The sequence below is a fragment of the Vipera berus genome (assembly GCF_964194415.1).
Source record: "Vipera berus genome assembly, chromosome: 15".
Lineage (NCBI taxonomy): Eukaryota > Metazoa > Chordata > Lepidosauria > Squamata > Viperidae > Vipera > Vipera berus.
The window spans coordinates 9985732-10053021 of NC_138218.1; the positions used below are offsets into that span (position 1 = coordinate 9985732).

Here is a 67290-nt window from a genome sequence, read left to right on the forward strand (position 1 = left end):
TGGGTCCATTTTGTCTCCTGCTAGAGCAAAGGGTTGGGCTAGAAGACCTCCAAGGTCCCTTTGGACTCTGTTCTTCTGTTATTTTGTTGTCTGTGTTTTTTGTGAGCTCTCGTCTCTGATACTTGACTGACCGCCCTCTACATCTAACTTTGGGGAAGCCTTTGAGATGTCCACCATACTGATCCTTAACTAGAATGAGAACTGTTGGACAGCCAAAGGCCATCCAAAGCTTTAGATGCCCTTTCTCAGCTCTTAGGTCCAAGTCTTGGAGAAGTTTCTGCTCACCTGGATCTCTGCTTCCTTAGACCGTGATCTGGAGCGCATGTCACACCAAAGCCTTGGTCTGTAAGAAAGCCCCAATGAATCATGTCTGACATCATGAAGGAACATGTCCCACGCAGAAGATCCATCTGGTCAGAGTCATCCCTGGATTTGTGGAAGACCAAGAGCCGTTGCAGATAATGTGGCTTTGGCTGTCAATTAAAAGGGGGCATTGAGTGATTACATTAGATGCCTTCAAGTCAATGTCAACTCTTGGCAATCACCTAGACCTCTCTGGGTGGCAAGTCCCCAAGTCAGATCCTCCAACGGGGAAAGGGACATGTAGTCCAGTATCTAACGCTGATTTCAGAATTCAGAAACCTTTCCACCTAACCTATTGTCAACGTATTTATCCTTTCAACCTAGCCTTCCCTCTTAACTTCTCAAACTTGGCAACCTTAAGACGGCTTGTTTTCAACTATTTGGCCAAGCAAAACCTTTACAAGCTCCCTCAACTATCATATTTCTCTCTCCTGGGATTGTGGTCCTTATTCTGTGTTTAGTTCATCCCCCAAGCCAGCTGCTGTCCTTATCTTGACCCTCCTCCCCCCCTCCCATTTGTTCCCTGCAGGTCCCTATGATTTTGGGGGCGTCCTGACCAATAGCAACCGGGACGTCATAAACGGGGACGGGATCCACAAACGGAATCAGTTGTACAAGGAAATGCATTGGTGAGTTGCTTGTAACTGGGAAGCTGGGCAGTTGGGCATCCCCCCTGCGGTCACCGCTGCGAGATGGACGGCCGTAGACATCAAATCCTCGACTTAGTGGCCACAATTAGGAGGCCAGAATTTTCCACCTTCCAAGCAAGGTGGCCTCTGGTTTTATGTTTTTATGACTTTTTTTCACCGCGTTGGTTAAGCAATTCGCTGCCGTTCTTAAGCGAGTCATGCGGTCGTGAAGAGAAGCCGGCTTCCCCCATTGATTGTGCTTGGCAATTGCGTGATCCTGGGTGCTGCGGCTCTTGGGAATACATGCGTTTTGCCAAGCATCCCGAGTTGTGTTGCCGTGAGGGTCGTAAGTGTGAGGAGCCGTCATAAAGCGTTTTTTCCACTGCCGCTATAACTTTGGTCACTAAACAGATGGAATACCTGTAATCAAACTGGGATAGTATTCTTTGGAAACGGATATTTTGTTCCCATTATCCTTTGGGCCTTTGTGTTGCTCATTCATCTGCATACAGAGGTACAGACTGTTATCAGCGTGTAATAATAAATGAATAATAGCTATTAATGAGTTACTAGTCATTGCTAGAATGACTCTTACTGGAATGTTAGAATAAGAATACTAGAATAAGAGTTACTAGTCCTCTTGAGCATATTATTCAGGGATGCTGGGCTTACATGTGTCCCTTTTGACTTTTATTGTTTTATCCAAGTATAAAATATAAAGGAAGATAAAAATAAGAATTTAGGGGAAGGGAAAAAAGTGTGTGTGGGGGGGAATAATGTGGGGTAGAAAGGAAAAAAGAAAAAAGCATCAACTTCTGACTCTTTTTTTTAGCACAGTAGAAGATAACAACTTTACGGCCTCGGCTTTTTACTTTTACACAATAATATGTACTAGCCATTTCTATAACAACAAATCTATCTAACCAGCAGAACCAAAGTCAAATTTTCATTTTGCTTTTTCATCACAAGCACAAAAATCCAGAAGTGATTTCCAAATTAAAAAAACATAATTAAAGGTCTTCTCCTCTTTGAACAAAGCAGCCATTTTAACCGTTTCTGCTTTTTCTTCCTTGCTGTGGAAATAATATACATATTTCTGCTTGCACTTAATAATCTTTATAAACCATCACCACATATTAGCCCGGTCACGATCTCAAGTTTATTTCACAGTTTATTGAAATGGAGGAGGAGGAAAGATAAGGAGAGATTTTAATCTGGGCTGGAAAACCTGCCAGCCAAACTAGATTAATTTTGATCCGCTCTCCCTTACTTTAAGGTGGCAAAACTTTGGGGATTGAACATTTGGTCGAGAAGGTGACGTACGTGTAAGAGTCAAGTTATACGGTGACCTGCTTAACAACGGCAGTGACTTATGGCGGAAATTCCAGTCTCAGTCCTGATCATTAAGAGAGGACTGTCTGTAGAGCCTTTTAATCTTTTTATTTAAAGTAAAACATGCGCCACTTGCATGGAGAACATCTGCGGATCTGAGGGTGTGGACGGGCGCTATCTCTTTCTTACACATTCTGAATTTCCCCCACCCCCTTTTTCCCCCCCAGTTTGCACCCTGGGGATCTCTACCCGTTCACCAGGAAGCCTCTGTTTGTCATAGTGGATTCGTCGAACAGCGTCGCCTACAAGGTGAGTCTGTTTAGAGTTACTAGTCCTCCTGAGCATATTGTCTATGGAATGGAATGAAAAGGCCAAGAGGAGGGAAATTAGCCGAACGTTTGAAAAAGGATCTTCAGATTTCCCGTTGGTGTCGTCCATATGATTTTCTTGGCGCGCCACATCAACTTTTGCTGCGGGTTTCTGGGCCCAGCCGTTTGAACACACGTGCTTTTTGTTGCGCAACTGCCGGCGGTCTGTTTGATGGAAGACGCTCTCCCTTTTAATAAGGGCGCAACCGTCTCTCAGATCCCGTTTTCTGCTTTTTCCCCCCCAGAATTTCACCAACCTGTTTGGGCAGCCGCTGGTCTGCTTGCTTTCTCCGACCACCTATCCTAAAGCCTTGCAAGGTAGGCAGTCAAGCTCCTTTCGCTCGGGAAACTCGACTTAACAATGGTTCGTTTAGTGGCCATTCAAAAGTTAGAGCGGCACTGACCGAAGGGACTTAGGAGCGTTGTGCAGACCGATGACCGTCACGGCATCCCCAGGGTCACGTGATAAAACTAAACCCCACCCACCCCCCGGTCCATTGCACAATTCCTGGGACTTTTAGTCAGACTGGAGGAGAGAAAAACCGGGAATGGAGCCCAGGAATGTAGCTTATCTTGCAGTCGGAGCCCTTAAATTCTTCCGTTGGAATGCCGAGGGCCTTTCCAGACGGTCTCGCTGAGTTTTATTAGAGACAGGATGGAATTAAACCCCAGAGGTCCTCCCATCAAAACGTTTTAGAAAGACGAAAAAGCCAAGTCCTCATAATAGATCGCCCTCCACTTACCACGGTTCAAAGTTACGACATCATTGAGGGGGGTGGGGGAAAGAGAGACTTACAAACGTTTTTCATACAGACATCCCCACGCTTGGCCACTGGCTCATATTTATGACGTCCACAGCGTCCCATGGGTGGGGGTGGGGTGGGTTCATGTAACTTTGAACGGCCGCTAAATGAACTGTGGTAAGCCGAGGACTGCCCGTATAGGGGGTGGCACCGGGCCTGGACATTAATAGCTGTTTTATTTCCACCCGAGCTTTGTAGCAGACTTTGTTGGATCGGGGTTGATTTGGCGAGACCCACTTAGTGGACACTTCTTTGTCCCCATTAGCAAACCTTGGTTGGGAGAGAAGATACTGCCTGGTTTGACAAGCGTTCGATGCCAATTAATTTTCCCACCCGTTTTTCCAGTCCCCATAACTGTAACTGGTGGAGAGGCGTCGCTCTCAGAGAGAGAGAGACAGAGAGAGGCGCCCCTTTACCGTAAACTCCTTCCCAGCATGAGGTCCAGTCTGCTGACATAATTTGTGACACAGAAAAACTGGTGGTCAGCTGTGAAGGCAGGAGAGAAGGCTGGAGAATTCACCGTTTGGATGCCGAGGTAAGTTTTCTTCCGTGACTAGGGGGAAACGGAAAAAAAAGAGAGAGAAAAAAATCTCTTGTGTCCCTGGGAAAAGGGTGAGAAAAATACGGCAGGTAGCCCTCGACTTGCGACAATTCGTTTAGTGACCGAAGTGACAACGCCACTGGGGGGAAAAGAAAAGAAAAAAAAGCAACAACCTCGTGGCTGGTTTCCGCACGACCTTTGCAGCATTCCCAGATGCTTAGCAACTGGCGTGTACTTAACGACGGGGTCACGTTATCCCCTCTTGGGACCTTCGGACGAGCAAAGTCAGATTTCACTGAACGTGCGTGTCGCCAACTCCACAGCTGCAGTGATCACTTAACAACAGGGGCTGGGAAGGTTGCAAAACGGGGCAGAGAAACCATCACTTAACAAATGCTCTCTCGTAGCAACATAAATTTTGGGGTCTCTTGTGGCCGTAAGTCGAGGGCTATCTGTAGTCCAGAACAATGCTGCTCAACCTCAGCGGCTTTAAAATGGGTGGACTTCGACTCCCAGAATTCCCTGGCGTGGGAATTCGTGGATTTGAAATCTCCCCTCCCCATCTTAAAGTCACCAAGGTTGAGAAGCATTGTTGAGAATATTCCCCTTTAAACATGACGACGACAATCAACAATGCAACACCAAACGGTGGATGTCTCCAGCAGAGAGAAAAAAGCCAGTCTTGAGGCTCTTAGCAATCAGTTCATTAAATTTCGTTGATATACTACCGATTTGCAAACGGACTCATGCTGTTGTGTGATTCACTTCCAAACACGGGGACAGTGATATAAAAACGGCACAGGAAGAAGGATCATCATGAAAGCTACCAAACTCTTATCATAAATGACCCTAACTGGAAAAGTAACAGAGGTCCTAAATAAAGGCCCTTTTAAAACTTCTCAGAATTGTCCCCGTGGGGTTTCTTCTTCCTCTCTTGCGCTCGCCGTGGTTTCTGCTGCTGGCTGCCATGTGAAGGGGTTTGCTTTTGTTGTCTTGTAGATCAGTCCCAACGAGGCAGCCTCTTCACTTTCTTCCTGAACAATCCACTCATGGCGTTCCTCTTCGTCTCCGGATTATCAAGCATGCGCAAAGGACTGTGGGACAAATGTCACGACTACCTTCGTAAAATCAACCGGGACATCGCACAACTGTTGACTCATTCCCGCTCCATAGGTACGCTTGGAAGGAGAAAGAGGCCAACGTCTGGCCGCCGGTGATATTAGCAACTGGGGGGTGGATCGGATAGCTTGTTCGTTGGCTAGATCATCACCACTGTGATTCAAAAATGCTTCCTCGTTGTGTTGGGTATAAGTTGAAGAACATGGTGCTAGGGATACGTTGAAGAACACGGTGTTAGGTATAAGTTGAAGTAGATTGCGTTAGGTATAAGCTGAAATATATTTGTTAGATATAAGTTGAAGTAGAGGGGACCTTTGAGGCGTTTTCAAGACAGATGGACTATCAAGACAATATCAGTGACATAAAAACTAGGTAAGTTAGTTGAAACACTGGATGATACAGCTGCATTTCCAAAGAGTGGGGTGGGTTAGAAGGATGGGCTACATCTTTCCAAACGAAAGGCAAAGTGCTTTATTTAGGATACAGAAATCAGTTGGATTGGAAATCCTTGTCTTGTTTCAGGTGAAAATGATCTCGGTCAGCCATGACCTTAATTTGAGTCAAAAGCGTGTCAGGGCTCTTAAAAGTGGTGGAATTGGGATTACGTGACCATGGGCAGGGTGTAAGAGTCGTAAATTGAAGGACTGGTTGTAAGTGTGTGGACAAGACTTTTTTTCCCCCAGCACCGTTGTAACTTCAAGTGATCCTGAACGAATGGTCATAAATTGAAGACTATCTGTATTCTAACTTAATTTTTTTTTCTTTCCCTCCTCATAGACCAAGCCTTTCTCCAGTTTTTTGGAGATGAATTCCTGCGCTTGCTTCTAACAAGGTTTATTTTCTGCTCAGCCACCATGAGAATGCACAAAATCTTCCGGGTATGGCAACCTACCTTCCTTCCTTCCTTCCTTCCTTCCTTCCTTCCTTCCTTCCTTCCTTCCTTCCTTCCTTCCTTCCCAGGGGCAAATGGTTTGCAAAGTTCCATATTCAAATAACTCCACTGAGTTTCAGTTTTGTTAGAGGCTTAAAATGTTTTATTGTACAGTGCCACCTCAGTACTCATCGTTAATTGGTTCTGGGATGCGTGATGAGTCCCCAAAACAATGAGCATGAAATACAATTTTCCCATTAGGAGTAATATCGTGAGTCATAAAGCAGCTGACACCGACAAGTTCTAGCTTGAATACCAGACAAAAGATGAGCCCCGGGGAAAACTTGTTCGCGTCAGAATGCACTGGGTACCAAATTCGAAGAGTTTCAAAGCACAAAGATGCCAGTATACTTTGCGCCATGCTTTGTACTGGCTGTTTTGAGGTCCCTTCCAGCTGTTATTCTGCCTTCCGCCTTCGGGTGTCTTTTTTCACAACCATTCTATTGCTCTTTGTGGCTTCCCCCCCCCCCCTTATTTTCTTTTTTCCTTTTTTTTTCCAGCAGGAAACCAGGAATTATCCCGAATCGTATCCCCAACTGCCCAGGGATGAAACGGTGGAAAATCCGCATCTCCAAAAGCACATTTTGGAATTGGCTTCAATATTGGATGTCCGAAACGTATTTCTGGAGACCACTCTCGACGATTATTAAAGCAGAAGAAATGCACATTCTGGAGACTGCAGGGTTTTTACCCTCGGTGCAAAAAAAAAATTTTTTTTTTTGGAAATGGTGCAGTTTTCTAAACGTGAACATCCACACACACACACACACACACACACACACACACACACACACACAAACAAACAACAACAAACAAAACCCAAGGAATCTTACTTGAGTTTTATTTTTGAACTCAGCAGGTGTTTGTTTTTTCTTTCTTTTTAGGAAAATGGAAATGGGGCACGCACAGCTGTTCCACTCTGCGTGGGTTCAATTTTGATAAACCCTCCTTCGCAAGTTTTACCATTTCAGACTGAAGCAAACTGCTGGGTTTTGAAGCTTTTGATTTGAAAGACGTAGCTGGCCACACAGCAACACACGTGTGTGCACGCGCGCACACACACGCACACACACTCACTCACTCTCTCCCGAGATTGAAATGCAGCCAGTCACTTTTAAGCCCCTTGTGTGCAAATTCTTTATTTTTGTACTATTTTTAAAAATTAGAAAGCAAAAAAAAAGAGGAAAAAAAAGAGGAGGAAGAGAAAAAAAAATCAGAAAAAATAATCATCTGTTCCCCAAAGATTTAAAATGTGAAGGGTGGGACTTTAAATGGTGCAAAGCAGACAGCAATAAGCCTGAATTGAAGCCAATCTGTTTCATCAATTGCCTCCCCCAAAGAATCCAGCACAGTTGAAGGGATGGTTGTGGAAACGTAGAAAATGGAGCGCTGTCCATAACTTTCTTTCTTTCTTTCTTTCTTTCTTTCTTTCTTTCTTTCTTTCTTTCTTTCTTTCTTTCTTTCTTTCTTTTCCTTCCTTCCTTCCTTCCTTCCTTCCTTCCTTTCTTTCTTTCTTTCTTTCTTTCTTTCTTTCTTTCTTTCTTTCTTTCTTTCTTTCTTTCTTTCTTTCTTTCTTTCTTTCTTTCTTTCTTTCTTTCTTTCTTTCTTGTCAGCCTTTATTGCACATTGACTAAAGATGCTGGACTTTGTCCTTCGAAATCTAGAATTTTGGCTCCTGGCCCATTATCAGATCAAAAGATTAGCCCCTCCTTATTACGGAGCACCCTCTGTGCAATTCTCCAGCTTGGGCTCAAGGTCAAAAAAAATGCCGTCCCTTTCTCTGCATGCAAGTGTCGTCAGTTCTTGCTGCAATGTGGAAGATTCTCTGATGATCCTTCTTCCCAGCCTTTCCACCTCAACTTCTAAAAGAGCTGCTTTCATCCCATCCCTACGTCAACGGGCAAGAGTTCACCCGGTGAAGAAAACTTAAGGAAAACCACTGCCTTCCCTCTCTGCTGAAGCTGCTCAAAAGGCAAAACCCAATAAGTCCCATCACCTTCGGCTACCGGGGAGCAATGTCTGCCTTCCAGGGCTGCGGATAGACAAGAGAAGGACGAAGAGGACTTTTGGGGGACTGTTAGGACCTCAAAGGAAGCTCACAGATTTGGGTTGATGAACTTTTGGGGAAGAGGTGAGGAGGAGAAATCTGAAAAGGTTCGTGACTTCTTTGGAAGGGGAGGACAAAGAAGACAAAGACAGTCGTGCCCAAGTGGTCTCCAGCATCTGGCTTTAAGAGGGAGAGAACTCCAGAACGGAGATCTATCTCCAGAGCTTTCTTGGAAGAACGTTAAAGTCTCCAATCCGTATCCGGTGAAATTGTGCTCGATGTAGCTAGAACTGTGGTCCTCGAGGACAACGTTTACGCTCGGGACTCCAGCGAAGGAATCCTGTAGATGGCAAATGGGACAAGATTTAGGAGGAGATCTGAGGAAATAAATCATTGTGTGGGCTTGGTGTCCATGTGCTGCTGTTTTCAAAGATCCCATCCTGTGCTTTTTTTTCTTTTTTTTTTAACCCCCTCCCAAAGTGTACGTGGATGAAAATCGGTGTATTTGGACTTAGCAAAACTAGACTTGAGTGGAGAATTCCACCGCTTTTATTATTTGATTTTATTTTTTTTAAAGGGTGGTGGGAGGAAGCATGTTCCACAATATATTCTGGGGTGCTTTTGAAAAGTCACAAATGTGACCCTTTGGTAGCTAGGATTGGACCAGGCTGAAAGAAGGGCCAAGAAAGAAGTCCCTTCTCTTGGTCTGGATGCCCAAGTGAATCCAGTTTTTATCTCAGCATCTTGTTTTTTTTTTCCAAGAGTCCCTGCAGGCTACTTTCCAAGTGAGGACACTGCAAAGTAGCCAGCTTGGGATCTGTTGCCCTTCGGAAGAAAGGCAGCCTTGGGAGGGATAGCAAGGAGGTGCCTTAGGTCGGGCCTGAAGTGCAATGAAGATGATATTATAGGTGTTGAGTTTTTCTGTTTTTTAATCCGGCCCTTTTAAGGAAAAAAGAAAAGAGAAAGAAAGAGAAAGGAATGAAAGAGAAAGGAAATGAAGGAAGAGAAGAGGGAAGGGAAGGAAGGAGGTAGTTCTGGATTTGAAATGCCTTCATTGTTGACTTGGCAATCAAATAAGCAGCTTCATCGCAAAGTGTGTTTTTTAATAGTGTTAGGTTTGGTCTAGGCGCAGCGCATTTTCTTCTGTGGTGCTTTTTGTCATTTCCGCCCAGTTTTGTTTGTAAAAGACGGCGTGGGTGCAACGGTGTCGTGCATCTGCCCTATGTATACGTGCTCCGCCTGCCGAGTTGTAAATGTGTAACGTGTGCATGTAAATATGTAGATACCGTATATTTATAAATGAGACCTTGGAACCAATGGTGTACATTTAAAAAAAACAAAACCTATATCTAGGTTCTGAACCGAAGTGGTGCCCGCCAGGTAGCATCCTTAAGAAATGCTGTCCAGGTTGTCACGAGTCGCCAACCGGATGCTGGGTTGTCCACCGAGATGTTCCTACTCCTCATTGATGAGTTCCTTTGGTGTCTTTCCAAGTGGACTTTCCATGAGGTCATTCTGGAGAAAGTGGATTTCAGACTTATTTCTGTTGCCACTTTCTAGAGTTGAGCTGGTGTCTCTACTTAGCGTTGATGGTGGTGACCATCGATGGTGAGGGTGGGATTCTGCTGTGCTCTTGCTCCATCTTTTCCTGAGCATGGCCTGGCTTTTCTCTGCGCACGCTTGGAAGGGAGAACTTTAGTAGTGCATCAATCACTGGCCACCCTCCAGATGTAACCAAAGGGTGGGGAGCTTCTAAGTCAGGGGTCTTCAAACTTGGCCCTTTTATGACTTGTGGACTTCAACTCCCAGAATTCCTCAGCCAGCCATGCTGGCTGAGGAATTCTGGGAGTTGAAGTCCACAAGTCATAAAAGGGCCAAGTTTGAAGACCCCTGTTCTAAGTCAACAAAGGTTTAGGACACCAGTTAAGGAGGGCTATCTTTCTGTATCTGCTGGTACTTGTAGTCGACGAGCATAAAGTTAGGAATACTTGAAAGAGAAGACACTCACTTTAACCACAAAAGGTCTCTGGTTTTGACATCCCTTTTCTTAAACCGGCGGGCGACAAAAGGAACTTAAGTGCCTGATTTTCTGGAGATTGTAACTTCTGCTTTGCCATCAGCCTTGGATGCCGTAGAAAAACAGATTTCAAAGAAAGGGTCTTGTTTTAAGCTCCTTAGGGGCAGCTTGTTACGAATACATTTGTCTTGTCTTTCTGAGGTGTCTGCCTGCAAGGCATAGATTTCAGACGTGCTCCTTATGAAACCTAACGAAGGTTGATGCGGGAAAAGCTAAATAAGAAGGGAAGAAATCTTGAAATGTGGGTATTCTGATCAGACAGCACTAGAGCAATTGTTTTTCTTTTCTGTTTCACTTTGAACCATGTCGTCCTCTCCCCTTTGAAGGCAGGTAGAGAGGTCTTGCCTTTGAGTTATTACAAAGAATTTGTTGGGAAGAAACTTTGTGGGAATCGGGTCAGTGTCTGCTTATCCTGTAGGCTTTGGGTGAAGAAAGCTGGTGGGTTTGGACATCAGAGGGGTTAGATGGTTGTGAAGGTGACTGCACCAACACTTTCATTGTGTTAGTTGCCGAAAGTTGTGTTTGCTCTGGTGTCCGTCTTCAGATCACCATTGCGGGCTGTCTTTCACCAGGCCTATCGATGAAGATAGGAGAGAGCTAGAAAGCAAAGATAGATATCCTAACCAAGATGGGACCAAAGCCTTGCTAAATAGAATGTACATATCTCCCAGAGCTTAAGCACAACAAACCAGCTTTCCTTTCTTTGTCCTGTGGAGGCAGCTAAATAGACACCTGCAGGTATAAAGGGAGAATAAAAAACAACAATGCTTCCGAAGATAAACAAACACTAGCTTATTACATTGAAGGAGGTATCTTTGTAGTCGTACTTAATATTTATCCATAGTGTTCTGATGTGTCCTTCCTTCCTTCCTTCCTTCCTTCCTTCCTTCCTTCCTTCCTTCCTTCCTTCCTTCCTTCCTTCCTTCCTCCCTTCCCTTCCCTTCCCTTCCCTTCCCTTCCCTTCCCTTCCCTTCCCTTCCCTTCCCTTCCCTGTTCTAATGTTCAAAGCTAATGCTTCACAAACCATTTCCGACATGTCGTTTTTGGCTTTACTTTTATTGGTGGATTAGACTTCTAATAACAGTAAGGCCTCACGATCAATTCAAGATCTGGGGCTCTTTTTTTTTAAAAAAACCTACCCTTTGGTAGCTCTTTTGCATGGTTCCGTGTATTTATTTTGTTTGTTTCTATGGGCCTTGTAAATCTTTTGCTTGGCACATGCTTGGACTTCATTGTACGTTGAAAAATGCGGCCTGGTCTCAGCCGTTGCGATCCTCTCTAAGCCCTTTGCTCACGTGGGAATGTTTGAAGAATGCAGCAAAGCATTTACGGAAATTTAGCCCTGAAGCCTGCTGCACGCTTTAAAAACCGCCACCACAAACTCTTGTTTCCGTTGGCCGATATTTGCCGAGTTATAGCATGAGAGTTAAGTCCGACTTGAGAATAGATTAATTGAAATCTTAAACTGGTAAGGGACTTGTTTTGATTTCATCCTTCAGTTTGTGGAGGACTAAATATGGAAACTTAGAGAGATGAATACCGAAAGCCTACTTTTTTCCCCCCAGACATTCTAATGTTTGCTCCAGTAGGATAGGATTTGCACTATAATTCAAACCAACTTGCAGAAACTAAAACGCCAGCATGCATTTCTCGATTTGCGTCTGGCTAGGGCACTCTCTTGCCTTGTGCTTATATCCGCAGCATTTTTCTTTCGTTTGTTTTTTTTTTTGTTTTTTACTTTGAAAAAGAAAAGGAAGACTTTTTTTTTTAACAACATGCCTGGTTTTGTTCCTAAAAAAAACGCACCGTGCGTTTGGAAGTCGTGATAAACCTTTTGCCTTCTTAGTGGTAAAAATAAAAAAAAATTAAAACAAATCTAGGCAACGCTCGTCTGAAGTGTGACCCAAGCAGTAGGGCACATACACAACTGTTTTCTCTTAGCATCTCTGCTAAAGGGATGGAAGCACAACTGTTTTACATTGGCCTAACTTGTTCCAAGTGCTGCTATTCTGTATGCATGTCGTGATGCTGTACATAACGTCGCTTCTGTAGATGATGCCACCTTTGATACCTATCCAGATATTGGTGCCAACTATCCGTGTGATGACTTGAGATTTCTACAACATTCCTGGCCTGACCCACTTTTTATTATTTTTCCTCCCCTGCCCCCAATGCTGAGAATCTTTTGAGGCGGGAAGGGGTGGTGTGGGGAGTATTCTGGTTTACATCCTTGTAAATGGCTCCCCTCCCCCCCTTTAACCTGCCAAGAATTAATGGCACCTGCGCCATAGAGTCCAGTCAATGTGCAAACCGGTTTCCTGTAATCCTTGTACACGTGTCTGTCTCTTTAACGTATTGGAATTATGTAAGCCATATAGCTGTTCCTCCATCTTTTCTTTTTCTTTTGAATTCTCTCTCCCGGTTGGTTGGCTGATGTTGATCATTTACGCTGTGGTTTGTGCAGATGTCTTTCTCCCACCCCCACTAAGGATCCAACTGTTTTGGTTTTTTTTTGAACATGATACGGGGCAACTTCTGTAGGATCTAGGACAGGGATCTTCAAGCTTGGCCCTTTTATGACTTGTGGACGTCAACTGCCAGAATTCCTCAGCCAGGCACATGTGCCTGGCTGAGGAATTCTGGGCATTGATGTCACAAGTCATAAAAGGGCCAAGCTTGAAGAGCCCTGGTCTAGGACGACTTGCCATCGCCAATTCACCACGGGACAAGAGTTGCACTAAGTATAGCAGAAAGGGTGGAAAAGAATCGTTCAAGGAAATAATGCCAAAGAAGGGATAAAACGAAATGCGAATGACAAGACATAGTTTTAAAATTATTTTAAAGAATTGACTTGGCCCTTGTTGAGTTGACCTTGGGTGAGTTGGCCATGACACGTTGGCCGTGGCGAGTTGTCCCATTCGGACTTCTGTAGACTTTTTTCGATTTGCAACTTGTGGGAAGACGATTCCAGCCCGTTCGAATTTTTCAGCCTATCACTGTGATCCTCTAGAGCAGGGGTCTTCAAACTTGGCCCTTTTCTGACTTGTGGACTTCGGCTCCCAGAATTCCTCAGCCAGCATGCACGCTGGCTGAGGAATTCTGGGAGTCGAAGTCCACAAGTCGCAAAAGGGCCAGGCTTGAAGACCCCTGCTCTAGTCTATGGAGACCTGGCGCAGCGTGCAAGGAAACCAAACAACACACTGTCCAGAACCAACCCACGTACCTGCTTTTATGTCGCGTGAACAAGAAGTATGACATATCTGGGGTTTTGCTCTTGGTGTATTGAAGAATTTTTTCATGTCGGTTATGTTCACTTAGAATGTGAATACATTCGTTGGTTGTGTACGTGGGTTTTTGTATTGAGCCCCACTCGGATTATATGTATAACCAATATCCAATAAACATATTTGCTTAATGCCTGTGTCTTTGAGCCTTAAATCATACGGTTTAGGGGCCGAGCGGGGAGCAGGGCTCCGCCCATCGTGGCTTGCAGGCGAGAGTCAACGATGCAGCGCGACATTCTTGCAAACCACGGTCTTTAAAGTCCTGGAAGCAGGGTGAAAGCCAGACCTTCTGCAACCTGGCGCCCTCCTTCAGCGCCTCATATCAGCCGCGGGCGCCCCAGCCTCCTGAATGGAGTGCATGACGTCAGCGCCGGCGTCCCGCCTTTCCCATTCCGCCTCCCTATCACGCGAGGGGGCGCGGTCTTCCCCGGCCACGCCCCTTCGGGACCCACGCCGGCCACCAGCGCTCTTTTTTTTCTTTTTCTCTCTCTGTCTCTCTCTCTCCTTTCTGCGTCACTTCCGCCGGCGGTTAACCCGGCCCAGACGGCGTTTCCGCTTCCGCTCTGGGCCGCTGCGTCTCTCCTGTCACGATCAGCTGGTGAGCTTCCCTCCTTCGGGGCGTCGTTGGCCACCCGTTTCCCTTCCTCTCTCGGGGCTGAGGCCCGGCCGGGAGGAGGAGGCTTTCAGCCGGTGCGCGGATTGTCCAGGGATTACGGTAGCCAGGTTTCCCCCCCTAGCAGCCCAGCGGGGCTTTCCCCTTAGGGTAAATACGGCACCCCGGAAAGCAAGAAGGGCTCAGCTAAGGGAATCTTTGGGGCGCCCCTCCTAAGCCCCCCCCTCCTCCTCCTCCTGGGCCCCCTTGGCCTTTCAGGGGCTCCTGGGGGGTGGGGGGGGGTCTCTTCACGCCCAGCTCCAGAGCCAGCAGCCCACCCGCCCGCTCTGTGCCTCCGCTGGGGAAAAGGGGGAGGCAGCAGTCTGGGTTCCCGCCAGCCCCCTGAAACTCTTCCCCCCACCACCCCGTTTCTGCCTGGTCTCTAGGGCATGGTGTGAATGCAGGCCTCCCCCTCCCCCCGGGTAATGTTAGGAATGTGTGTGTGTGGGGGGGATGCATGCATAGCTATGGTTGTATATATATATGAGGGTTGCTAGGTTTGTTTTTATATGTTTTGTGTGTACGTGTGTGTTTATATAATTGTAAGAGAGTTGCTGTTTGTGTGTGTGTGTATATATATATATATATATATATATATATATATATATATATATATATATATATATATATATATATATATATATATATATATATATATATATATATATATATATATATATATACACTTCTCCCAGAAGAACGAAGCTGAAGTCACCAGCCTGAGGATGATGGATGAGATTTCGTCGAAACATTGCCCTGATACCTCCAATTCTATGTGGGGAAAAACCCAAATGACCAAAGATCTACACACACACACACACATATGACTGACTGATGAGAACAAAATAAGTTCTAAATGGCCATCTCAGCCTCCCTAATTCTTTATTAGCAATTTGAATAATTTACATTATATATATATATATATATATATATATATATATATATATATATATATATATATATATATATATATATATATATACACACATACATCATACATACATACATATATATATATATATATATATATATATATATATATATATATATATATATATATAAATATATATATATATATATATATATAGGTTGCTATATTATGTGTATGTGGGTTACTGTGTGTATATATATAGAGTGAGTTAAACTGATACACATATATGCATAAATGTGTGTGTATGTATGTGCATGTAGAGTTGAACAGAGAGATACATATACACACGTGTGTGTGTGTGTGTGTATAAAAATAAAAGAGGGGAGGAAAATAGCTAGTGCTGTTTTGGCTTAAAAGTTAGCTTATTTTTCCCGCTGTGTGACTTTTCTTGATGTTCAGTGGTACAGCAAAAAATGCGCGCTGAAAGGAGAACAAAGAAGCGGGACACGCTCTGGATGCCAGAACGAAGTTTTGTTTGGAGTCCTAGGTTCCTTCTCGAATTCCAAAGCTGATCCGGGATATAACCCTTTCCCAGACCTGCGTTAACTAATTCTTCCGAGCTTATGGAGTCTTCTGGAAGATAACCCGACACAATCTTCTTAGCCTTAAGCGCATCAGGAGCTCATTTGAGATCCCTCCCCCTCCTCATCCTGCTTAACTCTTCCTGCTTTCCTTCAGCACTGCCATTATAAGAGAGAGGAGCGCATTTTCAGTCATTAGGAAGCTGCTGGCTGCCATTAGTTCTGCTGCTTTCAGAACGAGGAAAGACTGCCAAATTTGGAATTGCGATCTCCAGGGAGGCTTCGCTCCTGACGGTGATCGTTTCCTAAGCGTTTTAATGTTTGGTTTCTGTGCCTTGCAAACACCACTCGATATATATTAACAGCGTAGTATGGCAAAAGGACTCCTTGATATGGTTATCTGAAAGTTATTCGGGTCCCCGATAAGACTTTGGAGATCAGTATTTCAGTGTGGCGGTATTCAGTGTCGGACAGCTTTTGCAGAGTTGCCAGGGAGACAGTGAATTATTCATAGTACTTTGTATTGGTATCAGGTAGGTAGATAGCCTGAGCTCATGAGAAGCGGTATTGTCTTTCTATGCTTGGGGGAAAGGCTCTCTCTCCTTCAGCTGATGTATCCTGCATTGGTAGGTTTGTTGTTGCTGTTTAAGCCCTGGTGCACCTAAGTGGCAGAATCCCTCTGATATCTCAAACCATCAAAATCAAAAAGGATTAAAAAGAAGGAGCCATCCTGTATACAGTAATATCTTCTATATCTTCTAATGCTTTTTGTGACTTTTTATTTTTATTTTTTTTGGTCTTAGTCGCTCCCTTGATTTTAACAAACCCCGTTTGTTGTTGTAAAACTGGATCCCTGCTAGATTTTTTTTCCCTTCTGGTCATAAAAAATATCCTTTTTGTTGTTGTTGTTGTTGTTAACTGTAGGGATAGAAACAACCCACTGGAAATTGGCAAGAAATGTATAACTTTGGCTCAGTTGACAAGATGACATCACCATACGGTAGTTTTGTCTAGTGGTTAAGGCACCAGGCTAGAAAGCAGGAGATCATGAGTTCCTGTCTTAGCTGTGAAAGCCAGCTGGGTGACTCTGGGCCCATCGTTCTCTCTTAGCTCAACCCGCCTCACAGGGTCGTCGTCGTGGGGGAAAAATAGGAGGAGGAAGGTGCATTGGATATGTTTGCTGCCTTGAACGGTTTGTAAAAATAATAAAGGCAATTATGGAATATTTTCCATAAATAAATTAATGGATGTATTCTTCTTAAGCTCTCCTTGCTGCATGTGTATTGCGTTAATTTAATACGAGATCCTCCTTAATGTTTCCCCCCCCAGTTGATTGAAATACTTGATTAGGACCAAATAGATTATCAGAGGAACGGTAAAGAATTGAATCCATTTAGAACCCCAGCCGGCGTCACCATTGGCTAAGCTGCTTGAGGTCCGCAAAATTCTGTTGGGAGGAGGACCACAGTGAAAACTGTTTTGATTATTCTGTACATAGAATCACGGCCTTCAATGCATTCCACTAAAATACCTTGCTCTATGCATGTGTAATTGTTTTGTCCCGATTCCCAAAATGTCTTCTGTTTGTTTTTAACGTAGCAGCACGATTGGATAATGAGCCCCTTGAGGGACCAGCATTGATTGAATGGAAGATTCTCGTCGTCCATTGCTGGGGGGCATCTGAGGGGGGGGGCTTTGGTTTCTGAACGCCGGGCATCCTAGCCGGAAGAAGATGTTTGCCAAGCTGAAAAAGAAGATTGCCGATGAGGCTTTGACTGCCCCACGGCCCGGGGGGCTAGCCAGGATGCCCAGGTCGATCAGCAAAGAATCCGTCACGTCAGCAGGAGCCGATTCGGGTGACGATTTTGTAAGTCTCTCAGATGGAGTTCAAACAAACCTTTTCAGAGGCCAAAGGTCACTTTAAAGAAAGTTTGGAGAAAGCCCAGAGAATTTTTAAAAAAAGGATTTTTTTTTTTAAAAAAAATAGCTCATACTACTTACTGTGATTAATGCTTCCTAACGCTGGCAAAGGAACTTGACCGATCTGTTGAGGGTGTTTGTAAAAATATAAAATGAATGGGTGTGTGCCTTTTTATTTACTCCTAGAGGTAGATTAGTCCGTGAGGAGTTGATTTCCTTGTCCTTTCCGATCTATTACAATAAGGAGATGGTGAGTTCTAGTCCCACCTTAGGCACGAAAGCCGGTTGGATGATTCACTCTGAACCCAACCCACCTCACAGGGCTGTTGGTTTGTGGGGAAGATAGGAGGAGGAAAGAGACAAGATACAGATACAAGAAGGGGGGAAAAATCATTTAAAATCTTTTTTTGTTATTGATAAAAAATAAGGTGGGATAAAACGAGAAATAAAGGAAGGTGGGTGGGTAGGACCCAAACCTGTTCATCACATCATCCTGGGTTGGCCCGTTCCAGAAATTAATCTTAATCTCTCTCTGTTTCTTCTGCCTACCAAGCCATCTGACGGAAGCAGCTCCAGAGAAGACCTCTCGTCTCAACTCTTCCGAAGAAATGAACAAATACGGAAGCTAGAAGTCAAGCTATCCGGTACGTTTCTTGCCGTACGGAGGGGGATACTAGTTGTTGTTTTAAAACAAAAACCCATAGATGCTCTCCTCCATCCCTTTTTCAAATGAATGACAGTCAGCAATTGTACATCTCTCCGATTTTAAAGCTCCAGTACTCTTAATATATGGATGTGCGCATGCATACCTCCCAGCAAATGTTTTATCGTGCCTTCCGCTTCCCGTCTACAGCCCACTTTGTCTATTTGTGGGTTAGACATGTATGCCAGAGTTTCCTTCCAAAGCTCAAAGCTGGTTTGATAGCCCTCCTACCTTCACTTTTCTCTCTGTGGCAACCTCGCGAGGCTAGTCAAAGGGTGAGAATTGCACAAAGCCCTTCCATGAGTTTCTGTGGCCTCACCTCTACTCCAGCAGCCTGACTACTGTTCAAAAGTCACACTTTTGACAACATAGTTGCTGCTTTCCTGTTTTGTGACGAAGTGGACGGTCTCTGAGAGATTTTCTCCCCCACCCCCACCTCCTGGAAAATCTGAAAGGGCTTCTTTGCAATTTGCTCCAAAGGACTGGAAGCTATATGGAGTGGAAAGGGGCTTTCAAAAGCCCCTGTCCCTTTCCTTGCATCACGGGTAAAATATTCCTTTCGTTGGCAAATTTATTTTACTTCCGTTCTCTCGTCTGCCTTCATATTTCAAGGGCCGTAATGACGGTGATACCTTGTTATTAGCCTGGAGGAGGTTATGATTCTAAGACTGTAAAATCATTGTTCCTTTCCATCCATATTTTAAAAGATCGAATTCCTTTCTTTCTTTCTTTCTTTTTTTCTTTGCCTTTGTCTGTCTGTAACTGGTGCCACCCTGTCTTTCCACTAAGATTATGCTGAACAGGTCCGAAATCTGCAGAAGATCAAGGAGAAGCTTGAAAATGCGTTAGAGACACATCAGGATTGTACGTACCCTTTACTTATTTCCCATTTGATGAAGCATTAGAAACTTCAGGAGAACAATTTTGAAATAATATAGCACGGGGCAGCATCCTTCTTGGATAGAGAGGCTGTTTGTTTGCAGGGCTGCTGTTTATTTAAGTTTCATAAACTACAGGCAGTCATTGAGATATAACAGTTCGTTTAGCGACCGTTCAAATTTCCAGCAGCATTGAAAAAAGCGACTTTTGACCATTTCTCACAATTACACCTGTTAGGATGGGTGGCCAATACATTTCATAAATAAATAAATCTTATTGGGGGGGGGGTTGGGTGGGAGGAAACCTCATCAGTGTTAGAATACAGATACCTCCTTGTTTAGCAACCGTTTGCAATTCTGAGGATGGAAAAGCAACCTTGGCTTCGTGACCTTCGCAGGTCTGTAAAGCCGAGGAAAGCTGATGTCAGATCATCGGCGCGATCCCGCGTAGCCACCGCTTCATTTCACGGCCGAGTTGCCGGTCCCAATTTATGTTGCTAAAGGAGGACCATCTCTCCATGCGTCGCATTTCCCAGCAAAATTATAGAGAGAGCAGCTAGGTGGATAAAAATTGAGTTTGCCGCCAGTTAGCAAGTCCATTATTGGATATAGAGAGCTTCATTCTGGCTAGGCGCCCGTCCGTCTTTTCCCTAACGGGCAGACCTCAGCTTTCATTCAGGCACAGCCCCCCTTCCGCTCCATTCACACCTTCCTGTTGTCTTCCCCACAGCCTTTGTGAAGAAGCTGCAGGAGCAGAACGAAGCACACCAGTCCAGCATAGCCAAGATGGAGGAAGGGTTGAGCCTGGCGCTGGAGAAGAAAGACCAGGTAGCTGTTCTGCGAAATCCGTGGGTGTCGCGATGACTCTGCCTCGAAGATGGCATAATAAAACCGTTTGAGAGACGAGAGATTTTCCTGGATTCTGGGACCTTCCAGGAAAAAAACCCAACAACGTCGGAAAGCTATCTAACCACAGCTGCTGCTTTGCCCTCTCATTCGCTTCGGGGATTATCCCACAGGCATTTTGGAAGCTGTTTCACACAGACTTTCAACCGCAACAGGAGCCCAAAAATGTCCGTTGCTAAATTTCTGTTGTTTGGGGGCACTTCCCTTCTCCTCCCCCCCGCTTCAGAATTTCTGGTGGGAGTGCTTCCTCTTTCTGAGGAAGACGGTGGGGGAGTAAGAAGTATGAAATAGACCAGGGGTCAGCAACCTGAAACAGTGAAAGAGCCACTCGGAACCGGTTCCCTCACAAAAGGAAAAACTGGGAGCCGCAAAAACTGTGTGCGCATGCGCGTACATGCGCGCATGTGCAGAACAGGGTTTGATTGAAGAGTGGGAGCCAAGGCGAGCTATGCACCTACCCTGCATATTTGAATTGATTGAACTTTTTTAGTCCCACTTTTTTTTGGGGGGGACCGCACATGGCAGAGGACTGGGAGCCGCAGGGGACGGCTGAAAGAGCCGCATGCGGCTCCGGAGCTGCGGGTTGCAGACCTGTGAAATAGACCGAACGACTGGGCCTTTAAGGAAGCAGAGAGCTGTGATGTCACAAAAGCATCTCGGCTGCTGCCGATGCTGCTGCTGATGCTGCTTCGTGATGTCAGAGCAGGCGTTTGAGCTTCTTCCCTCTGGGCCTTGCTAGTCTCTGCCTGGGTCCCTGGCTTTGCTTTTATCGAGCCCTCCAGCGCCTCTTTCGTGCTGGGCAGCCATGCTGATGTTGAGCTGTCCCTTTTTCTTCCCCCAGGAGTGGCGGGAGAAACTGTCTCATCTGGAAAAGGTGAGGAGCTGGCTTGCAACCGAGGATGGGCAAAGACGGGTTGTCGGGTTCATCCAGAATGAAGGCCTTGGAGGACTCAGATGGGGGACTTTGGGGTCTCTTAAGAGGTGCTGTAGAAAGAAAGAAAGAAAAAAAATGCTTTAGGGCGGATGGGGGTCGAAGGGCCTGAATTGTGTCAAATCTCGTTTCGGCCTGCTTAGAGAATGAGCAAGGCTGTTAATATTATTAGCAATTGCAGTATTATATCCTGGAATTCTTCCAAAAAGGTGGGCATAATAAGTTACCAATCTAATAACCCTGCAAATAAATTAGGCTCATGTCAGTCTTGGAATACGATTGGCAAAATCGTTTCTTTCAACCAGTGCAAGATTGTCCCAAGGAAAGGGTCCAAATGGACAAGGAAGGGCTCTTGCAGCCTTGCAGGGCCTTCGGAAATGCTGTGTCTCCTAAGGCCGGATTTCCAGATCTTAAACCTCTTAACGAAAGTTCCCCCTCCTTAAAAGATCTTTCCAAACCTGGTTGAGTTTTGCCCCGAAGTCGAGACTTTCCTTCCTTATTATTTTTTATTTTTTATTTTCCCCCCCCCCATGCTTATTGTACGTCAAACAGGAGAGGAAGCTCCTTTCGGCCCAGTTGCAAGAAATGAGAGAACAGAGTTTGAATTTGTTCCTGAAGAGGGATGAAATTGACGAGCTGGAAGGCTTCCAACAGCAGGAGCTTGCAAAAATCAAGCACATGGTGAGGGTCCCTGGGGGGTTGGGGCATATCAGGCTGAGGCTCCGAATTTTCTTCGGGGATGTGGGTTGATGGAGCTCTGGCTTCTGGTCCCAAATGCACCAGGCTCACTCTTAAATATATATTCCCCCCCCCCCTATTTTGAATTGTGCCTTCCTTCCCCCTCCCCCCCCTTATGGGTGTGCAAACCCTTTCGTTCCATCCTGTTTTGCGTGCAAGTCCCCATGAAGCCTCCATTTGAGAGAGCGGAGCCTTTTCCAAAGACTTGGGAAAATGTCCCAACTCAACATGATCTCAGGGCCCCTGGGTGCTCTCTGAGCTTGTGGTTTTCTTGCAGACATTTCGCCCCCCCACCCCGCCAATCTAGGCAACGTCAAGTCTGTGTCAACCTCTGATATCTTTATTCATCATTTTCCCCAGCACAATTTAATCCGAGGGGCGGGTTTGCTGGGCTGAGAGAACCCCCTGTGTTAGGCCTGTCAGATTCGAATGGGTTCCCTGTAAACATCGTTTACGTACATTATATTACAATAATCAGCATTCAGTTGGGAAGGACAGTGTGTGTGTTTGTATTCGTGTCTTTTTTTTCATGAGACACTTTCTTTTTAGCGTCTGTTGTCTTCCCCCCCCCCTTTTGTTTCTTTTAAATATTTTGCTGTTTGTATTTTAACTTTTGAGGGACGCGGTGGCTCGGTGGGTTAGGACGCGGAGCTTGTCGATCTGAAGGTCGGCAGTTTGGCGGGTCGAATCCCGAGTGCCGCGTAACAGAGTTGAGCGCCTGTTACTCGTCCCAGCTCCTGCCAACCTAGCAGTTCGAAAGCACGTAAAAATGCAAGTAGAAAAATAGGGACCGCTACGGTGGGAAGGTAACGGCGTTCTGTGCGCCTTTGGCGTCTAGTCATGCCGGCCACATGACCACGGAGACGTCCTCGGACAAGCGCTGGCTCTTCGGCTTTGAAACGGAGATGAGCACTGGCCCTTAGAGTCGGAAACTACTAGCACGCATGTGCAGGGGAAACTTTACCTTTATTTTAACTTTCTTTGAATAAACTATTATTTAAAAAAAAATAAGGGGTCCTTGTAAACATCTAGCTTCTGAAAAAGGAGGAGATCTTGGCCCGGATGGAGGGAGAGATGAGATCTTCCGCCCAGGAGTTGCTGCAAACCCGAGATGAGCTGCAGGCCTCTCGGGACTTGTCCTCACGCCTGGCCGCAGAGGTTCAGGAGCTGCAGCAAGAGCAGAGGGACCTTACCGTGGAAAGGTAGGAGAAGCAACAGCCCTTAGACTTATATACCGCTGCACAGGGCTCTGCAGCCCTCTCTTTGCACAGGTTCGCCTGGTGCGCCAGTTGCGCCCCTTTCTGGACCGAGATGCCCTATGCACGGTCACCCACGCCCTCGTCACTTCTCGCCTGGATTACTGCAATGCTCTTTACATGGAGCTGCCCTTGAAGAGCACCCGGAGGCTTCAACTGGCGCAAAATGCGGCTGCGCGGGTGCTTATGGGAGTATCTCGATACTCCCATGTTACACCACTCCTGCGCGAGCTGCATTGGCTTCCGGTTGCCCTCCGGGTGCGATTCAAGGTGCTGGTAATAACCTTTAAAGCCCTACATGGCTTAGGCCCGGGGTACCTGCGAGACCACCTGCTGCCATTATCAACCTCCCATCGCCCGGTTCGCTCCCACTGAGTCGGCCTCCTCAGGGTTCCGTCGGCTAGGCAATGCCGGCTGGCGACCCCCAGGGGGAGAGCCTTCTCTGTGGGCGCGCCGATCCTCTGGAATGAACTGCCTCCGGAGCTGCGGACGGCCCCTGACCTTCGGTCTTTCCGCCGTGACCTAAAGACTTGGTTATTCCAACAAGCGGGTCTGGACTGACTTTATGTTTTTTTTTTAATTTGGCTTTTATTGAGTTAAATTGTCATGTATCTATTACATTTACTTTTTAATTCTTTTTAAATTTTGTATTCCATGTTTCTTAAATTTTTGGTTGTGAGCCGCCCTGAGTCCTTAGGGAGAAGGGTGGCATATAAATTCAATAAATCTAATCTAATCTAATCTTTGCTAAGCTTGTAAGCCGCCCTGAGTCTTCGGAGAAGGGCGGGATATAAGTGTAATAAAAATAAAATAAATAAAATAAAATAATCTAATCTAAGCGGTTTACAGAGTCAGCACGTTGCTCCCCCCCGCAACAATCTGGCTCCTCGGTTTAGCGACTTCTTTTACCGACGTCTTCTTCCCATCTCCGGCGCAGGGATGAGCTCCAAAGTGCCAGGGTGAGCGCAGAAAACAAGATCACCAGCTTGGAAGAGCGGAGCCAAGATTTGCAGTCCTATGTCCAACGTGTGTCAGTAGATCTGCAGAAGGTCAGTTGCCAAGTTCTGGATCCTCCTCCTCCTCTACGCTTTCCCTTGGCGCCTGGCACCCCGACGTCCGTAGCTGCCCAGCCTCTGCAAGCAGCAGGGAGGGGAGACCGACGCTGCTTGAAGGTGGCCTTCTTAGAAAAATCCACCTCCCTGCTGGGTACGACGCAGAGGACCCTTTCCGTTGACGATGTTTGGCTCTTTGCCACTCCTCGGTAGAAAGGTGGAGCTCCTTGGGAGGAATGATGAAATTTAATGGGCAGGGGAGAGCAGGGGTGGGTGTCTCCTCTCGTTCTCGCGCCCTCTTCTCTCTCTGGTTAGGATCACAGTGCCAGCCTCCACCAGGTTGGCTAGCTGGTGGGAATCAAGAGTTGCAGAAGGTTCTCCAGCAGTAGCTTGAAATCCAGTCGAGGGGCAAGGACCCTGGGTTACTCACCACCCGTAAACTAGTGGATGCTGGCTTCCTTGCGTACGGAGTTCAGCCTGTCTTGAAAGCACCCAGGTTCCAGGAATAGTTGACGTCTGGGCAGAGGCAGAAATCCGAGAAGTCCCTCAGCCCACATGTTCCAGGTGAGACCTCAGGACCTCTTCCTTCAATCTTCTAGGCTCAGCTGGCTGCCTCCAGCGCGGAAAAGAGCTTGGATCTGCTGCAAGGAGAACACCAGTCTCTGAAGCTGGAGTTTCAAGAGCAAAGGCAAAAGGTAGAGATCTCCAGCCGGAGAATGACGACCTTCCCCCCCTTGTAAGGCAAGGTGCCCGACAGCCTCTCGCCTGTGTGTCCCAACAGATGGCTCTCCAAGGGGAGGAGAAGACCCAGCTGGTGGGTCAGCTGCAAGAGAAAGTAGCCACCTTGGAGAAGCGGCTGGAAGGAAGCCTCTCCGGGGACGAGCACTTTCAGCAGCTGTTCAGAGAGGTGAGTAGAGATGGGTGGCGGCGGCGGCAGCGGGAAGAGGTCACCTGAGAGAGTTTTGTGAGTCTTTGGTTGCTCAAACTTCACAGAGTTTTAATTCCCACCCATCCGTGAAAGCCAGGAGCCTGTTAGGCAGAAACGCAAGTGAGCCTCAAAGGGAAGTGAATTCAAATCAGCCCTGAGGCAGAGATTGCAAGTGGACACAGTTGAAGAAAGAGGGTTGTTGAGTTGTGATTGGTTCACCATCAATTCCTGCGGGATAACCTTCCTTCCTTCCTTCCTTCCTTCCTTCCTTCCTTCCTTCCTTCCTTCCTCCCTTCCTCCCTCCCTCCCTCCCTCCCTTCCTTCCTCCCTCCCTCCCTCCCTCCCTCCCTCCCTCCCTCCCTCCCTTCCTTCCTTCCTTCCTTCCTTCCTTCCTTCCTTCCTTCCTTCTCTAGAAAAACGCTTTAGAGCAGAGCCTAGAAGACACTCGGCAAGAGCTTCTGACAGCCCAAGCTGGTCACAAGGAGAGCCTAAATCTCCTGGAAACTCAGGTGAGACCAAGCAAAAATAAACCTTGCCACTCTTGAGAGAGTTAATGGGCAAAAAATGGGACGGATTCCATGGCCTGTTTCAGGGGGAAATTCTCCCCTCGGTAATGGCGAGAGACTCATTTTAAAGAGGAAGTCTTGAGTGCCGCTAGTTTGCTCCGGAGATATTCACTGAGCATGTGCAGGTCGTCCTCAGTTTATCATCTGACTGCAATTTTTCTTCTTCTTCTTCTTGAAACTGGGGTTCACTACCCGTTTCTGGCAAAAAAACAACAACCCAGGATTTGCTTAACAACCACTGGCAAAGAGGTGGTAAAATTGGGCGGCTTAATGACTGCCGTGACTTAACAGCCCTAATTACGGTCCTAAGTCGAGGAGGCTTGGAGGGCTGGAGGCTAGTTGCACAGGGAGCGCCCCCCTGCCTCTTCCTTGAGCCGAGGGTCACCTGCAGGACAGACGCGTCTCTCTTTCTCTCTCCCCAGATCAACCAGCTGAACTGCAGGTTGGCCACGGAAGAGGCGGGCCTGAGGGCCAAAGAGGAATCCCTCCGCAGCCTCCAGGCGAGCACTTCCCGGCAGGTGAGCACCGCGGGAACCTTGCAGGGCAGGAGGGAGGGAGGGAGGGAGAGACGGGAGGGAGGGAGGGCAGGAGCGGGGACCAGAGAGAGAACAGCCTCTCCCCCCCCCCCTCTTTCAGCGGCAGGATTTGGAACAAGCCCTCCAACTTGCCCGGGAGGCCATGGCCGAGAGCCAAGATGAGCTCAGAGGGAAAGAATCGCAGATCCAAAAGCTGGTAAGCGTCTGGCTTCCCATTTCTGGTAACGTTGCTCACAACGTGGCAGAGGGGAAAGGTCCTTGAAAGGCCGTGAAAAGGAGCCACGGGGATTGCTGGAGTTGAAGTTGTTCCGCGACTTCCGTGAAACCTGGGTTCCTTTCTCGCTGCCTTAGTTTCACGTTCTTCTAAGCAGTTATGCACCTCGTGGAGGGCTAGAGTTACCTCTTTCTTTCTTTCCTCCCTCCTTCCCTCTTTCTTTCCTTACTTTCTCCCTTCCCTTCCCTCCCTCCTTCTTCCTTCCTTCCTTCCTTCCTTCCTTCCTTCCTTCCTTCCTTCCTTCCTTCCTTCCTTCCTTCCTTCCTTCCTTCCTTCCTTCCTTCCTTCCTTCCTTCCCTCCCTCCCTCCCTCCCTCCCTCCTTCTTTGTTTCTTTCCTCCTTTCTCCTTCCTTCCTTCTTTTCCCTTTTTCCCTTCCCCCATTTAACACCTTTCTTTCCGTCTTCTCTTCCTCTCCTCTCCTCAGCAAGTGGATCTGGAGTCGGAGCGGGCCAAATCCCAGGAAGACCTCTCTTCCATGCAGTCTCAGTGGATGGACCAAGTGAAGCAGCTGGAAAAGCAGGTCTCTGCCCTTGAATCTGCCCAGAGGCTGGAAAGGGAAGCTGCCCAGCGAGAGTCTGTGAGTGCCCCTTTTCTTCTTGGTCTTCTGGCTGATTCCGTTTCAAAGCTCTCTCTGTGTTCCCCCCCCCACCATCACCGGTGAGGAGGTTTTGAGGGTGTGGAGCAAGGCTAAGAGTCCAGAATGGCCTCCTCCCCAAACGTTGACGCAGGCTTTCGCTTTTGGAGAGCACAGTCTGCCCTCTTTCGAGCCTGGGGACAACCCGAAGAGTGCAGATTCTCTTCCTCCCTGGCGTTTATCCGTCTGTGTTCCTCTTCCTATGCAGAGCCGGCTGGAGAAAGAAAACGCCAAACTCAAAGAGAGATGTGGAGATTTGGAAAGCTCCTTAAGGCAAGGAGAGTCTGAATTGGAAACACTCCAGGTGGGAGCCAAGGTTTTTCATCGTTGTGGGGCTCATGTCCAGCGTGCCAGCAGGAATCATGCCTTTTGGGGTCATGAACCCCAAACCCTTTAGGTGCTACTTTCATTGTCCACCTCTAGAGAGAGAATCTATCCTTGGATAAGAATTATCAGCTGCTTAAGGACGGAAGATACTGGTCCATTCAGTCACCCATATATCCCTCTGTCTGTCCACCCTTTCTTCCCCTTCTCCCTCCCTCCCTTTCTCTCTCTCTCTGTCCGTCTTCATTCCTCAATCCACCCACCTATGTCTGTCTAGATATCTAGATACTGAGTTTGAAATGCAGGCTTTCCCTCTGGTTCTCCAGCCTGTCAATTCTTACCATCTCTTATTTCAATAACCTTGGTTCTCACGCTAGCTGCAGTATCGTTATGTCTAGCTAAACTCCCATGCACATTCCTCTCCCCCCCCCCCAGCATCGTCTAATTCTAACTCTGATTCTAAGAGTAAAACATAAGAAGGAAAATGGTTGCATCTCCCTACGTTGTCGAAGGAAAACACCCGATGTTAGCGTTGACACGGCTGCCTTCTAACCCCGAAATTCTCGCTCCTCGGCAGGCGCAACTGAGAAGCCATACTGAGGTCCTCCAAACGTTGGAGGAGACACGGAAACAGAGCAAGTCGCTGCAACAGCAGGTAAGCAGTGTATCCTGGCTTGGAGGTAGCCACTGAGTCCAGATTGCTGGTCTTTGGAAGGCTGGATGTGGAACCCAGTCTGCACCACACCAGTCTTTTTGATAAGAGTTCTCCCGTCGCGAGACTAGAGGTTGGGCTATTGGTAGGAAGCTGAGCAGGGTCTTTGTACTCCATGGTTTGTTTGAAACTGTCGTGATGAGTCACAGCAGCGTAGATCCTGTGGCAGAGAAGAACTTAAAATCCCGTCTTCTTTTCTTGCTTAGTCGGTCGCGTAGGGGTGTCCGCCACCCAGAAACACCCGAGGGAGGTTTGAAAGGGAGTAAGAAGGAGGACGCGGTGGCTCAGTGGGTTAGGACGCTGAGCTTGTCGATCAGAAGGTCGGCAGTTTGGCGGGTCGAATCCCGAGTGCCGCGTAACAGAGTGAGCACCTGTTACTCATCCCAGCTTCTGCCAACCTAGCAGTTCGAAAGCACGTAAAAATGCAAGTAGAAAAATAGGGACCACTACGGTGGGAAGGTAACAGCGCTCCGTGCACCTTTGGCGTCTAGTCACGCCGGCCACATGACCACGGAGACGTCCTCGGACAAGCGCTGGCTCTTCGGCTTTGAAACGGAGATGAGCACCGGCCCCTAGAGTTGGAAACGACTAGCACGCATGTACGGGGGAACCTTTACCTTTTTACCTTTACCTTTAAGAAGGAGGAGGGCGCGAGGGAAAAGAGAAGAGCAGGTTTCTAGGGATTCTAGGCAGACATAGCAACAGCGCTTAGAGCGGCATCCCGTTCTGACGACTGATGGATCTTTTCTTCTGGGTCAGGTGGCCGATCTGACCTTGTCGTTGCAGGACAAGGAGCAACAGATGGCAGCCAAAACAGACAGTCTCCTGAAGCAGGAGGAAGAGGCAAAATCCTTAAGGCAAGGTGAGACCGTCAAGAGAATTTTATTGGTCCCTTTCAAAATCTGTCTTTTTACGTGTCTGCCTTCTCACTTCCATGGAGCTCCACCTTAGCTTGCAGTGTTGAGCATTACTATTCAGGTTTCAAATGTGTGAACATCTTAAATTGGAGGTGGTCCTTACTGTTTACTAGCGATGGTGTGTGTGTGTGTGTGTGTGTGTGTGTGTTTGTGTGTGTGTACGTTGTGGCTCAGTGGGTTAGGACGCTGAGCTTGTCGATCAGAAGGTTGGCAGTTTGGCGGGTCGAATCCCGAGTGCCGCGTAGCAGAGTGAGCGCCTGTTACTCGTCCCAGCTTCTGCCAACCTAGCAGTTCGAAAGCACGTGAAAATGCAAGTAGAAAAATAGGGACCGCTCCGGTGGGAAGGTAACAGCGTTCCGTGCGCCTTTGGTGTCTAGTCATGCCGGCCACATGACCACGGAGACGTCCTCAGACAAACGCTGGCGGCTCTTTGGCTTTGAAACGGAGATGAGCACCAGCCCCTAGAGTTGGAAACGACTAGCACGCATGTGCGGGGGAACCTTTACCTTTACCTTTACCTTTACGTTGTGGAATCAAATGAGTAAAATTCACTGCAGTAACTATTCGGCACACACCGGAGGAATTTCCTCCAGAAAAAAAAATAGGGAGGGATTCCTACAGACAAAAGAACACGCTCATATTTATAAATTTAAGGAAAGGTGGAGAAAAGGGTGGTCATAAACATGCACGGGTAATAGATAATGTAAGTATAAATATTCATAAGCAGCAAATCTGAAGGGACATCCCCACCGTCTACGGTTGCTCTCCTTAAGGAAGAGTTAAACCAGGATGTCCCAAAGATGAAGTTGCGTTCTTTGGAGACTGGCTTTCTTTCTTTCTCCCACCTTGATGGGAGCCCAGAGGTGGCTCCTCCCCCAACAAGATCTCTGCCTTTCCCCCCCCCCCCAGATTATGAGCTGCTTTTGCTGCAGATGCACCAGTCGCAGTCCATCCTTGACTCTTGCAAGGGCCAGGCTGCCGAGAAGGAAGCAGCATTGCAAGAAGACCTGGGGCTCCTCCAGACGCAGCTGCAGGAACAGCGAGAGCGCCTCTTAGCCAGCGAGAAGCAAGTGAGCGACTTTAATCCAGAGGGATTTCGGTTCCGAAGGGATCTGGAGGGCAGGCAGGGGGTTGAGGACTTTGGCTCAGATTCTGTCAGGAGAAATGTTGGAGAGCAACTGGCTTTGGCATGCCGTTTGGAGAACTCCCAGAAGCATTTGAAAGAGTGTCTTCTCAACCTTGGCAGGCCTTAAAGATGTGGGTGGACTTCAGCTGCCAGAATTCTCCAGCCAGCATGCTGTGTATTGCAAATCACACACACACACACACACACACACACACACGCCACCACCCTAACTGACCCACTCAGCACGTTGTGCCATGCGCTTGTGAAGTGGTAAGAACTCTGTTCTTTCTCGATGGCCAGGCTGCTGTGCTGGAACTCGCATCGATGGCTTTGGAAGACCACTTGCACCTTTCTGAAGATGGAGAGGCGGAGCCCAACGGAGAACTGGTTCCCTCAGATGCGGTGCAGCTCCAGAAGGAGAAGCGAGACCTGGAACAGCAGATAGTGGAAAAAAACAAGGTGAAGACTTGGGTCGGTCTTTTTCCTGCTCCATCTTCTCCTCTGATGATCTGGTCCAGGGCTCCTCAAACCTGGCCACTTTTAAGACTTGTGGACTTCAACTCCCAGCATGGCTGGCTGAGGAATCCTGGGAGTTGAAGTCCCACAGGTCTTAAAGTGGCCAAGTTTGAGGACCCCTGATCTACTCTCCTGAGCCGTCCCCTTGTTCTTCTCCCGAGAGCAATTCAGATGGGCTCTTTTGCAAGCACAGGACTGCCAAACCGTGAGGACCTAGCCAAGAATTTCTTTTGGTTTTCCAAGAGAAGCCAAGCGCCTAGAAATATTGATAAAGAGTCGCAAAGATTTGAGCAAGATGTCCTGGGGGAATTCCCCACCTCCTGCCAAAGAAAGCGCCCACTTCTCTTTCCCCTTCGTTGGGCGTAGAGTTGACGTCCTCCAGATTGAGGGAATTCCAACGCCAAGCTTCTTTCATCAGGGCTAGTCCAACCAGGAGCTGCAATTAAGCCACCATCACGGCTTGGATAGACACAGCCAATGTACTTTATGAGCCTGGTTTTGGGTGGGAACTCCTGGTTTTAACTTGTGGGAATACAGTGACGAGAGATCCGTGTTTGACGGCAGGGACATCAAGCACGGACCTGCTGTCCTATGTTTGAGCAGGCAACTCTTTTAAAATGGTGGGAGATTGGCCCTTTTCTTCCCATAGGTGTCAAAATAGCAGTGTGGACCATGAATTTGCCCAGTCCTTCTTGTCCTGCTTTCTCAAGGTGGTCAGGAATGTCCAGTAGCTTTTTGGGGGGGAGGGGGGGCGGTTGTATATTTGGCCGTCTGGGGGACTCAAGATCCTCTTTCCCTTTCCCCCCCCCTCTCCCCCTAGATGATAAAGCAGCTTCAGCAGAGAATGGCAGAGCTTAAAAAGACCTTGCAGAAAGAACTCGTGAGTATTGACTCTCCTGGGTAAAATGTATCCTCAGCAAACTGGTGTCCTGGCTATTATGCTTCAGCATCTGCCCTTTCGGCTTCTGTTCAGCAGCCCTGCCTGCGCCCATCGTCCCCAGCAGCCTGTTTCACTTGGCCACAGAAACGTTTAGCTGAATTGTACTTGTTAAGCTGAGGGCTACTTTTACAAATGTCATTAATTCTCTTGAGTGGTTTGTGTAGATTGATAACCCTGGAGGTTTTTTTCTTGGTGCAGGGCTTGATAGCCTAGGACCCTAATATTGAAAACCCTCTGAAGACACACACACACACCCCTGGAAATGAGGTGGTTCTTTGCACGATGCTCGGCTCCCTCCCTCTTGCTTTTTCCACCAACTCTCTTATTTTTCTCCACATTTCAGAAAATTCGACCTGATGGCGAAGTCCCCGAAGTGCCCACGGCTGGTTTGACTGTGACAAACAACTGCGATCTGAGCGATTCCCGAGAGGTCAACCTTGAGTATCTGAAGCACGTGGTGCTAAAATTCATGTCCTGCCGGGAATCGGAGGTAAACGGGGAAAGTGTGTGTGTGTCTACATACCTACATACATACATACACACATACATACACACACACACACACATATATATACACATATATACACACATATATATACTGCTCAAAAAAATAAAGGGAACACTTAAACAACACAATGTACTGTATTTAATAGTAGGATGTCTTATTTTCTTTTCCCTTTATTTTTTTGAGCAGTGTATATATATATATATATATATATATATATATATATATATATATATATATATATATATATATATATATATATATATATATATATATATATATATATATATACACACACACACACATACATACATACATACATATATATATGTAAAGGTTCCCCCGCACATGCGTGCTAGTCATTTCCGACTCTCTCTCTATATATAATCCCGAGTGCTGCGTAGCAGAGTGAGTGCCTGTTACTCGTCCCAGCTTCTGCCAACCTAGCAGTTCGAAAGCACGTAAAAACACAAGTAGAAAAATAGGGACCGCTCCGGTGGGAAGGTAACAGCGTTCCATGCGCCTTTGGCGTCTAGTCATGCCGGCCACATGACCACGGAGACGTCCTCGGACAAGCGCTGGCTCTTCGGCTTTAAACGGAGAGTCGGAAACGACTAGCACGCGTGTGCGGGGGAACCTTTACCTATACATACATATATATATAACTCAGCCCTTTTAGGATTCCTGGCCCACTGGCTGAGGAATTCTGGGAGTTGAAGTCCAGGAGTCATAAAAGGGCCGAGTTTGAAGACCCCCTACTTTAAAGTGAGAAAAGACCGATACAGGTGGTAAGAAAATTGGTTATTTACCTTGACAAAGTACCTCTGTTATAAATGTAGGGCATATCTCAAATTTGGGACATTTACAGTAAGTTTAGACTTTCCAAGTCAAAGATCGAAAGACAATTTAAATTTTGGCACATTTATTATTTATATCCATGAAAAATAACCCGCCATCTTCTGCTGGGAATTCAGAAGGGAAATTGATTTTATTTTTCATGCAAAGAGTCCTATTTCTGGTCAGCTGCCCCTCCCTTTCTCCAGTAACCCAATTTACGTTGTCTAAAAACGTTCCATTTGGGTAACTTGGTCTCCCTCCTGTGGCGTTTCAGGCACTCCATTTGATCAAGGCTTTGTCTGTGTTGCTCAGCTTCTCTGCAGAGGAAGAAAACATGGTCAAGGAAACCCTGGAGTACAAGGTAAAGGGCCACCGAGGTTCTGACGCTTCACACACATTGCCAAAGTGGCCATTTGCACGCTTAGTAGCACTAGCAGTGGCCCTAGAGACTTACATACCACTTCATGGCGCTCTCTGATCGGTTTAGGAAGGAAGAACGGTTCTCTTCCGTTTCCATCTTGGTGCCAGTCTTTGCTTTTGTGTGTGTGTGTGTGTGTGTGTGTGTGTGTGTGTTTCCAACCCTTGAGGAACACTAGTGGTTTATGTGTCTTCCATTCCTTATTTTGTACAAATCAAGGCAAAGTACATAATTCCTGTTTTCCCAATAAGAACCAGAGAGTTGGGTTGGAGAGAGAGAAGCAACGGTAGGAGAAGAGCAGAGGGCGGTGGGGTTAAGCGAGCCATCAGCCTAGAGTCCGACCCCACTGGCATTAGGGAGAACTAGAACTCACGGCCCCATTTTCTAACCCCTAACAGCGCCAAAGCGAACGAGGGTGGGCATTACCCTCACCCCACCAATGAGCAGGCCTGAGCTTCAGAAAAACCGTCAGGATCTCTGCCTAATTGGGGGGGGCTCTTCCCCTCTTTCAGATGTCTTGGTTTGGGTCCAAGCCGCTTCCCAGAGGCACCGTCCGACCGTCCATCTCCAACCCAAGGACGATGTGGTCCTGAAGCTCCTCCGGCACATCCTGCTCCCTCCCTGCTGGTTGTTGGGTTTTGTGGGTTGCTTTTTCTTTTTTTCTTCCCCCACCTCCCCATGAAAAGACGCAGCTTGACAACGGCCCGTGTTGATGGCGGTGACCCAAGGCTACCGTGAACTTCGGGGCAGGGGAAGAGGTTGACGAAGCTGACCCGCCAAAGGAGCCCCTCTGGTTCCAGCTTTGAGAGCCGAAAGGGTTACCTGGGGTGGCATCTTAAGGTGCCTTTGGGGTTTTTTCTTTTTGCGACGCACAGCAGGGATATATATTTGGCCTTCTCCGGCACAGGCCAACCCCGCCACTCGTTAACACTACATGCCCGAGGGTTGCTAACCGGTTCGGAGGAGGCTGCAAGCGCTTCGGGGAACTAGCCCTAGAGAGTGGTCCAGCTTTTTTTTTTCTCCTCTTTTTTTCCCCTTCTTAAAAACGGTTTTAAACAGGCCTTCGCGGCGCTCTAGCTTTTTTAAAAAAAAATATAACAAAAAAACAACAAAAACCAGCTGTAGGGAGGCAAGGGGAAGGCTTTTTGCAAACCCGGTTTGCAAAACCGGAAAGCGTAGATTGGGTGGGGCACTAAAATCATCAAACCCCTTTGGCAGGTGGTTAGACGGGCTAAATTGCAGTCGCTTCTCATCCTGAGCCGAAAAAGCAAGCGTGGACCTTTTCAACCTGTATAGCTTTTTTTTTTTAAAACCAAACCAAAAAACAACAACAAATGGGTACATTCACATCCTGGGACACCCCAGGCTTGTAGAGCAGTGTTTTGTGTTTTTTTTTGTTTTTTTCCTAAAACCGACTGAAGCCAGGCCTTTAGCCAAGAAAACTGCAGGTTTGGGTTTTTTTTTTTAACTATTTAAGAGGCTGATGCAGCAGGCCACACTTTGGGGGGGGGGGTTAGGGAAAAAAAAGCTGCTAATTGCAGTTCCACAGCGCACTTATTTCCTGTGCGTTGGTAAGCGGCAGTATTTTACCAGCTTGGCCGTCTCTTCGATTCGGAATGCAGCCCTCTAAAAGCAGGAGCCTTTTTCTTTCAAATTGTTAAGCTGGCGTGCGAGACTTGAGGGTTGTAGCAACTAATGCACTTCTCCTTCCTTGTACAGAGAGAACATAAAACTACCCCTGGCCCTGTGTCTATATTTTAAAGGTGGCTTCCCTGGGTGGGCCGCTCGTTCTGTGTACATAATGGACTCTTTGGATGTGACGGCTTGAGCGAGACCTAATTTGTGGTGCAATACATGACTATTATTATTACTTTTTTGGGAAATAACCCTGGCGACGAGATTCTTGACCTTCTCGCTTGCTCGTTCGGTGGGACATCTTCGGGACGAGAAGTCCTGCTGGGGGCCCTACTCCTGGATGCCTAGGTTGGCCAGGGGTCCTCAGGAGGCGAAACCAATTTCTTCAGCCTGACTTGACCCAACTTGATGAGAAAAAGCTAAGAAAAAGTCGACCTCTTTGAATCGATCGGCTCTTTCTCTGCTATTGTTGCAAAAGGATTATTTCAACTTCAGAGAGAGAGAGAGAACCTATTGATCTACCCTACCGCACTGGGCGGGTTTTAAAATCACAACAAGTGAGGGGCTGCGTGACAGCGTGGGTGTCTCGTTGTCCTGTCCTCCTTCAACCACTATTGTGCCAGCAGCACCTGACACAGTGCCGCTTCCTAAGATCCAGGGCTGTTGTAATCCTGCCTTGTTTTGTTCAAAAAGCTTTATGGGGGTCGTTGTGTCATTGTGGGAAACAGGCAGCTAGAAAGCGATCTAGGCTTTTTTGACCTGAAACGCCACCCGCCCGGTCAAAAATCCAAGGCTCCCACATTCAAAACAAGTCAGGGTGGCCCGGTCCAGTTTCATAACTGATTTGAAAAACAGAGCAAATGCTAATCGAAGAAGGGATGCAGCATAGATCTGGTTCCTTTCCCAGCGTATTTGCCGCGTGGGCAGAAAGTAGCCAGAGTGTTTGGGATGGAGCATAAAAACCACAGAGTACAAATAAAACAAGTTTTTTCCTTGACGAATAACTGACAGCAGCCATCTGATTTAGGTGCCGGCCCTCCCTGTTTTAAACAAGCCTTGGGTTTCTGCCTCGGTCCAAAGCTGTGCTTTGTTTAAACCTAGCAAACCTGGTTTCCTAGGCACGGAAGCGAATATAGATGATGAATTTTTTTTTTTTGGAAAAAGTGAGGTGTGGCTGGTTTGTTTTCGCCTGCTTCTTCATAAGGAATCCTTTCGGTCTCTCTTTATTGGAAGACATAGCAATCAGCCAGAGCTGGTTTAAACTAACTCTCCAAGAACTTTATTTGAATTAAAGAGCAGCAGGCACTTTACAAGAAACCGACATTCGCGCCGAGCCCGGCTATTCTTAACTATGTACAAAAAAAAACCCCACTCGCTTAACGATGCCTTCCTTCCCTTAACACCCCCAAACCGGACCGACGTTTCGCTTCTCGCACAGTAGCTACCATCCCCTCCCCACGCCACACCACCACCCCGGACACCGCAAACATGTGTTAACGTTTAAATTAAAAGTTTCACACACATACACACGCATACACATTTCAGCGGGCCAGAGCAGCAACGGCAGCATCCGCCACTCAGGAAACAGGCATCTGGTTGCCGAGGCAAGTCACACACCCCGTTTCCCTTCGCCGCACAAATCGCAGGCTGTCTTCCCCCCCCCCACTCCCTTCCTGGCTGCCAGTCCGGTCAGTCGGAAAACGAGGACGCCCACTTCCTCCTGTGCCTCCAGGGGAAAGAGAAAAGAGATTGCTCCCTTCTCCCAACTGCGTTTCGGTGGGAGGCTGCCGGTCCCGGAGGAGTGACCAAAATGGGGAGGCTCTTCCTGGCTCCCAAAATCGTTCTTGGCATCTCGGGTCAAGGGACCCCCGGCTCTTTAGACCGTTTTCCGCGCGGTGAGGACCCTGACGATCGAGCCGAGCCCTCCTATCGCCAGTGCCTGAGAGGGCGAGAGAAGACAAAACGGAAGATTAACAGCCGTTGCCTGTTGGCCTGGCTCCCCCACCTGTCATCCCTCTAGCAAAACTCAACGCGTGCTCTTAGACTTCCTGCGCGGCTGCCTTTTGCTAGGACGTCCACCGAGGGAGCGACGTGCGATGGTTGTAACGACTGCACATGCTGCCCCTTTCGCTGTCGAGCAGCTCTAGAGGTGTTTTTAATCAGGAAGACGCTGATTAAAGCTGCCTCTGAAAAGAGGAAACGCAGGCAGGGCCCGGCCATTCTGTCTCTTTTGGTTGCTACCCGCCAAGTTAAAAATACACATAAACCGTTGAAACCCTTAAGGGCAGGTGCTGCGTGAAGCCACATTTCAGACAAAGGATTTCCTGCCGCCACCTTCGGCCTGGCTGTCAGGTTGGGCGTAAAGAAAACAGCAAAGGAGGATAGTTCTAGCTCGGGATTGAGAGGAGGGCTCCTTGGCTGCTTCTCCTCCGAGTTTGGTGGTTTTTCTTGCAGACGTCTCATGACCCAAACTAAGTTAACTAGCAGTTCACTTAGGTGGGTTGTGAAAGCCACCTAGCTCAGAGAGCGCCAAGGACCCCCTCAAAATTGACCAAGGCTGTTTCGGAGAGAAAAACGTAACCGGTCCGGCCTAACCAGCAGGGCTGATGCCACAGCAACCTGCTTCAAACCCCCCAAGACAGGTAATTCGCCCCGGCTGGCGAGAGGCGATGGTGGGAGAGGCCTTGGCAAGCCAAGGAGGAGGAATTTAGCTTCGCCGATGGGAACTCGGTGTACCTTTTCATGCCACTGCAGGAGAATGGCGCTGCTGTTTTCCGTCGGCTTTTCAAACCCTTTGTAAATGTACTTCATTAACAAGTCGATGCCGCCGCTGTCCAAGGAGCTGACCGCCTGCTCGATCTCGCTGCTCTTGAAGGCTGTCAGGACTTTCAGCACCACTTCCTGGGCCCGCTCCTGAGGAGAGACGGTCAAGGGAAGTCAAGGCAATGGGATCGGAGACGAGAGAAAAACAAAACAAAACAAGATTAAAATCTCCCCTTTACCTTTGCACCTGGGTTCTTGCTATTCCCGGGAGAGTTTCGTAAAGCTGCGTGGAAGGCTCGGAGCAAGTCCCCCGTGCGATGAATTAAGCTAAGGAGCTTGTGCTGCGTGGTGCAGTCATAAAATGCCCCCCAACAATCTAACCATCCCTACTAACAAGGCCAGCAACTGATGAAGGCTTCCCAGCAATGAGGCTTAGCTCCCAAGTTAACGTGTCCAACTGGAAAGGTGCCATTCACATCTACAAGGAAATTCATTCAAGGCAGTTCGTTCGTCGCTCTAAAACAGTCTTTGGGATTTCAGATCCAGGGCAGATAGCAAGATAATATTAAAATGGAAGCTTTCCTCAGGAACAGCCTCCTGCACATCTGCCCATCCCAGGTTCTTGAGAAGGACTCGACAGGTGGGCAAAAATGCCAAATCCAGTCTGGACATCTGGCAGGCTGCCACGAGCTGTGATAATAGTATCAAAACAACATGTGGCTACCCGTGGTCCTTAGTAAGGATTCGACCCAGCCTAAAGCACTGGCTGTATGATGAACTATAATAATAAACCTCGCCGTTCTGGGAAAAAGAACCACTCTGGTATCCAGGATATATATATATTTATACATATATACAGGGCTTTTTTGTAAAAGAAAAAGGTGCCGGAACTCACACATGTCATACAACCTGCCTTGCCTACCCTAAAGGTTCCATCCAAAAAAGGTGCTGGAACTCCGTTCTGAGCGTTCTGTGAGAAATATATATATATATATATATATATATATATATACAATTTGTAACATCTGCCCCCCCCACTCCCCTCCAGAGAACAACTAAAGAAATAATTCCATTTAGCCCAGCGAAGACGCGGAATAACGCAGCTCGGTAACAGAATTGACCCATCGGCTGGGTTGCGCACACTCCTCAGCTGATCAAACAAGCCAAGCCAAGCCGCAGCAAAGCCAAGTCAAGGTTAAAGTCAACCAAGCAAAGGACACCAATGCAGCCTAAAAGAATATTGTGGTGTTTTGTTTTTCCTCCACCGTGCCCCAAGGTATTTTAATTCTGCTCTGGGTAAACGTCAGTTCCGTGTCCTTTTTCGACCTGCTTGCGGTACCTTGGAAAAGGGCAGAATCAGCAGAGGATGGCTCTGCCCGTCACCTCTCGCTGCTCCACGTTCTAGAAATCTGTCGGGGCATGATCAGGAACAGGCCGAGTGACATTCGCGGATCCCGGCTGGCGGAAACAAGCCCCCCCCCTTTCCCCATCCCTAACTCTTCAGATCCAACCAGACCGGTCCCTTCCTGTCAAACCTGATGCCGCAGATGACAACTGCATGCATCACGGCCCTTACAGGTCTTGTCATTCCTGGCACACCGAGGACGCCCCGGGGTGGGTTTTTTCCTTATTCCACAGCAAATCTGCCCTATTAAAATTATTGCACCTCCGCAGGCGTGCCAGCTTCTTGTTCACAGCCCAAGCTACGCACCTTCCTTTGAAAGGGGTTTTTTTTTTGAAGGCTTCTCAGAAGCTGGATGGAAACTAATCCAGGAGAGAAGCAACCTAGAACTAAGGAAAAACTTCCTATTAGAACAATTAATCAAGGAAACAGCTTGCCTCCAGAAGCTGTGAATGCTTCAACACTGGAGGTTTTTAAGAAGAGACTGGCCAGCCATTTGTCTGAAATAGTATAGGGTTTCCTGCCTGAGTAGGGGGTTGGACTAGATGACCTCCAAGGTCCCTTCCAACTTTATTATTATTATTAAGCTCTCCTCTTCCAGAAAAAGAAAGAAAAGAAATTGGCAGATCTAAGTCACAAGGCCCATCCTGCACAGCTGCTGCACCTGGCAACCACAGGGAACAAATTCCCACACAGTGCCGGCATTGTCTCAACATGTCTTTGATGACTGCCCCCTCATTCTTTCGCCTTCAACAACATGCAATCGGAAAGCAATTCCCGTTAGATGCTCAACTGCACAGCTAGATCAAGGACAGGCCTCAACCTGCAGCCCCAGGAAAAGAAAAAGGCTTTTTTTTTAAAAAAAAAAGATGCGCTGCAAAAGAGGGCCAAAACCAGAACAGACGGGCCAAAAGGGGAGTTCTGATGCAAGACACTGCAGGCTAGGAATGAACTGTGGGTGTAGAAATGCCGAAAGCACCCGCAATCCCAGATAGAAATAGACACCAGAGTCGCCAGAGCACCAGAAACGCAAAGAACAGTTAAAGGGATCTAAAAGGAGGCTGCGGTCACTTCAATCGCTAGCAACACAGAAAGCTTCAGGAGCAGGAAATTTATTGCAGGGCGAAGGTGAGGGTGAGGTTAGCCAGGGAGTTGTAAAATTATTCCCCATAGGGTTTCTAGATTTCCAAGAAGGAAGCAAAAATCACCTCCAGGCAACTCACCCAGATTAAAAAAAAACAACAAAACTCGGCCAAACCCTGAACCAGCATGAATAAGGCATGAATGTCTAGTCGCTTGCCTGGTTGAACTGCATATCTGGAGTCCTTAGGGAGGAGAGACTTAAGCCAAAAAGTGGGAAAGGACCGCCTAAAAAGGGTCGTCTGTGAGAGGACCTCCACCCAAATTCTAAAATCCACCATGGAAAGGAGGAACAGACAAGGAGCTGTATCCGCTCTTCAGCTACTCCCAGGCCCAGATGGAGGAAGGTCCCATAACATCCATGGAGACGTGTTGGGCTTTTAACTCCCGACAACGGGCACCGATGCCCAAGACAGAGATAAGGATGCAGCCATTGAGGAAGGGGGAAGACCACCCAGGTTGGCAGGGGAGAAGCGGGGGGGGGGGAGATACGACAAATGGATGGATAAGACAGGAGGATGAGTTGGGTAGGATAGAGAGATATGATAGACAGAATGGATAGACAGATGGATGATAGATGGGATACATAAAACGGAGACAGAAGACATGGGTACAAGGATGGAGGTAGAGAAATGACAGAGTGGGTGGACAGAATGGATGGATACATCGATGTATCCGTATATAGAGAAGGATAAATGGTTGGAAAGGCACAGATACATAGATTAGAAGATGATAGAAAGATATAAAGAGGATAAATGACAGAATGGATAAATGGCATTACTAGGTACAATAGAGGATAGGCAAACTGACAGATGGGAAAAATGGATGGATAAAATGAATAGATATAGGTGAGATGGACGGATAGGCAGATGACAAGATGTAGGGCAGACAGGCAGACTGACAGCTGAGATAGACAAAATGAATGGAGATAAATAAGATAAGATACCGTGGATGATACAGGTAGATAGAGGAAAGATAGATGACAGGTAGACAGATGGAAGGATAGATATAGAGATGAAAGATGGACGGACAGACAGACGGCGACCCCGGCCCAAATGATCCTGGGAGGATCAGGCGACCAGGGCGGCGTATGGGTCTTGCAGTCCTCCTCCTCCTCCAGCCCGGCGGGCGAGAGACCCCCGAAAGGATATTGCCGCAGCGCCGCCTCCACCTCCGGGCCGGGCCCTCCGTTGCTCTCCGCCGCGCCGGCCCCGCTCCCGGCCTCGGCGCCGTCGGGCTCCTCCACGAAGCGGTTCTCGTCGAACTGGTCGATGTCCAGGCGGCGGAAGCGCGAGGAGAGCGAGCTCCGCGCCATGGCCGCGCCGGGAGGGCGGGCGGCAGAAGCTCCCTGGCACGCCGCCGCCGACCCGCGGAAGCGGAAACCCCGCCCGCGGGGAGGAGGAGGAGGGGAGGGGCTTCCTCGCGAGGGGCGTGGCCTTTCACTCTTCTCTCCCCCCCCCTCTCCTTTCTGGGATTCAGTTTCGCTTCTCTTCATTCATCCCTGTTGCTTATCTATCTATCCATCCATCCATCATTTGTCATTATCTATCTATCTATCTATCTATCTATCTATCTATCTATCTATCTATCTATCTATCATGTCTGTCTCCATCCATCCATCCATCCATGCATCCATCCATCTATCTATCATGTCTGTCTGTCTGTCTGTCTGTCTCTCTATCTATCTAGCCTGTCTCTGTCCGCTCATCCATCATCTGTCTGTCTATCTATCTATCTATCTATATCTATCTATCTATCTATCATATCTGTCTCCATCCATCCATCCATCCATGCATCCATCCATCTATCATGTCTGTATCTATCATCTATCATCTATCATCTATCATCTATCTATCTATCTATCTATCTATCATCTATCTATCTATCTATCTATCATGTCTGTCTCCATCCATCCATCTATCTATCTATCTATCTATCATGTCTGTCTCCATCTATCTATCATCTATCTATCTATCTATCTATCATCTATCTATCTATCTATCTATCTATCTATCTATCTATCTATCTATCTATCTATCTATCTATCATGCCTGTCTCTGTCCACCCATCCATCATCTGTCTGTCTGTCTGTCTGTCTGTCTGTCTCTCTCTCTCTCTCTCTCTCTCTTCATTATTTCTAATCTATAGCTATCTTTGAAAGTTGAGCGGATAGATAGATGGACAGACAGACACACACTGCCCCCCCAACTGATCCTGGGATCTGTTTTTTTTGCCCAAGAGCTTACAGTAATCTGACTCCCCAAACACCAACCTTGTGAGGTAGGCTGGTATTTTCCCCACCACAAACCTGTGAGGTGGGTTGGGCTGAGAGCGCGAGAGGGACTGAGCCAAACTTAGCCAGCTGGCTTTGTGCTTAAGGTGGGATTAGAACTCAGTCCAACGTCCCACAATCAATCAACAGGACTAGAGCTCACCCTCTCTCAGTGATTGGCACCAAGTGACTCACGGCAGGACTAGAAATCACCGTGCCCTGATTTTCTAGCCGGATGCCTTAACCACTGCACCAGATTGCCTCTCTGTGACTTTCCTCTTCTTCCTCCCCACCGTAGGAAACGGAAAGAGTTTTAGAAAAGGCAAATATAGGTTATTTCCACATTACTCCCAAAAAGCCCCAGTGTCCATTCTGGCTCGGAGGTGACCCTCAGCTAATGGGCAAAGAGTGAGGTTCGAAGGCCCCTGGTTTTCAGCCAATAGGAAGAGGTCTGAGAAAAGTAGGACATTGGCCTAAGGGGGCAGGCTGAAGGGCCAATGGGATGACCCGGCTAAGGGCCAATGAAAATAGCGAGGGCCAAGTTGGTGCCACCAATCAGCAGAGAGTGGGTTTGGGGCCAGAAGGGTATAAAAGGAGGCTGCGAGCGAGGGAGCTGTCAGACCAGCCACGGGAAGGTGAAGAGAGAAGCAGGAGAGGAAGATGGAAGAAAGAAGGAGAAGAAAGAAGGCAGAAGAAGGAAAAAAAGAAGCATCTTTTGAGGAGATATAGAAGAAAAGAGCTGAAGTAACATCACTCTTAAGCCTTAAAGAGTCTAAGAAGTCACTCAAGACTGGAGTCACTCAAGTCTGCCCACCAAGCCTTTTCAAAGGCAAAAAAGAGCTCAGACTAGTCTTCTAGTCCTCCTGATGTTCCTGGGAACCCAAGGCTTTTTCCCCTCTGGATGCTGAGGGTGCAGCAGAAGAGGAAGATAGAAGAAAGAAGGCAGAAGGGGGAGATGAAGATGAAAAAAAAGAAGCAGCTTCTGAGGAAGATGAGACATAGAAGGAGCTGAAGCACTACCACTAGGCCTTAAGAGTCTAAGGTCACTCAAGTCTGCCCACCATGTCTTTTCAAAGGCAAAAAAAAGAGCTCAGACTAGTCTTCCTGATGTTCCTGGGAATCCAAGGCTTTTCCCCTCTGGATGCTGAGGGTGCAGCAGAAGAATAAAAAAAGCCAAGAATCTGGTATGACTTTAACCTTTGTGAGTAGAATAAACTTAAGCGATTAAGAAAAACCTGGGCTGAAGGGAGATTTTGGTGGGAAATCTCTTGTCTCTCTAAAAAAAAAACAGGTTGCTGAGGGAAGTGTCACTCTTAAGGTGGCTGTTACACACCATTTTGTGTCTTTCTCCACTCTGAAAAGGTATTTTAAATATTACTCTTTAAGTTACAGGTTTTGTTTTGGGTGTCAAGCCATCTTTTTAATTTATATACAGGGAAAAAGCTGTATTTCAAGGTTTTCTGAAGCTAATTGTGGATTTCAAAAGGCGGGTAGTAAAATTGCCTCAAACATTTCTATTTCTGCCACAATATGAATGGTGATGAAACTGGATTACCAAGGGCTCCTATTTACATCAGCCTCATCTAAACACGGATTATAAATACATATAAATACACAATACATATAAATCTACATTTAAAAAAGTCAAACCACTGTTCCCCTGAATAAAATGGCAGCCATGATTTATGTCATTTTGCCTATGCTGATGTTTTCCCGCCATTAGGCCAAGGATGTATTACAAAAACAAAAAACCTGACTGGACTGATGTGAAATGTTGGGTATTCACCGATTTTGGTTTTTTTAAAAAAAGGCAGCCTTTGTTGCATTAAAGGCCTCAAGTTGAAAATATCATTCACTGGTTATAAAGGTTACAATGCTCTTCCAAAACTATTATGAATACTGTTTTCAAAAAGTGAGATTTAAACTGAGGGGTAATTTAGGTCCACGTTTCAAGTTAATATATTTTTAAAAATACATAAAATGGTGCTGCTGGCACATTTCCACTGAGGAATAGTGTAAACTGAGTGCATTAAACATTTCTAGGTTGCACAAAAATTGATTTGGGAATAGATGTGATTATTCAGGAGAAAAATATAAGTCCCAAAGCAACCCAACTCCTTCTATTAACAATCTGGTATTTCCACTGCAGAAATACCACAGAATTTTTAGGTATTTCAAAATAAGTCTAAGCTACCAATCATCTGCTTTCTCTCAGCAATGGTCCATTTATTTCTTTAGCATTATTTCTCCCAGATCATGGTATGATTTGTAAGGGGCAAAATATTTAGTATTTTAACAGACCAAAAAACTGTGCTTGTGTTGTGTTTTAGTCAAGACTGGCACATGAAGGCACGCATTCACAACAACATAAAGTTTTATTTTCAAGTTTAACCTAGAGGCAGGGGTTCAGGATTTATCACTTTTATTAAAAATACAAGGTATCTGAGAAAAATCAGAACAGTTATTTTAATGTACAAATTCAAATACCTGTAATGGGTAATTGGAACCCTAAAAATAAAAACAAAGCTGAAAGGAAAAAAAAATATAGGGAGCAGTTTTCTAAACCACTTGTGATTTAAAATATAAACAAGGCCAGCCTACCTTTACTGCATAAGGAGACGTTGGACTTACAAAGTCCCAATATGCACATTAATTCAACTTTGCTGCTGAAATTCCTTAAAAACCTTATCCAGAACAAACAAACAAAAAAAAAAACATTCCCAACGCCAACTCCTGAACGAAATAAAGGAGAATCAGACTAGTTCTGACCTGTCTTGCTCTGCTTTTATTTGATTTCATTCTGAAGGGGTTTCCCCTAAAAACAAAAAACAGAAAATTGAAAGCACTTTATATATATATATATATATATATATATATATATATATATGCATGCATGTATGTATGTATGTGTATGTATGTGTATATATATATATATATATATATATATGTATGTATGTATGTATATATATATATATATATATATATATATATATGACAAGTTAAGTGCTTGTGGGACGTTTCAAAAGCGATCTTAAAGAGGAGGAGACGCACGGGAAGAAGGGCGGTTAAGAAACGCAACGCTACAGACCAAATACATTTAGATAATTTAAAAATAGAGGGGGGGGGGAGAAAAGTATTTCAGCAGCAAAGTGCTCAATAGAATGCACGTCACGAAGGGAAGGGAAGGAGGGCCGTGGGTGGCCTTTCAGAGGAAATACGGCGTGGTTGTCCTCGGAGGGATGACGCGTTCAGAATCTGGGACAGCTCGGAAAAGCTTCGGTTCTCTGTTGTTCACGTCTTTAAAGACCATGATGGAGGCGATATTCCCGCAGCGATAGCAGTAGTTTGGGGCTGACCAGACTGTTACCAGCTTCTCGTCAAACATGAATTTATAACCTTCGTGGACCAGCTGGTGGGCCCGGCAGATCAGTTTTAAGTTGTTGATGTGGACAAACTGTCAAAGGGGTCAAGAGAAAAGGGAGATGATTTACCGCACTCACTCTCAGCTAGGTTTTATATACAGGCGGTCCTCGCTTTACGCCCAAACGTTCTGTTGCTAAGCGCCACAGTTGTTAATCGGTTAAGTTTTGACACAGTCCCCCCATTGACTTTGCTTGTCAGAAGGTTGCTAAAGGCAGTCACGTGATCCCGGGACACAGAGACCGTCATAAATATGAGTCAGTCGCCAAGGGTCTGGATTTTGATCACTTGACCATGGGGAAGCTGCAACGGGGGTAGGTGACAAACAATCATAAGTCATTTCCCCCCCCAATGCCATCGTCATTAAACAAATGGTTGTAAACTTGCATTAAACTGGGCTGACCACGGCCGGATCCATAGATCATTTTAAGCTATAAGCTACTTTAACGTATAAACCCTGGTTTACCAACTCTAATACTTGAATTTGTGCCATAAAGTTTCAACTGGTAGCACAAACGATGGTTACATTCAAAAAGAAAGCAGAAATGGGACAGGCCAAAGTTGGCATTACTTCTTTTTAGAAACCTTGAATAGCAAGGATGTAGGATGCCAACATTCAACTCTGCCTAGACTGAGCTGTTCCTTTAATAAAGATTAATTAAGTTCCTTGCTTCCTCTCTCCCGGTTGCTCAGATAATATTCTGAATGCAAAACAGACCCGTAAATGAGAAAGCCGGCAAAACAACAACGTAGGGTGGATTTAAGAGTTTACCTCATTGGTAACTTTAGCGCCAAAAAGCCACCCGGCTCCACGAGGGCTGATGGCCCAGGTATCCACATCTTCTGGGTCAGACCAGACGAGGTCACAGAAAGCGCCTTTGTGGGGGATCTCTTGGTTGCGCTCGATGGTTCGGATCTGATCCAGTGTTTTGATGTCTGGAGAAAGACCTCCGTGCACGCAGAGGATCTGTTCATCTATCAACTGGAGGAAAAGAGAACGGGCTTTTACTCTCTCTCAAAAGCCAAAAGCTATCTGGGGTAGGAGGAGAGGAGGGTGCATCACTCACATCCCCCTCCTTTTTCCCCCCCAAACAGGACTGTGAAGCATTTACCGCTGCTACTGTGAGCATGTCGAAGACTTTAGTGCAGTATCTCCAGGCGTTTGCGTTACCGTATTTTGTTTGGCATTCATCTGTTTGGGAGGAAGAGGAGAAGGAAGAGAAAATAAAGGACACCAGGTTCTATTATTTATTTTGATTGTTTTTATATCTGGACTTTTTAAATAAACAGTTCAAGGCAGTGAATGTATCTAATATTCCTTCCTCCTCCTATTTTTCCCCCCACAACCACCTTATGAGGTGGGCTGGGCTGAGAGAGAGAGGGACAGTTAGATTTCATTCCTAAGGCAAGACTAGAATTCACTGTCTCCTGGGGATTGGCCCAAAGTCACCCAGCCGGCTTTCTTGCCTCAGACAGGGAATTCCAGAAACTATGAGGCTTATGCTTGTAGCAATGAAATAAATGTTTCTATAATCCTTTTAAAAAAGATGACTCCTGCCGGTCAGGCTAAATCATAAGAGTTTTATGCCGATTGTAATGGAAACAAAAATCGGTTCTGGGAAAGTGTAGCAGCAGTAGGATACTCACCATAAAATCCGTAGACCTGGGTTATCTGTCTGCTTTCATGATTCCCACGCAAGAGCGTGATCCGATCCGGCCATTTTGCTTTCAGGGCAAGAAGATAAGTAAATGTCTCTAGACTGTAATAGCCTCTGTCTACAAAATCACCCTGGAAATCAAAACAATGCTTTAATTGAAACAATGTGCTCAGGCTGCAATTTTATGAACAGATAATCAATGTTAGCAGGGCTTGTATGAAACTAAACAGGCAGAACGTTTGGCTGTAGTTCTCAATGTTCCCAAAGTGTGCTACCTTTTTTTTTAAACCGGTCATTACTAGCTAGCACTTCCTTTTCCAAACTATATGTACTCAGCAAAAGAACAGGAGCTGTATTCTCAGCAGAAAACAAAACCACAAGAGCAATCCTCTCCCCTTGATGTATTACAAATATATATATATATATCAGATTCCAATCTCTGTTTTCTCTACATTTGTTCATACCATAAATATGTAGTTTGTGTCAGGAACCTGACCTCCAGTTCTGAATAATTCACATAGATCATAAAACTGAAAAGGAAAAAAAGAAACACGTATTTCAACATAGACAAATTCAAAGTACCCATTGAAATTATTTTGAACTCTGATGGAATTGTAAATGTTCTATTTACAAATCCTAAAAATGGTTCTGAAAGCCTGATCAAAATAATAATGTGCAGGCAGTTAATAAGATATTGCCACCGCAAGGACCGTTAAAAAGTTAGGGCAATCTGATACCTTTGATCCGAGAGAAAAACTACAATTCCCTCTTTTTCAGTAATTTGTTTAGGCACCCAAATTGGCACCATTGACAAGCAAAAGTGAGGCACAATGAGATTTGAGGAAAATCAAAAACGCAATCCAGAGTACAGTCCAGACCAGAATCCAGAATCCAAATAAGAATGGGAATCCAGAGCCCAATCAAGATATTTTTGGGTGTGGGGGGGGGGACCAGAATGGAATCCAGAATCCAATACATAATGGAATCTAAAATCCATTGCAGATTGGAAATCCAGAATGGAACCCAGAACAGAAACCAGAATGGAATCCGAAATCCAAAAGCCATTGCAGAATGGAAGCAAGAACCCAATCCAGAATGGAATCTGGAACAGAATCCAGAATGTCAAAAAGGTAGAGTCCATGGGAAATTCCACCTGTCCATGAATGTCACCGCAGACGGTAACGGGGGTCGACACCGGCTGCACGTTCGATTCTTCTAGGAGCAGGTCACAGACGTAGTCACACAACCGCTGGAAAGACAGAAAAAGGTCAGGTCAGGGCATGAGCCACACATGTCGCTAACACCACATCAAAGTCCCCTTTACGTTCCAAAGTACATTATTTATTCCACTTTTCACATTTTTGAATGACCCGCCTCCTCTGCCATCTCCCCCGCCTGTTGCCTCTTTCCTGGGCAGCAAATCCATTTGTGAAGGGTCCTTGGTGCTCTCTTGAGCTTTGCTGTTTTCTTGCAGGCATTTCACTGCCCCAACTGGGTAACATCAACAGTGTTAGTGTGAGGTTCACTTGCTGTTTATATACAGTTTATAGAGAGATAAGCAGATATTTCCACCATACAAATCATCAAGCAGAAAACTACCCTAATCAAGGAGAAAATCCCACTCCGATCACTTACAACAGGGAGGAAACCCCACACTCAGTAGCAACGATGATGTTTACCTAGTTGGGTCGCGAAACGTCTGCAAAAAAACCACCCAGCTCAGAGAGCCCCAAGGACCCCTCATTTCCACCCTGAGCTACAAACGTTCCCCTTTCTTCGCAATTCCATTTCTCTATGGCTCAAAGGGTGCCTTGCTGATGTCCATCGCCACCACCGGAAAAAAACAACCCCAGGCAGTTTCAGATCAAGGTGGAAAGGGGACCACGAGGAAGTCCCTCCCAGGCCCGTCCCGCCCCCCTCCCCCGCCTCACCTTGAGGTCGTTCTCGGGCAAGTACTTGCAGAGCCGCGCTATCTCGACGTACTTATCCAAGTCCAGCGGCGCCATTTTGGCAGAGCAGCTCCGGGGGGGGGAGCGGGGGGAGGAAGGCAGAAGGAGGAGGAGGAGGAGGAGGAGGAAGAGTGGGGCAGAGAGGACCGGACCGGAAGCTGCGACTCGCACTTCCGGGTTGGGGCCTACGGGCGTAGAGGCGGGAAACCCGGGCCGGGCTCCGCCAGGCGACGCGATCTGGCTGTGCGGAGGCAGCCGGTGCGAGCGACGCCGCCCTGTTTTCCCCCCAAACCCCGGTCTTCTCTCGGCCACACCGGAAGTGAGAAAGCCAACTTGAATCGGACCCCGGGCTTCTTTCTGGTCCGCTTCGAGGCCGCTTCCGGTGGTCTGCTTCCGGCTTCCCTCTCTCTCTCTCTCTCTCTCTCTCTGCCCCCCGCCCCGCGGGAGTCCATTATGGCGTCGAAACGGCCGCTTTGCCTGCCGCGCGGCATGCTGGGATTTGGAGTCCACGCTTGCTGGCTTCCAGGCCGCTTTTTCTCCGGAGACTTCTTGCAATGCCCAGCGGGGCACGCTGGCCGGGGATGAGGGGCGTTGGTGTCCAAGCAAACGTGCATAGCCTTGGATTGGGGGGGGGAAAGTGCCGTCGTGCAAGCAGAGTCTGAACAAGCCAACAGACCCAACCCACAGCTTGTATGTCTTTCGTTGCAAACGAGACCAGAATTGCAATTTTGCACGCTTTGCAGCGCCAAATCAATTTGAGCAACAAGTAAGTGATAAAGAAAAGAATGCAGAGGCGCTGCAAAGCCGTCTCTCCCTGTCTTCGGGGAGACATCAAAGAGGTTGGGGGCGGTGCCAGTCGCCTAGCAACCGGCCCGGGGAGGGTGGGTTCTCCCTGCAAAACCACGCCTCTTCTCCCCCCCCCCCCCCGTGTTTGCTTCAATGGAGAAGGTGCTACGGAAGCTGAAGCCACGGGAGAAACCGCAGGCGGCGACCTGGTGAGCCGCCCGCGAAGGGTTCCTTTGCACGTGTGCACGCTCTGGCTAGGATCCGTGCAAAAAGAGGGCGAGGGATGCTGGAGGCGGGAGTGTAGCGCGTGGGAGGTCGCGGCAGCTCTCCCGTTTGCAGCCTTGGATGGGTGCATGCAACCAGGGCAGGAGGGCTTGGCACGTGTGCAGGCATTGACCTGCGCGAGAAAAAGAAGGACCTTGCAAAAGAGCCGCGCAAAGAAGGGAAAGAGAGCGGGGCATCTCCTTCCTTGCACCTGGGCGCCCGCTTCCTGGTTCAATTTTAGGCAGGTCCTTGACTTTCAGTCACTTGTCTGGAATGGCGTAGGTTGGGTCTCCTGCTTGAGCAGGGGGTTGGACTACAAGACCTCCAAAGTTCTCTTCCAGTTCTATTCTGATTGATTGATTGACACTTGGGGACGCTGCCAGGATCTCTCCGTGCAAAATTCCACGGTCCACCCAGCTCAGAGAGCACCAAGGAGATCACAGTTCAAAATATTGAGTTTCAAAATATTCTCTTCTATCAGCATCTGGATGAATATTTCCTCTGCTTCTCTCTGCCTGCCAGGTATTCCCTTGCCTTAGGTGGGAAGAGCCCCTGTGCTCGTGTGGGCCAAAACTCTTTATATCTGCCTCCTTTGGAGCCGGGCAGTAAAAATGGGAAAGTGGTCATCATTGCCGGAGCAAATCCAAGTGGAAGTTTTACTGACTCCTATTTTATTGATCTTGGTAAGTTCGGCTGGGAGGGAGAAAGCAGGGGAACTGAATTTCCTGAGGGCCTCAAACTCCATACTGTATTAAAATATACATGTGTGTTAAAAACAACCCATGTTTTTAGTCCTTATGGATGCAAAGGCATGCAAATCATAGTTGCTGAAAGAATTCGTCAGGGAGATTTCTACCAGGTGGCTGGGTGCTTTTTTGGGCACTGCTGTGCCTGGATAAATGTTGGGATTTCGGATCTAGACTGGTTCTTTTCTTGCCTCTGGAGAGCCACAGGTTGACGTTCAGAAGCATGTCAGTTTTATTTATTTATTAATAATGCTTTTATCCCTGCTTTATAGTTCTGGCTTATTCTGGTACCAAGCAAGGCTGCTTTTAAGACTGCCACCTAAATCCAGCCAGTTTAGTGTAGGACCAAGCTGTGTAAAAAAAGAAATGGTGGGGCCTCTGAAGGTTTTGATTTCTCAAGCGCGATAGATTTTGTTCCCAGTAGGAAATCTTAAAACATATTTAGGGGTTGATATCTGTCCTTCCGCCGTAGATGCTAAATGCTGGACAACACCTGGTTGGCTAGGTCTGTTGCCACGATACGAACATGCTGCTTTTATGCCTGCAAGCCAGCCCAACACACTCTGGGTGTATGGAGGGGCCAGTGAAACTGGCAACAGAGACTGCGTACAAGTTTTGGATCTAGGTAAGCAGAGCCTCTGCCCAGTCGGTCGCTGTTATCTGATCCGAGCCAAATCGGGTGCAGATAGTCCTTGATTTGCAACCGTTTAGTGACAGTTTGAAATTGCAATTATTTATGACCAATCCTTGCACTAACAACCAGCAGCATCCCTGCAGTTCCAATGATTGCAATTTGGGTGGTACGTGTATATTTATGTGTTTGTGCTGTTGCAGGATCCTGGGATCCCCATCGGTGACTTTCAGGTCCAGCTTCCCACAAGCTAAGTTAATGGAAGGAGCTGGATTTGCTGATCAACCACACATTCATTTAACAGCCATGCCAAGCCTTCTTTGCTCACTTCCTCTTTTACCGCTCTGGGTGTTGAGGGGACAGCCATGACAAATAAGCTTGTAAAATTGGGCATGTTTACATAATGACTCACAACTGCACTGCTTAACAGCAGAAGTTTCTGTCTCAACCGGGGTAATAAAATTGAGGATTACTTGTACTAAATCCTTCTACGGAATCCCTTCTGCCATTTTTTCTTCTGTTTTATTTCGTGTCCTTTATTTGCATATCTTGCTTGTGGTGCCAAGACCGGCTTTTCTCAAATTGGTGCACTCTAATTATTTGGGACTTCCTTTCCTCCAATCCAACCTTTCTTTCCCAACTGAATTGGGGACAAGTCTGATCTGGCCTCTTTGCAGAGTCATCTGGAATTGAGCAAGTCTGCTCTGGGTCTACTCACCGTCTTTTCTCTTACTAGAAACTGGGTCGTGGCAGAAAACCAACGTGGCCGGCAATCCACCGAGCCCTCGCACGTATCATACCTCCACGGCAGCAATTGGGGACCGGTTATATGTATTTGGAGGAGGGGATAAAGGGGTGGATCCTGTCCAAGACCAGCAACTTCACATATTCGACTCAGGTGAATGAACAAATTTAAAGTTCTTTTCCCCCCCTCCTGCGCCCTTAAGTTGCACGAACTAAAAGAGGTAGGAGATCTACAGATCCCAGCCTTCCGTGCAGCATTTGTTATTTTGGCTGGGGCTGGTTCACCCATCGTACGAAGCCCATCGTTGGCTTCCCCCCGAAAAAAGGGTTAGTTCTAGATTTGAGGAGAAGCAAGCTTTAACTTTGGTTTCCCTTTTTAAAAAGCCACCTTGACGTGGTCACAGCCAGAGGTGCGTGGTCAGCCTCCTGCTCCCCGGCACGGCCACGTGGTGGTAGCGGTTGAGAACCGACTGTTTATACATGGCGGCTTGGCTGGTGACACGTTTTACGACGACCTGTTCTCCATTGACATACGTAAGTACACCCTACATAGCGTTAAAATTAGCAAGGGAGGTACGTTTGAGTCTTCGCTCTTTTGTGTTTTAAAATCTTTCCTAAAGAGTCTTCCCAAGCCACCTCCAGCATTTTTGCAATCACTGACACCACAAATGGCCCCTATAAGGATCTATCCCAGTTTTCCTTCGTTTTCTCTAGACTAAGGTGCGTGCTTCCAAATGAGGTTTGGGGCTATCGTTGTCCAGTTTTGATTTGCTTCCCAAAACTCTTAACTTTTTTTTTAATTAAAAGGAATCTTTTAAAAGGTTTGGTGGAGAACATTGAAAAAACTTGGGCAATTTCTTAGAGAGCCTCATCTAGAACTAAGAACCAAACCTAGAATTAAGGAGAAATTTCCTGACAGTGAAAAAATAAATAAATAAATAAAGCAGCGAGACGGCTTGCCTTCAGAAATTGTAGGTACTCCGTCATCACTGGAGGCTTTCGGGAAAAGACTGGACAGCCATTTGTCTGGAATAAATATAGTTCCCAGCTTGGGCAGGGGGCTGGACTAGAAGTCCTCCAAGGTCCCTTCCAACTCTTGTTATTCTGTCTAGTCCTACTTGGCTCCCGATGGTGGATAAACCAGAGTTTGATTTCAAATCCCTCTTTAGCCAAGATGTTTCTGCGTCTCCCTGCTCAGACTGATCTATAAGACTTTAAAAGAGAAAAATGGGAAGCACGCAGCTTTGCTGCAAGATCTTGCGGAGAAGCAGGACGTTTCTAATACCGAAATGCCACTTTTTTTTTAAAAAAAAAAAGAGGTCATCTCGAATGAAGCAAGCCAGGGTTTGTTGTGTTCTCTCCGCAGGGGACCTAAAGTGGGAGAAATGGTCCACCTCAGGATCCGTTCCTGGAGGCCGAGCGGCGCACTCAGCCGTTGCTTTCCAAGAGCACATCTACATCTTCGGAGGGATGGACCCAACGGGGGAACTCAATACGATGTACAAGTATCACACAGGTATTCTTGGCGATTAACTTTGGTCCTCTGGCAGAACGTCCCATTCGTGGCAGGACCGCCTCGGCATCTACAGAGCCACCAGGTGTCCCCTGGAGCAGCGGTTCTCAACGCTTTTTTTTCGCCACGGGACCCCTTGAAATACCGTTGGGTGGCCACGGACCTCAAGGCTTAACTCAAGATTGAAAGCGTAACATTTCGAGCTTTTGTGGCCTCTCGGGGGGGGCCTGCGGACCACAGGTTGAGAATCGCTGCTCTCTAGAGAACAAGCGGGGCTGATGGCATGGAGTGTTGCGCGGGCGTAGTGTTTGGATGTCGAGCTATGTGGAACCTAGTGGTTAAGGTATTAGGCGAGAAAGTGGGAGACTGGGAATTCTAGTCCAGCTTTAGCCGTGGAAGCCAGGTGGGAGACTTGGGCCGGACCCTCCTTCCCTTCCTCTCAACCCACCCCACCTCACAGCGTCGTTGTGTGTGTGTGTGTGTGGGGGGGGGAAATAGGAGTATTCGATATTCCCCCTGCTTTATTTCAAAAAATAATGAAATAACCCATTTGTTTTCTTTCTGAAAACATTAAAACGGCTGCAGAAAAAAGTCACTGGACCCAGTTGGAGTTCACCGTTCCTCTACCTCCTGGCCGGCTGGACCACTCAATGTGCGTTATTCCTTGGGGAAGCTCCGGAGAAGAGCCCCACAATCCCAAAGAAACCCCAGAAGCTGCACAAGGGGAGGGGCCCAGGGGGGGGCGGCTGGTTCATCTCTGCTTGGTGTTTGGGGGCATGAACATTAAAGGGGATATCTATGATGACTGTATCGTAAGCATGCTAGAAGAATAAAGTTAGGCCGGGCAAGTATTAAGACTTGTGGTCTGATAGGGGTGTGTGAATGTGGCAGTAACCCCCCCCCCCATATTTAACTGCCTATCCACCTTTTATTTTTATTTTAAAAAAAACACGCTGGCAGTATTTGTCGTCTCAATCAACCAACAGCATGGATGGCTCCAGAGAATAAATTGGTTCCAATTAAAGAGGGTATTTGCAGCTCAGGGGTGAAGCATGGAGTTCCTCGGCTCACACTTTTGAGCTGGGTGGTTCTCTTGCAGACGTTTCATCACCCAACTAGGTAACGCCATCAGTACTAGAAGGGTGTGGGGTTTATAAGGGGTGGGGGAGGAGGACAATGGCTGTGTGGTCCTTAGTGCTCTCTGAGCTTGGTTTTTTTTTTCCCTGGCAGACGTTTTATTACTTAAGTAGGCAACTGATGCCATTACCTACTTGGGTAATGAAAAGTCTGCAAGTAAACTCTTTGCAGACACAGAAACCAAACCCCTCAAAATTCAGTGTAAATAACAAATTTATTGGCGCTTTGGAGGGTAGAAAAAAATTCTCACACACCACCCCACCTTTTTTTTTAAATAAACCATTGCAAGGTGAATGCATCAAGGAAGGCCTCCCCCACCCCTCCTGGCAAGTTAAACTTCCCTATCCCCACCCCCACCCTCCAGGGACACTTTTTATCAACTGCTAACGAAAAGCAGTAATCAGCCGCTTTGGGGCTATAAACATTTCCAAACTCCACCTGAGGCGAAGATTCTGATCACATCCCAGTTCTTGAGTTCAATAGCTTAAACCAAAATGTCCAAAAGTCCACTATTTACACAGCATGGCTGTTCGAGGGGAAAGAACAAAAAAACAAAAACCAGAGAAGCCTATAACTCATCCTTCTCCCCTGGCTCTTCCCCGCCGGGAGGAGGACCCGCCCCGCCGTACAATTTCCCCACGATGGGCTGGACCACTTCCTCCAGCTCTTTCTTCTGAGCTTTGAAGTCCTCGATGTCGGCCTCCTGGTGGCCCTCTAGCCACTCGATCTTCTCCTCCACCGCCTTCTCTATGGTCTCCTTGTCCTCCGTGGACAACTTGCCCCCCAGTTTCTCCTTGTCGCCGATTTGGTTCTTCAGCGAGTAGGCATAGCTCTCCAGCTCGTTGCGGGCGTCGATGCGCTCCTTCAGCTTCTTGTCCTCCTCGGCAAACTTCTCCGCGTCGTTGACCATCCTTTCGATCTCTTCGGGCGTCAGGCGGTTCTGGTCGTTGGTGATGGTGATCTTGTTCTTGTTGCCCGTGCCTTTGTCCTCCGCCGTCACCCGCAGGATGCCGTTCACGTCGATCTCAAAGGTGACTTCGATCTGAGGGACGCCTCGCGGGGCAGGCGGGATGCCGGTCAGGTCAAAGGTGCCCAGCAGGTGGTTGTCCTTTGTGAGGGGACGTTCTCCTGCAGGAAAGTGAAAAGAACGCCACACTGAGTGGATCCTCGGGCTATCGGTTTTAGGTGAAAAGATCTGTGATCTCTTTATCAACTTCCCGATCGCAGACGTAACAAAATAATAAGAGCTGGAAGGGGAACGTGAGGTCTTCTAGTCCAACCCTCCTGGCTCAAACGTAAGGTACAAAGGGTATTTAATACGGTGCGTATTAAGTATGTGCCATATACCACCCATAAAATTAAAAGTGATGGATAAAATTAAGACTTTCATTTAAGCTACGATCCAGTTTCAATAGGCGAGCCAAGTGCTGTATTTTAAAAAACATACGGAGTATAATTTATCATTTTTAACAAAACGTACTGAAGAGTTGACCAGGAGATCATGAGTTCTAGTCCTGCCTTAGGCGTGAAAGCCAACTGGGTGACTTTGGGCCAGTCCCTCCCTCCCTCCCTCTCAGCCGAGCCTACCTCGCAGGATTGTTGTCGGGACAATGGGAGGAAGGAGTGTTGGGATACGTTCGCCACCTTATTTATCAAACAAATAAAGGCCGGAGACAAGCAGGTTTACCTTCGTAGACTTTGATGGTCACTGTTGGCTGGTTGTCAGAAGCCGTGGAGAAGATCTGGGACTTCTTGGTGGGGACCACGGTGTTCCTGGGGATGAGTTTGGTCATGACGCCTCCCACGGTTTCAATGCCCAAAGTTAGGGGACACACATCAAGTAGCACCAAGTCACCTGAAAGAAAAGGGAAATTAAGGGACGGCCTGGGAAAAGTCCAAAAAAAATAATAATCTAGCCTTCATCACAAGCCAGACTTGTTCCTTTCACAAATGAGCTTACCAGTATCCTGATCGCCAGAAAGTACACCGGCTTGGACAGCAGCACCATAAGCCACGGCTTCGTCAGGGTTGATGCCCCTAGAAGGCTCTTTGCCGTTGAAGAATTCCTTGACGAGCTGCTGGATTTTAGGGATCCGGGTGGAGCCCCCAACAAGGACAATTTCATCAATATCGGGTTTCTTCAGGTCTGCATCCTCTAGAACTTTCTGGACAGGCTTCATGGTGGAACGGAAAAGATCCTGGAGGCGGGAGTTAGGATTAGTCGATGATTGCTTTTGACGCTGTCTGTTGGCTTCAGAGCAGAAGCTGAAGTCCATCTAACCTTGGCAAGGCTTGTGGACTTCCAACTCCCAGCATGGCTGGCTGGGGAATCCTGGGAGTTGAAGTCCACAAGTCTGAAAAGTTGCCACGTTTGAAGGACTCCTGTACTAAGGCATCTCACAGAAGCCGCACAAACATTTTGATTCAAGGTTAAAACTAGTGTTGGTTCCTCCCTACTCTACTCTTTCCCCCCCACCCCCCGCAATGTCCACTGGGGTTAGCACGTCCCTTTGAAAGTCACCTACCATGTTCAGTTCTTCAAACTTGGCCCTGGTGAGGGTTTCTGAGAAGTCCTCGCCCTCAAAGAAAGATTCGATCTCAATCCTGGCCTGGTGCTGAGAAGAAAGGGCTCTCTTGGCTTTTTCCACTTCTCGCCGGAGCTTCTGAACCGCCCGGTTGTCTTTGCGGACGTCCTTGCCGGTCTTCTTCTTGTAGAGCTTGATGAAGTGCTCCATCACCCGCTGGTCGAAGTCTTCTCCGCCCAGGTGAGTGTCCCCGTTGGTGGCCACGACTTCGAAGACCCCGTTGTCGATGGTCAAGAGAGAGACGTCAAAAGTTCCGCCGCCCAAGTCGAAGACGAGAATGTTCTTTTCTCCTTCCCGTTTGTCCAAGCCGTAGGCGATAGCGGCTGCGGTGCTACAGGGAAGGAAGGGGGGGGGGAAAAACCACACACACACACACACACATTAGAATGGTACACAAAGGCGTAACTTTCCCTCCATAGAAGGAGGAGAGCGGCAATGAGGAAGAGGCATCCACTTACGGTTCATTGATGATTCTCATGACGTTCAATCCAGCGATGGTGCCGGCGTCTTTTGTGGCCTGGCGCTGAGCATCGTTGAAGTACGCGGGCACAGTGACAACAGCGTGGGTGACCTAGTAGATAAAGATGGGGGTTATCTAAATGCTGAAGAAGTCACTGGAGGCATTCACCCATAAAAAAATACAGGGGCTTCTCCATTCTCCCCTGAATTGTTCCTCCTAGAAAAAAGAGCTACGTCTTACTTTCTTTCCCAAGTAAGCTTCAGCAGTTTCTTTCATCTTGGTCAAAACCATGGCAGAGATTTCTTCCGGGGCAAAGGTTTTGGTTTGGCCTCCTCCAACATCCACCTGAATATACGGCTTGGTCTTCTTTTCGATAACCTGTTTAAGACAAGAAGGATTAGATACCATTACAATCCAGAAACCTTGCATTCGCACAACATAAAACCATTTTTCTGGGAAAAAGTGAAGAGGCTGCTTTATATTCCAGAATGCAGATAAACTGTCTTATTATTAATGACCAAACGCTTTCCTAGTTTCTAAAAGAATATTGGTAACAGAACTTCCCCAAAAGGCTTCAAAAGCCACATCTGAGAGTATTTCTCCAAGTGCAACAAGGTGAGCGGACTTAAGATTTAATACCCAAAGTTAGGTGGGTGCTATGGCAATTCCAAGCTGTTAGATTGCATTCATCTTTGTTCAGCCATAAATTTAGGAGACCGCACCCCCCCAGAAAAAGGGGTTTGATGTGTGAACCAATCATTGTGAACGATTAGAATGAATTCCAGCCTAGCTGGAGGGAACCAATCTTGCAAGAACAAGACTTTCGGGTTTTTACAAGATGCATCAGAACCAAGAGGGAAGCCCTGGCAGACCTTGAAAGGCAGGTATTTGATATCCTGCTGCACCGAAGGGTCGTTCCACGTTCTCCCGATCAGACGCTTGGCGTCAAAAACGGTATTCTCGGGGTTTGAAGTCAACTGATTCTTGGCTGCATCACCAATGAGACGTTCCCCTTCCGGAGTGAAGGCCACATAGGAGGGTGTGATCCGGTTGCCCTGATCGTTGGCAATAATCTCAACACGTCCGTTCTTGAAGACACCGACACTAGGGAGAAGAATTGTGGTTATTCCATCAGCATATGGTTGCGTCTTTTTTTTAAAACATCAACCTCACAGCAGCCATGACTGGCAGGAAGCTATCTTGATGCAGAACATTTTTTAATGAGAAATTTGCCCTACATTGCAACATTGGTCAGACATAAAAGGAGAGCGAGCTCCACTGAGGTTACCTAGTTGGGTCATGCAACATCTGCCAGAAGACAGCCAAGGTCAGAGAGCACCAAGGACCCCACAGTCTAACCCTGAGCTCCGAATATTCTCTTCCATTGGCTGATGCAGCTGTTTGCATGCCTCCCAGTCTTGCGTAAGGCCACCAAAAGAAATGTTCGCCTTCAATTCGGTATGCTAACCAATTTACCATTTTGCACCAAATTCCAGCTGCTTTCTGCACCAAGATCTTCAAGGCACCCCCAATTAAACCCAGTAACCCCCCCCCCCACTCATAGATTGGAGCAGCTCCCTTCTTTTACATACCAGGAATAGGTGGTTCCCAAATCGATGCCAACCACCGTTCCCACGTCTTCCTTTTTGTCATCGTCCTCGGCAGCAAAGACGCTGCCCACCAGCAGCAGACAGACAATGGCGTACTTCATGTTGCTTTTAGAGGGGGGGGTGTTCTCTCACACACCAAACAAGCAATAAAACACTGCGGGAAGAAAAGAGCCGACAGAGAGCCGTAAGACCAAATGGAGTTGGATTTCTCCCCAGGAGGGTTTTGCATCATCACTCAACGGAAGCATCCGGGAAGTGACGACAAGACTGGGCCTGGCCTACAGAAACTGAATCAATGAAAATAAAACCTGTAGGGTTTTATTCCGGCTCGGCTCGACTCTCCCACTCTGGACTCGTTGCAGAACAGATAGTCCAGCTCTACACACGGGAAGGCCACCAATCAGACACCATTATATCAAAATACGCAAGCCTGAAAATGCCAGGTGGGCATATGCCGGGGTGAAACCCAGCCACCCTGGCTCAAATAAAAGGCAAATAAAGCCATACAGCACCCAGGGATGCTAACTAGGGACGTTGCATCAGGTTAAGGAGACCTGGCTTCAGGTCTTCCTGCATTCAGATGACATTTCCAGGGGCGATCGCCCAGGCTTTGGCGGCTGATGTTAGCTCCTTTTTAAAAACCCTGTAATAATGCACCAATTCCACCCACCCCACCCCACCCCAAAGACTCAAGACGCCAGAACAGAAGGAACTAACCATATCCTCTTTTAAGGAGCGTGGCAAAAGCAAATACATATACATACATTTAATAAAAGGACTGAAGTCAAAATAAAATACTGCAGTGGGAGAAATAAAACAGAAGCCAACGTCCAGTTTTTGTTTTTTTTTATATATAAAATCAGGCATCAAACAGGCTAAATCCAAGAGCCCCAAATGAGTTTATTGAAATATTGGACTAAAATGAAGGCCCCCCCCCATCCACAAGAAGCCCCCCCCTTCTCTCGCTGATGCCCCCCATCCCCATCCCATGATCGTGCAGGCTGTGGATGATGGGATCTGCAGTCCGCCCCGATTTGGGGGTCGAGGCAGGGAAGGGGCGCCTAGAGGATCTCCCCCCCCGCCCCCGAGAAAGCACGTGGCCTTGATTCCTGACAATCCCGCCAGGGCTCACCGATCTCGCCGCGAAGGGCTGCCCGCGCCGCCGCCGCTGAACGCCTCTCGCTGCCTTCCCGAGCTGACGTTTCCCCCGATCGAGTATTGAGGCCCGGGCGCCCATCCGCGCTTATATAGCCTCCCGCAGCCTCGCGTGGAGCTCCTGCATTGGTGCGTTTCCCCGCGCTGGAGCTTCCCCATTGGTCGCCGGCTAGCAAGCTGGCCGGGCCCGATTGGCCCGCTCCGAGCGTGACGCGCGCACACTCCCCCCCCTCTCCGCCCTTTCCTTTTCATCCCACTCGCCTCCCCACCCCTCCCTACTTGGTTTTTTTTTTTTTTAGCTTGCCGCCGCGCGCTTCATTGGGCCGTCCTAACCGGTGTCGCGGACCAATGAGAGGCCGCGCCGGAGGCCAGGCGGAGAGCGCCGATTGGCCTGGAAGGGACGTCGTGCGACGTGCGGATGAGAGGTTATCCTCGACCAGGCAGGGTCTTCCTGGGAGGTATCCATGGTTACCAGGCCTAGCAAGGCCTGTTGGCAGGGTCGTTAAAAAGGGGGATTATATTGAAAAGAAAGCCCTCGGCCGGGTCGGGAAAAGGAGAAGGAAAAATGAGCAATTAGGGTGGAATAAGGAGCTGGATGACCCGTTTGCATGGATAGCTTCTTCCCCAGGAGCAGTTTCTATGAAAGGGAGAGCTACAATAACGCTCATCCACAGCCACGGAAGTTATGGGCATTAGAATCCCACAAGGAGCCTCAGCTTGGCTCTCCAGTAGCTCAGAGATGCTCCATGCCCATTTTCTCCCTTGCAGGACCACATATGTGGAGCGTGACAGGTGAACATCATATATGTGCGCTTTTTAGCATGCGCATTGGCCCTGTATAATCTTTATACCTGCCTATTATGCGCACAAGGCATTATCCTGTATTGCTCATTTATGGGACGTGGATTTATTACTCAAATAGATTTAGTATTCCACTGGCTCTTAATATTATTAACTATGGTGTTATGTACTTGTTATTAACCATTATGCATTTAATAACATTTCCTCCAAGGGTGCAAACTGACCCACAGAGGTTTTTCCTCTGCCTCGTTTTTATTCTCGCAACAGCCCCTGCAAAGTGGTTGTCATGGTCACATGATCAAAATCCGGACGCTTGGCAACTGGCAAGTACTCATGCCGGTTGCGGTGTCCCGGAGTTACTTGATCCCCTTTTGTGACCTTCTGACAAGCAAAGTCAATGAGGGAAGCCAGATTCCCTTAACAACCCTGTCACTAGCTTGACAGCAAGGTCGTAAAAAGGGGCAAAACTCACTTAACAACTGTCTCACTTAGCAACAGAAATTTTGGGCTCAATGGCAGTCCTAAGTCGAGGACTAACTGTAGTTGGGGTTGTGAGTCATATTGTGAAGTCACGTTGTTTCTTTGCATTGCACCACATTCTGCCCTACAATTTCTTCCAGATTAAGGCATCCTTCTCCATAGACTGAGCCGTACACTCCCTTGACTTGCGTAACTGCCCTCAGGCAGGCATCAAGCAATGTGTCTAATCAGGCTACTAACTTATAAAACAAAATGTATCCTGTGAGCACAGTTTGTGTTCATTAAATGACCTGTTTTATTATAAATCTTCCTAACCACTGGATACTGTTAAACAAATTGGAAATGATACATTATGACCTCAGTGGCACAGTGTAGGTAACCTCCAGAGATTCTTTCCTGTCAATCTTTATAGGTTTCTAGATATGTGTACACATTCCTTTTTAAGGGAGGAAGCCTACACTTCCTTGAAGTTGGAACTGTTTTTTTTTGTTTCTTGTTATCATCTGTTTACATTTACATTTATCATTATATATTTATTCATAATTTGCTACTTTTTTATTTGTCAGAAGCAGCTACAGATTATAGACATGTATCAAATTATGTCTCTATAATTTGCTACTATAAACAAGCCTTACCATAACTCTCTTCCTTTGGGTTCAGGTCTATACTCAGCGTTTGACTGTAGAGGGTGTAGTGATACCATTTTTAGCCTGGACTTTTCAAACCATGTCTTTCTTGAGTGATAGTCATTTATTTGCATATATGATAGAATATTATATATTATTAGACTTGGCCAACATCTCGCAAGTACTGTAGGCAGGGCATCTAAGCTGGGGAACAGAGCCAACAGTTTTGATCCCGTGCTTTCCTTTGCCCTCCTCGTCCATATTTCCTTTTGTGATACCTCTTTTAGTTTATAAGCTAGCGGCTCATTTCTTTGAATCCATTTTTTTTAAAAAAAGAAAAAAGTGATCCAAAGGTGCATGTTTTAACCCAACAGCTGGCTGAATGCAAGCTTGTTTAATTGCATCACGACATATTTCATTTTGGCATGGGGCACCAAGCCAATAGGCTTTGGAATGTCTGGGAAATTCTGTTTGCTTGTAAACAGAATGCTTTCTCCTTTGCTAGCCGAAATGCCAATTGCCATTCAAGGTGTTACGCTCAAAGGATTCCAAAAATAGACATGAGCTGGGCAGAAAACATTCCTGAGCTGGCTCTCGAGAAACCCACAATCGACAGAAAGCGATTTGAGAAAGAGATTTTTTTTAAAAAAAACAAGATTGTATAATCCATCTATCTATCTATCTATTATCTATCTATCTATCTATCTATCTATCTATCTATCTATCTATCTATCTATCTATCTATCTATCCATCCATCCATCCATCTCATCTGTCTGTCTATATCTATCATCCATCCATCCATCCATCCATCCGGCGGGCTTTCCCAGCAAACCTCCCCCCTCCCCAGCAATCCCCCCTTTCCCACCTTCCCAGGTAAAGCAGGCGCCTCTCACCTGCAACCCTCTTCTCCACCGCGGGGCACGACGGGAGCTGTAGTTCCCGGCGCCTCCGCAGCGCGCCCAGCGAGAGGCTGGGTCCGCCGGAACTCGCTTTCCCGGCGGCCCGCGGGTGCGCACGCGTAGTGTGGGCGTCGGCGAGCGGCTGCGGAGCGGAGGGGTAGCCGCGGCGGGTCCGGAGCAGCGGCGGCGGCGAGAGGCAGGCGGGTGGCGGCGGCGGTTCTGCTCCCAGGTGGGTCCCTTGGGGCAGTGGGAGTCCGGGGAGGGCGCCGGGGCGCCCCGACCTCCGCTCCCAGGCCTCGTGGCGGGGCCTAGTGGGAACGGGGGGCGCAGCAGAGCCCCACACCCCCTCCTGCTTCGTGCATCGCCCTCGGAGCCCCCCCTCCGTCTTGCCGGCCCCCCCTCTTTGCATGGACGCTCCTCTCCAAGCCCCCTGTCAATCCAGCCCCCCTGCCCCTCCATGCCCCCTCCCCTCTTGACATTGGGGGGGTCTCTTCCCTCCCCCTTCATTTACACCCACCCCCTGCCTTTAGGACTGACTTTTCTGCCCCCCCCCAGTTTGTCCTTCCTGCCCCCCCCACCACTTTTGCACTCCTCCTCCTAATGCTGCCCCCCCCTTGCACCCCTTTTCCCCCTACCCCTCTTCAATTTTCCTTTGACACTTCCCCCCCTCCTCCTCCTCCTCCTCCCCCCTTTCCCCTTTCCAGCCTCTTCTTGCTTCTCCTTTCCCATATTTTACTCCCACCCCTTATTTTGGGGTCTCCCCTCCCTGTTCCCACCTCAAAGTCAAGTTTCTCCTTTTTCCCTCCTCCCGGAAAAACTTTGGTCTGTTCCCATCTGCAGAGGTTTCCTTCCTCCCCCCCCCCACTTAATTGCCCCTCCCCCCAACTCCTTGCTTTTCTGCACATTTTGTATTTGCTTTTATTTTCATTATGATTACATTTATTTGCCACTTGTCTTGTGGTTCGGGGGGGGGGGGCGCCTGAGCAGATATTTATATATTTATCTCTCACCTATCCAATATTCCTTCCTCCTCTTTTCCTCCCAAAAACAACCCTGTGAGGCGGGTTGGAGGGACTGGCCCAAAGTCACCCAGCTGGCTTTTATGCCTAAAGCAGGACTAGAACTCACTGTCTCCCAGTTTCTAGCCTAGTGCATTCTATTCTATTCTATGAGGTTCAAGGTGTTAGTGATGACTTACAAAGCCCTTCATGGCATGGGTCCGGATTACCTACGGCAACACCTGCGACCGGCGTCAACTTCCCTCCGTCCAGTGCGCTCCCACAGAGAGGGCCTCCTCAGGGTGCCGCCGATCAAAGAATGCCGATTGGTGACCCCCAGGGGGAGAGCGTTCTCTGTGGGCGCGCCAGACCTTTGGAACAGCTTACCGGTTGAGCTCCGGACGGCCCCCGACCTTCGCTCCTTCCGGCGCGATCTCAAAACTTTCTTTTTCGAACAAGCTGGCCTGGTCTGACGGGATGGGGTTGGGTTTTTATAAATAGTTTTAATTGTAATATGTATTAATTTTAAGGGCATAATGTTTAATGGCTTTTTAATTTTTGTATAATATTTTTATTGTGTATTGCCCTGTTCACCGCCCTGAGTCCTTCGGGAGAAGGGCGGTATAGAAATCAAATTATTAAATTAAATTAAATTAAATTATTCTCCCCCACTCCCACCCTTTCTATTTTTGCATCCTACTTTTTGTTCCCTCCAAGCTCAGGGTATTATTGTTGCCACCCCCAAATCCTTTGCGTCCCCCCCAAATCATTTTGCTTTGATGCTCACTGTCACCCGCCTGTTCCTTCCCAAATTTAGCACAGCTGCCGCCTCTTTGCGCTCAACTTAAATCTCGGTTTCTCTCTTGCTCTGACCAAACTCCTCTTCCTCCCTTTCACTTTCACGCTTAAGCATCATTGACAACCCAGAATATTTCCAGCCCACACTTGGCTCCTTAGGATAAAGCATTATTATTATTATTATTATTATTATTATTATTATTATTATTATTATTTATTAAATTTATTTGCTGCCTGTCTCGCCATGGGGTTACTCTAGGAGGTGGCTTGCAACCGTGAACGATAACGCGGAAATAAAAAGGGAGTTTAAACAACCCAGAAGTAGAATAATAGAACTATAAAATGAATGGGGGGGGGGAGAAAACAAAATGCTCTGATGTGACTAGTAAAATAATAATAAGAAAAATAAAGATAAATGTTTAAACTTGGAACCAACTTCGAAAGTCCACTTCCCACGTATTTCTATCACATCACTACAAAGATTAGTTCTCTACTGCAACCCCCTTTTTTTTATTTTGACTATTCTCTTGGCCACCTGGTTTTTCATTTATTGTTAAAAAAATAGGTGTGGGTTAGGGGTTTTTTTGGCCAATCTGATTCACATTTTACACTTGAAGCTTTTTAAGCTGGGAAAACGAAGCACTGAAGTGAGAAAGGGCTGCGGGACCTTCCACTGGAGGTGGACCCCAGAACCCATTAGCCCCATTTAGCATGGCCAACAGTAGAGGATAATAATAATAGGTAATGATAAAGTTGGAAGGGACCTTGGAGGTCATCTAGTCCAATCTACTGCTCAGGCAGGAAACCCTATACCATTTCAGACAAATGGCTGTCCAGTCTCTTCTTAAAAACCTCCAGCGTTGGAGCATTCACCGCTTCTGGAGGCAGGTGGTTCCACTGGTCAATTGTTCTCACTGTCAGGAAGTTTCTTCTAGGTTCTAGGTTGCTTCTCTCCTTGATGAGTTTCTGTCCGTTGCTTCGTGTCCTGCCTTCAGGCGCATTGGAGAATAGCTTGACTCCCTCTTCTTTGTGATATTGGAAGGCTGCTATCATGTCCCCCCTCGTCCTTCTCTTCATTAAACTAGACACACCCAATTCCAGCAACCGTCCTTCGTATGTTTTAGCCTCCAGACCCGTAATCATCTTCCTTGCTCTTCTCTGCACTCTTTCTAGAGTCTCAACATCTTTTTTTGCATCGTGGTGACCCAAACTGGATGCAGTTATTCCAAGTGTGGCTTTCCTTGAGTCTTCCCCTCTTTTAATGCAGCCTAGCACTGTGTTGGATAAATGGGATTTAGATTTGAAGAATTTCTGGATTCAAGTTATAAATGATAAATTGATGCCGTTGCAAACTTGAAAATCTGGTATGAAGAGGAAGTAAAATATTACCACTGCAAACTCAAACCAGCTTCATTAAAAAAATTCCAAACCTTTAACCACAGTCTTCCTGGTGGTTTGGCTATAAAAGTTTGTGGGGTTTTTTTTAATGGTTTTTTTTAATTTGCTGGGAAAAAGTGGAAGTAGAACTGATCTTTTTTCTTAAGGGATGTGTGTGTGGCCATTTTTTCAGACTTAATGCCCATTCCTGTGGTCATGTGATC

At 47.2% G+C, this 67290-nt stretch overlaps 7 protein-coding genes across 12 annotated transcripts in view; 4 read left to right on the forward strand and 3 right to left on the reverse strand.

Annotated features, from left to right (window-relative positions):
* Positions 1-8567, forward strand: part of SCAI (suppressor of cancer cell invasion) — a 23607-nt gene extending 15040 nt beyond the window's left edge. The window contains exons 12-17 of the mRNA XM_081340082.1: positions 893-992; positions 2552-2633; positions 2938-3010; positions 5036-5209; positions 5933-6033; positions 6587-8567. Of these exons, the coding sequence (XP_081196208.1) occupies positions 893-992; positions 2552-2633; positions 2938-3010; positions 5036-5209; positions 5933-6033; positions 6587-6736 (680 nt within the window). The 3' untranslated portion in view covers positions 6737-8567. The remainder of the gene's footprint in view (positions 1-892; positions 993-2551; positions 2634-2937; positions 3011-5035; positions 5210-5932; positions 6034-6586) is intronic.
* Positions 8568-14057: 5490 nt separating this feature from the next.
* On the forward strand, positions 14058-35848 carry GOLGA1 (golgin A1). 4 transcript variants are annotated; one of them, XM_081340016.1, is made up of 24 exons: positions 14058-14092; positions 17198-17465; positions 18072-18162; positions 19011-19085; positions 19830-19927; positions 20847-20879; positions 21489-21617; positions 22707-22876; positions 23868-23979; positions 24582-24677; positions 24764-24889; positions 25324-25419; positions 25899-25994; positions 26113-26208; positions 26712-26864; positions 27130-27225; positions 27823-27900; positions 28717-28819; positions 29784-29944; positions 30301-30459; positions 31337-31396; positions 31800-31946; positions 33073-33159; positions 33729-35848. In XM_081340016.1, the coding sequence occupies exons 2-24, from the start codon at positions 17331-17333 to the stop codon at positions 33807-33809; spliced, it is 2478 nt and encodes an 825-aa protein (XP_081196142.1). In that variant the 5' UTR covers positions 14058-14092; positions 17198-17330; the 3' UTR covers positions 33810-35848. The 4 variants fall into 4 exon arrangements, with proteins under 4 accessions (XP_081196142.1, XP_081196144.1, XP_081196143.1 ...); XM_081340018.1 differs by having other exon boundaries at positions 22719-22876; XM_081340017.1 differs by lacking the exon at positions 14058-14092 and having other exon boundaries at positions 16945-17465.
* Positions 35849-36107: 259 nt separating this feature from the next.
* ARPC5L (actin related protein 2/3 complex subunit 5 like) lies at positions 36108-41535 on the reverse strand. Of its 3 annotated transcripts, none has more exons than XM_081340074.1 (4): positions 41308-41535; positions 37854-37926; positions 37588-37764; positions 36108-36790 (listed from the first exon to the last, which is right to left on the reverse strand). In XM_081340074.1, the coding sequence occupies exons 1-4, from the start codon at positions 41469-41471 to the stop codon at positions 36728-36730; spliced, it is 477 nt and encodes a 158-aa protein (XP_081196200.1). In that variant the 5' UTR covers positions 41472-41535; the 3' UTR covers positions 36108-36727. The 3 variants fall into 3 exon arrangements, with proteins under 3 accessions (XP_081196200.1, XP_081196202.1, XP_081196201.1); XM_081340076.1 differs by having other exon boundaries at positions 37854-37955; positions 41328-41530; XM_081340075.1 differs by lacking the exon at positions 37854-37926 and having other exon boundaries at positions 41328-41530.
* A 3298-nt stretch (positions 41536-44833) lies between these two features.
* PPP6C (protein phosphatase 6 catalytic subunit) lies at positions 44834-49806 on the reverse strand. Its single transcript, XM_081339426.1, has 7 exons — positions 49438-49806; positions 48660-48755; positions 47971-48036; positions 47496-47637; positions 46961-47040; positions 46621-46830; positions 44834-45882 (listed from the first exon to the last, which is right to left on the reverse strand). The coding sequence occupies exons 1-7, from the start codon at positions 49510-49512 to the stop codon at positions 45634-45636; spliced, it is 918 nt and encodes a 305-aa protein (XP_081195552.1). The 5' UTR covers positions 49513-49806; the 3' UTR covers positions 44834-45633.
* Positions 49807-50385: 579 nt separating this feature from the next.
* On the forward strand, positions 50386-54990 carry RABEPK (Rab9 effector protein with kelch motifs). Its single transcript, XM_081339454.1, has 7 exons — positions 50386-50450; positions 51028-51188; positions 51724-51876; positions 52619-52780; positions 53011-53160; positions 53993-54142; positions 54725-54990. The coding sequence occupies exons 1-7, from the start codon at positions 50395-50397 to the stop codon at positions 54970-54972; spliced, it is 1080 nt and encodes a 359-aa protein (XP_081195580.1). The 5' UTR covers positions 50386-50394; the 3' UTR covers positions 54973-54990.
* A 626-nt stretch (positions 54991-55616) lies between these two features.
* On the reverse strand, positions 55617-61173 carry HSPA5 (heat shock protein family A (Hsp70) member 5). Its single transcript, XM_081339742.1, has 9 exons — positions 61064-61173; positions 59914-60085; positions 59194-59425; positions 58562-58699; positions 58320-58432; positions 57802-58192; positions 57237-57474; positions 56964-57131; positions 55617-56404 (listed from the first exon to the last, which is right to left on the reverse strand). The coding sequence occupies exons 2-9, from the start codon at positions 60030-60032 to the stop codon at positions 55845-55847; spliced, it is 1959 nt and encodes a 652-aa protein (XP_081195868.1). The 5' UTR covers positions 60033-60085; positions 61064-61173; the 3' UTR covers positions 55617-55844.
* A 472-nt stretch (positions 61174-61645) lies between these two features.
* Positions 61646-67290, forward strand: part of GAPVD1 (GTPase activating protein and VPS9 domains 1) — a 26162-nt gene continuing 20517 nt past the window's right edge. The window contains exon 1 of the mRNA XM_081340007.1: positions 61646-61878. Within this exon, the coding sequence (XP_081196133.1) occupies positions 61772-61878 (107 nt within the window). The 5' untranslated portion in view covers positions 61646-61771. The remainder of the gene's footprint in view (positions 61879-67290) is intronic.

What these genes read in the sequence shown, in the direction of transcription:
- GOLGA1 (XM_081340016.1), top strand. Translation starts at nt 17,331, where the DNA reads ATGTTTGCCAAGCTGAAAAAGAAGATTGCCGATGAGGCTTTGACTGCC. An exon ending in AATCGCAGATCCAAAAGCTG is followed by an intron (nt 26,209 to 26,711) that starts GTAAGCGTCTGG and finishes TCCTCTCCTCAG; the next exon opens with CAAGTGGATCTGGAGTCGGA. An exon ending in AGACCTTGCAGAAAGAACTC is followed by an intron (nt 31,397 to 31,799) that starts GTGAGTATTGAC and finishes TCCACATTTCAG; the next exon opens with AAAATTCGACCTGATGGCGA.
- ARPC5L (XM_081340076.1), bottom strand. Translation starts at nt 41,471, where the DNA reads ATGGCGCGGAGCTCGCTCTCCTCGCGCTTCCGCCGCCTGGACATCGAC. An exon ending in GCAAGAACCCAGGTGCAAAG is followed by an intron (nt 37,765 to 37,853) that starts GTAAAGGGGAGA and finishes GTCTCTCCTCAG; the next exon opens with GAGCGGGCCCAGGAAGTGGT. An exon ending in TCCTGCAGTGGCATGAAAAG is followed by an intron (nt 36,791 to 37,587) that starts GTACACCGAGTT and finishes TCGCCCTCTCAG; the next exon opens with GCACTGGCGATAGGAGGGCT.
- PPP6C (XM_081339426.1), bottom strand. Translation starts at nt 49,512, where the DNA reads ATGGCGCCGCTGGACTTGGATAAGTACGTCGAGATAGCGCGGCTCTGC. An exon ending in TGCCCGAGAACGACCTCAAG is followed by an intron (nt 48,756 to 49,437) that starts GTGAGGCGGGGG and finishes CTGTCTTTCCAG; the next exon opens with CGGTTGTGTGACTACGTCTG. An exon ending in GCGGTGACATTCATGGACAG is followed by an intron (nt 48,037 to 48,659) that starts GTGGAATTTCCC and finishes TTTCCTTTTCAG; the next exon opens with TTTTATGATCTATGTGAATT.
- RABEPK (XM_081339454.1), top strand. Translation starts at nt 50,395, where the DNA reads ATGGAGAAGGTGCTACGGAAGCTGAAGCCACGGGAGAAACCGCAGGCG. An exon ending in ACTTCACATATTCGACTCAG is followed by an intron (nt 52,781 to 53,010) that starts GTGAATGAACAA and finishes CTTTTTAAAAAG; the next exon opens with CCACCTTGACGTGGTCACAG. An exon ending in GATGTACAAGTATCACACAG is followed by an intron (nt 54,143 to 54,724) that starts GTATTCTTGGCG and finishes AAACGGCTGCAG; the next exon opens with AAAAAAGTCACTGGACCCAG.
- HSPA5 (XM_081339742.1), bottom strand. Translation starts at nt 60,032, where the DNA reads ATGAAGTACGCCATTGTCTGTCTGCTGCTGGTGGGCAGCGTCTTTGCT. An exon ending in ATGAGAATCATCAATGAACC is followed by an intron (nt 58,193 to 58,319) that starts GTAAGTGGATGC and finishes CCTTCCCTGTAG; the next exon opens with CACCGCAGCCGCTATCGCCT. An exon ending in TTCTGGCGATCAGGATACTG is followed by an intron (nt 57,132 to 57,236) that starts GTAAGCTCATTT and finishes CTTTTCTTTCAG; the next exon opens with GTGACTTGGTGCTACTTGAT.